The sequence below is a fragment of the Nicotiana tabacum genome, chromosome 10 (genome assembly GCF_000715075.1).
Source record: "Nicotiana tabacum cultivar K326 chromosome 10, ASM71507v2, whole genome shotgun sequence".
Lineage (NCBI taxonomy): Eukaryota > Viridiplantae > Streptophyta > Magnoliopsida > Solanales > Solanaceae > Nicotiana > Nicotiana tabacum.
Genome location: NC_134089.1, coordinates 132,734,835 through 132,806,923, shown reverse-complemented (window position 1 = coordinate 132,806,923; position 72,089 = coordinate 132,734,835). Strand labels below are relative to the sequence as shown.

General features: G+C 38.8%; 1 protein-coding gene, 1 long non-coding RNA gene and 1 pseudogene across 2 annotated transcripts; all 3 read right to left on the bottom strand.

Moving 5' to 3' along the window:
* Positions 1–19,969: 19,969 nt before the first annotated feature.
* Positions 19,970–21,589, bottom strand: LOC142165390 (protein trichome birefringence-like 43). Its single transcript, XM_075223956.1, has 4 exons — positions 21,294–21,589; positions 20,776–20,947; positions 20,233–20,411; positions 19,970–20,132 (listed from the first exon to the last, which is right to left on the bottom strand). Exons 1-4 carry the CDS (start codon positions 21,587–21,589, stop codon positions 19,970–19,972), a joined length of 810 nt encoding a protein of 269 aa, XP_075080057.1.
* Positions 21,590–48,358: 26,769 nt separating this feature from the next.
* LOC142164770 (uncharacterized) lies at positions 48,359–55,630 on the bottom strand. The gene is made up of 2 exons (XR_012695751.1): positions 55,224–55,630; positions 48,359–48,599 (listed from the first exon to the last, which is right to left on the bottom strand). It is a non-coding gene; the product is annotated as an uncharacterized LOC142164770 (long non-coding RNA).
* Positions 55,631–59,686: 4,056 nt separating this feature from the next.
* LOC107758971 (protein trichome birefringence-like 43) lies at positions 59,687–61,658 on the bottom strand (annotated as a pseudogene).
* Positions 61,659–72,089: the final 10,431 nt, after the last annotated feature.

The window sequence follows — 72,089 nt, the reverse complement described above, 5'->3', positions numbered from 1 at the left end:
TTAATGTGATGTAATGTCTTTATGGAATATTTTTCATCTATTACTGTGTTAAAATGTTTCATCCCCATATCTTCAGAGACAACACTAAGTCACTACTAATGGCAATTATAAGTGATGGAGACAAAATTTAAGCATTTTTAAATTGGCGAAACCACCAAAAATGTTAAAGGTTCTTTATGTCATTGAATTATGTAGTACTATATTTATAAAAATTACTCCTACGAGGTTAATTAAAAGTTGTTCATTTTGATATAGTGATTAAGATTCTGAGAGAGACGACCCTGATAAAGACACCACTTTTATACTGCAGATGATATGAGTCCACTTGCAAACTTATTAGCTGGTAGCTTGACACTTGCTTTTCTGCTTTGTTGACGTTGACCTGGGCTCCATCAGCTTTTGAATGTGTTTTTAAAAAATATATTACTATAAATCTAGAAGTGTCAAAATCAGACTCACCTCTCAAACAGACTAGAGTATATATTTTTAAATACTCAAAATTAGCACAAAATAAAAGTACTGAAAATAAATCCAATTTTGCAAATTTGCAGGGGTCGATTTGCTGTAATTGAATGTAGAGCTAGCAGTCCATTCTAACCTTTTGATCAGTAGCTAATTTTTAAAATTTCGAAAGATGGTTAATGCAGCTTGATTTCAATTGGATTGCACCAAATGGGCATGCAATAAGTGACCATTTTACCCTTTTATTTTTGCCAAAAATATGTGTCCATTTACATAATCAAGAAGGAATTAATTTTATTTTTTCAAAATTTGTCCTTATTTACATATTCCAATGTGTCAAGGTAACAACTCATTAAAAAAACGAAAAATATATTTGGACAAACTAAAAATGACCCAAATGTCCAGAATTGGGGGGTATTATGGTAACTTCGCACGGCTTTTGAGGGCATAATGAATATTTAAGCATTTTCGTTTTCCAGGCCTTTAGCAGTTTTGTTTTTTAATTTAATTTTTTCCCTCTCATTCTCTCTCACTAGTTTAATTGTCTTACCTTCCCCATGCTTCTTTCACATTTACACATACATCCTACACTATTTTTCATAAAGCAATTTATACTCATATACATATACTATACCAATTAAACAAAATAAACTAAAATATATGTATAGTATACTAAAAAAAAATACTATTAAACTACTATATTATAGTTTATATATTACTGTATCACTAAAATAATATTGTATTACTTTCTAACCCTAACACTTAAATATATAGTGCTTCAACTAAGAAGTCACTACAACAAATGTGATTTTTAACCACAAAAATATTAGCTACAATAGAAAATTTGTCACTAATTATTCATTTTCTGTGACAAAAATTATATTTCGTACTTAAATACACGAGGCACATACTTTTAGTGACAAAATATAAATTTCGTAGTAAAATTTTTGTCTACTAAAGTTTTCCACAAAAAAATGAATTGGCGCCAAATATTGAATAATATTAGCCATAAAATTAATATTATTGGTGACAAATTAGTTTTGTCAGTAATGTTGTAGACAATTGGTGACAAATAATTGTTCGTCTTAAAATTAGTTATATTTTCGCTACGAAATAGTTTTGTCACTAAAAGTTTTATATTTTTTGCAAACTTAGTTTTTGTCACTAATAGCATAAACAAATTAGTGACGATCAGTGTATCAACTCTATTTTAGCTATGAAATTATTAGGTACCATAAAAAGTTTATCACTAATTATTGTCTTTTTGGAACAAAAATTAGAGTCGTACTTAAATGCACGCGCACATACATTTAGTGAAGAATCAAAAATTTCGTAGCGATAGTTTTATATACCTAGGTTTTCCACCAAAAAAATATATTGTCGTTAGTTATTTATTAACATTGGTCACAATATCTAAAGTTATTGATGACAAACTAGTTTCATCTCTAATATTGTAGGCAACTAGTGAAAATAATTATTTGTCTAAAATTAGTTATATTTTAGGCTTTAGTGAAAAAGCTTGGGGATTAAGAAGGTGTTTGGCTAAGCTCATAAGCTGGTCCACTTCCCAGTAGGACTTAAAGTCTCTTTGTAGCGATCCTATGCAACCATTACACTTTCCAGTAACCATATCCGCTCCTCTATGCGGACATTACACATCCTAGCAACCCCTTCCACTCCTCCATGCATCTATTACTCTTTCCAGTAGTCCCTTCCACTCCTTCATGCAATCATTACACTTCTCAGTAGTCAATTTCACTCCTCTATGCACCATTACACTCCTCCATGCAACCATTACTCTCCTCCATGACTACAATTAATTATAGAAGCTTGTCTTTATCCATCCGCCTATACTGATTTTGGAATTTTTTTTTAACTTCTGCCATATAGTGGCAGTGCACTTCACAGATTTTGAATTTTTTTTTAATTTTTTTTAAACTTCTGCCATATAGTGGCAGCGGACTTCATCGGTTTTATCTCATAGTCTTAACCTTCAACTTGGTGGTTGAATTCTAATTAATAACAGATCTGTCTCCAAAATTTTGTATTGATAAATACAATTTTTGATTTTTCGTGTTGATTTTTCCACTTCTCTATGAGCAAATTAATGTCGATTTTTAAACTTTTTTTTTTAAAAAAAAATCTTCCTAGTCTTGTTCTTGGTTGTAAAATGATAGAAAAGAATATGGGGACTTCTGCACTAAATATATTGTTAAATAATTTCTCAATTTTAAGTGGCTATTTTTAAATCAATAGTCTTCTTAAAATAAATAAATATAACAATAATAAATGAAAAAACACAAACAATATTGTAAGGAATAATCATATTAATCCATTACTTTGATCCATTTGAAATCAGTACATATAACTAAAAAGAAGAAATTGTCAAGCTAAGCATTAGTTTATCCTAGCACTTCAACAGAGAAGATCACAACCCCTGATGTAGCCTGAACTAGTTCAAAGAGAAGGACACTCCCTTTCTTCAAATTATTGTCGACAACAAATTGTTACCACTCATTAACGACTCTTCTCCGAACACCACTTGTGTGAGTCACAGCCCACTCCTTCCCATTTATATCGAAGCATTATTTTAACCGAAATAGGAGAAAGATAGCTACAGATACTCTTTGGAAGAAACTGCAAGAACATAATGTAAAGATAGGGTTCAGGGTTCATTGCTAGTTGGGATAATAACCAGTTATCAAATCATGAAAATATTTAAAAAAATTTACTAGATAATCACGCTTGATGTACGATCTGGGCACGTCCATCCGAAGCATGGATAGAATTAATTTTCAATCCATCCGTTAGCATTCATGTTTAGAGTATCTATTTTGTTTAAAGAGTTGGAAATGTTGCTCTTGTGTTTAAGAGATATATATAAAGATTCAAAACTTTCTATTTCACTGCAATCATATTTTTGCTTTTCCCTTTGTTTCCCTCCAAAAATTGTATTTGACATTTTAGTCCAAAAATGTCATCTTGTTTTCCCTCCTAATAAAGATGTTAGAATACATTTTAGTTCTACAATTTAATCATGATTTTCCTTTTATTATAATTAAGATTTTTGGTGAAGATTATTATAATTAAGATTAACCAATAATAATATGTCGAATTATATATTTACTATTATATAAATAACGTCATACTAGTGAATGGACTTATATGGTTGCTATAGGCCGATATGTATGAAATTAATATAAACGGCTATTATATAAACGGCCGATATTACTAAGAATCACAACGATATAATTAGCATAGGTTATATGACTACAACCATATTAGTGAATGTACTTATATAGTTGCTATAGGCCGATATGTATGAAATTAATATAAACGGCTATTATATAAACGATCAATATTACTAAGAATCACAACGACATAACTATCATAGGTTATAGGACTTCAACCATATTAGTCAATGGACTTATATGGTTGCTATAGGCCGATATATATGAAATTAATATAAATGGCTATTTTATGAACGGTCGATATTACTAAGAATCACAACGATATAATTAGCATAGGTTATATGACTACAACCATATTAGTGAATGGACTTATATGATTGCTATAAGCCGATATGTATGAAATTAATATAAACGGCTATTATATAAATGATCGATATTACTAAGAATCACAACGATATAATTAGCATAGGTTATATGACTACAACCATATTAGTGAATGTTATATGGTTGCTATAGGCCGATATGTATGAAATTAATATAAACGGCCATTATATAACGGTCGATATTACTAAGAATTACAACGATATAATTACGATAGGTTATATGACTTCAACCATAATAGTCAATGGACTTATATGGTTGCTATAGGCCGATATGTATGAAATTAATATAAACGACTATTATATAAACGACCGATATTACTAAGAATCACAACGATATAATTAGCATAAGTTATAAGACTACAACCATATTAGTGAATGGACTTATATGGTTGCTATAGGCCGATATGTATGAAATTAGTATAAACGGCTATTATATAAACGGTCGATATTACTAAAAATCACAACGATATAATTAGCATAGGTTATATGACCACAACCATATTAGTGAATGGACTTATATGGTTGCTATAGGCCAATATATACGGAATTAATATAAACGGCTATTATATAAACGGTCGATATTACTAAGAATCACAACGATATAATTACCATAGGTTATATGACTACAACCATATTAGTGAATGGACTAATATGGTTGCTATAGGCCGATATGTATGAAATTAATATAAACGGCTATTATATAAACAGTCGATATTACTAAGAATCACAACGATATAATTAACATAGGTTATATGACTGCAACCATATTAGTGAATGGATATATATAGTTGCTGTAGGCCGAGATGTATGAAACTAATATAAATGGCTATTATATAAACGATTGATATTACTAAGAATCACAACGATATAATTAGCATAGGTTATATCACTACAACCATATTAGTGAATGGACTTATATGGTTGCTATAGGCCGATATGTATGAAATTAATATAAACGGCTATTATATAAACGGTCGATATTACTAAGAACCACAACAATATAATTAGCATATGTTATTGTCACGACCCTAAACCCGGACTCAGTCGTGATGGCGCCTCTCGTGAAGACAAGGCCAGCTGACACTTCCCATTTTCAATTATTAACAGTTAAGCCATAAGAAATAAATCTAAAGCATGATAAGATAATCCAAAGTTAACAGATAATAGCATAATTTGCGGAATACAACCCAACACAGCCCGATACCGGAGTGTCACTAGTCACGAGCATCTAAACAATCTGGAATACTCCAAATCAAACTATAAAGTTTAATATAGAAACTAAGAACATGAAGGAATAATATAGGGAAGAGCTCCGGGCTGTGAATACCGACAGCTACCTAGAGACTCCCCGGATCCGCCTGAGCTGGAAATGATCAATACTCGAGAGCGGGACCAGATATGCCTGAATCTGCACACAGGATGCAGGGAGTAAAGTGAGCACTCCAACTCAGTGAGTAATAATCATAAATAAAACTGAAAGCAGAAAATCAGGTAAGGCACAAGGCATGCTATAATGAAGCAGTAAAACCCTTAAAAACAGTAAACCAGTAAAAGATAGGTAAAAATCCTTTAACTCAAATAACTTCATGAAAAGCCTTTTTCAACAATTAAGCAGATAATTGACAGGCAATTAATAAAAATAAACACATAAAGGATCGCCCCTCGGGCACAGTATCAACAAATCCGCCCCTCGGGCAACATCTCAGAACATACCAGCCCCTCGGTATCAATCTCACATCACAATGGGTACCCGCACTCATTGGGGGTGTCCAGACTCCTGGAGGGGCCCCTTACGGCCCAAGCGCAATATCAAGCCATCTCGTGACATCATCACTAGGCTCTCGACCTCATATCAATCAAGCCACCTCATGGCGTACATACCTCAAGACCTCAGCCTCATAATCAATATTAAATGTTTCCTCACAATATAGGACCTCGGCCTTACTTTGTCAAAATCCTCACAAGCCGCTCGGAAAATAGTAAAACATGATTCTCTGCCCAAAATATCATTTAAAAGATCATTTAAGTGTTAAAACAGAGTAAACATGGCTGAGTACGAAAACAGTGAAATATAACATGACTGAGTACAAGTATAAATTTAAAACAGTGAGGAAATATCGATAAAAGTCCCCCAAGGGTTCAAATAGTTGGCACGAAATATTCAGCCCAAATATTGATGATAGCAAATAGATTTCAATCAAATACGCGGTAAAATAGTCATTCGGGACGGACTAAGTCACAATCCCCAACAGTGCACGCCCCATGCTCGTCATCTAACGTGTGCGTCACATCAATATAGCACAACGATGTGAAAATCCGGGGTTTCATATCCTTAGAACATCATTTACAATCATTACTCACCTCAATCCTGTCAAATCCTTAGCCCGCGACGCCTTTGCCCCTCGAATCGGCCTCCACTCGCGTCGAATCTCTCCAAAAATCAAAATCACGACATCAAAATATGCTAAGGGAACGAAGCCCAAGCGAAAATAATCAATATACAATACAAATCCAAAAATTACCAAAACCCGACCCCCGGGCCCGCGTCTCGGAATTCGATAATTTTTACATCAATAGATTTCTTATCTTCCCACGAGTTCATACATATCAGAAGTACCAAAATCCGACTACAATAGGTCCCTCAAATCCTCAAGCAATGGTCTAAGTTTCCAAACCCTAGTTTCCCCAATTTTAACCTTAGATTCCATTAATTATAGCTCTAATCCGTGAAATAATAGAATAGGAACGAGTTTTAGGTCCAAATTCCTTACCTCAATTAAGTTCCCTTGAAATCCCTCTTCAAAAATCGTCCAAAAAGCTCCCAAGCCGAATTAGAAATGGTGAAAATTGCTCAAAATCGCGAAGGACACAATTTATACCTTCTGCCCAGGCATTTTCGCATCTGCGGCCCTATTTACCGCTTCTGCGGTACCGCATTTGTGGCTCTTCATCTACTTCTGCGGAAATCACTTAACTCCTCGTTGTCTGCATCTGCGGTCCCAAACCTGCATCTGCGACTTCGCAGATGCGGTCCTCCTAACCGCTTCTGCGATCCCTGCTCTTCAAGACCCTTTTCGCTTCTGCGACCTTTTTCCCGCATATGCGGCGTCGCACCTGCGGTTCCCAATTCGCAGGTGCGAAAATACCAAAAGCAGCACAATCTGCAGCTGCAACAATTCCTCAAACTCCCCGTCGACCATCCAAAATCATCCCGAGGCCCCCGGGACCTCAACTAAAAGTACCAACGTATCCCAAAACCTTATTCAAACTTGTACCAATCTTCAAAACACCTAAAACAACATCAAATCAACCAAAACACACCGGATTCAAGCCTAAGTCCCCAAAATCTTCCGAATTCCACTTTTGATCAAAAATCCAACCAAACCATGTCCGAATGACCTGAAATTTTGCACACACATCCCAAATGACACAATGAAACTACTGCAACTCTCGAAATTCCATTCCGACCCCTATATCAAAATCTCACCTACCAACCGGAAATCACCAAAAATCCTCTTTCGCCAATTCAAGCCTAAATCTACTCCGGACCTCCAAAACTCATTCCGATCTCGCTCCTAAGTCCCAAATCACCTACCAAAGCTAACCGAACCATTGGAACTCACATCCGAGCCCTCTAACACATAAGTCAACATCCGATTAACTTTTCCAACTTAACCTTCCTCAAAAGAGACTAAGTGTCTCAAACCTTACCAACTCCTTTCCGAACCCTAACCAATCAACCCGATCACATATAGAACCATAATACAAAGCAATAAGAAGCAGAAATGGGGAAACAGAGCAGTAACTCATGAGACGATTGGCCGGGTCGTGACATCCTCCCCAATATAAACAAGCGTTCGTCCTCGAACTAGTCAAGAAACATACTTGAAGCCTTAAACAGGTGAGGATATCTGCTCATCTCCCACTCGGTCTCCTAGGTAGTCTCCTCCACGGGCCGCCCTCTCCACTGCATTTTCACTGAAGCTATATCCTTTGATCTCAACTTTCGAACCTGACGCTCCAAAATAGCTGTTGGCTCCACATCATAAGTCAAATCACCATCCAACTGAACCGTGCTAAAATCCATAACATGAGACGGATCCCCAATATACTTCCTAAGCATAGAAATATGAAATACCAGATGCACACTCGACAAGCTGGGTGGCAAAGCAAGCTCATAAGCCACCTCCCCAATCCTCCGAAGCACCTCAAAAGGCCCAATGAACCGAGGACTCAATTTGCCTTTCTTCCCAAATCTCATAACACCCTTAATGGGCGAAACCTTCAATAGAACCTTCTCGCCAACCATGTAGGACACATCTCGAACCTTCCTGTTAGCATAACTCTTTTGCCTCGACTGCGTTGTATGAAGCCTCTCATGAATCTCCTTCACCTTTTCTAAAGCATCCTACACCAAGTCTATCCCCAATAGCCTAGTCTCACTCGGCTCAAACCAACCAACTGGAGATCTTCACCGCCTCTCGTACAAAGCCTCATATGGAGCCATCTGAATACTCGACTGATAGCTGTTGTTATAAGCAAACTCTACAAGCGGTAGAAACTGATCCCATGACCTTCCGAAATCAATGACACAAGCACGCAACATGTCCTCCAATATCTGAATACTGCGCTCAGACTGCTCGTCCATCTGAGGGTGAAAAGCTGTTCTTAACTCAACCTGAGTACCTAACTCTCGCTGCACAGACCTCCAAAACTGTAAAGTAAACTGAGTGCCCCTATCTGAAACGATGGAAACTGGGACACCATGCAAACAAACAATCTCCCGGATAATGATCTCTACCAACCGCTCTAAAGAATAGGTAGTACACACAGGAATGAAGTGCGCGGACTTGGTCAACCGATCCACAATCACCCAAATAGCATCGAACTTTTTCAAAGTCTGTAGAAGTCCTACTACAAAGTCCATAGTGATCCTTTCCCACTTCCACTCTGGAATATCCTTCCGCTGAAGCAAGACACCCGGTCTCTGATGCTCATATTTCACCTGCTGACAATTGAGACACCGAGCTACAAATCCCACAATGTTTTCTTCATTCTCCTCCACCAATAGTGCTGCCTCAAATACTGATACATCTTCGCGGCACCCGAATGAATGGAATACTGCGAGCTATGAGCCTCCTCTAGAATCAACTTCCGAAGTTCATCCACATTGGGCACACATATCCGGCCTGCATTCTCAACACCCCATCGTCATCAATGGTCACGTCTCTGGCATCATCGTGCTAAACTCTGTCCTTAAGGACAAGCAAATATGGGTCATCATATTGGCGCTCTCTGATGCGATCATATAAGGAAGACCGAGAAACCACACAAGCCAATACCCGATTGGGCTCCGAAATATCTAACCTCACGAACCGATTGGACAAGTCCTGAACATCAACTGTAAGAGGTCTCTCCCCAACTGGAATATATGCCAAACTCCCCATACTCACCGCTTTTCGGCTCAAAGCATCGGCCACCACATTGGCCTTCCCCGGATGGTACAATATAGTGATATCATAATCCTTTAGCAACTCTAACCTTCTCCGCTGCCTCAAATTAAGATCCTTCTGCTTGAACAAGTGCTGGAGGCTACAATAATCAGTAAACACCTCACAAGACACATCGTACAAGTAATGTCTCCAAATCTTCAATGCGTGAACTATGGCAGCCAACTCCAAATCATGAACGTAGTAGTTCTTCTCATGGGGCTTCTGACGAGAAGCATAAGCAATAACTCTACCCTCCTGCATCAATACACAACCAATACCAACTCTCGAAGCATCACAATACACGATATATGAACCTGAAGCTGATGGCAGAACTAACACTAGAGCTATGATCAAAACTGTCTTGAGCTTCTGAAAGCTCTCCTCACACTCGTCTGACCATACAAATGAAGCACCCTTCTGAGCCAACTTGGTCAAGAGCGATGCGATAGATGAGAATCCCTAAACAAACCAGCGATAATAACCCGCCAAACCAAGAAAGCTGCGAATCTCTGTGGCTGATGACGGTCTGGGCCAACTCTAAACCGCCTCTATCTTCTTCGGATCAACTTGAATACCCTCGCTGGACACCACGTTTCCCAAGAAAGCCACTGAACTGAGCCAAAACTCACACTTGGAGAATTTTGCATAAAGCTTCTCCTCTCTCAGTCTCTGCAACACAACTCTTAAATGTTCTATGTGCTCCTCCTGACTATGCGAATATACCAGAATATCATCAATGAAGACTATGACAAACGAGTCAAGATAAGGACGGAACACACTGTTCATCAAATGCATGAACGCTGCTGGGGCATTGGTCAGCCCAAAAGACATTACCAAGAACTCATAAAGACCATATCGAGTTCTGAAAGATGTTTTAAGAATATCTGAGTCCCTGATCTTCAACTGGTGATAACCTGACCGGAGATCAATCTTAGAGAACACCCTCGCTCCCTGAAGCTGGTCGAATAAATCATCAATGCGAGGTAAAGTATACTTGTTCTTAATTGTTACCTTGTTTAATTGCCTATAATCAATGCACATCCTCATAGTGCCATCCTTCTTCTTTACAAATAGAACCGGCACACCCCAATGTGACACACTAGGCCAAATGAACCCTTTATCAAGGAGTTCCTGAAGTTGCTCCTTTAATTCCTTCAACTCTGCTGGTGCCATATGATATAGCGGAATAGAAATGGGCTGAGTGCCCGGCACCAGGTCAATACCAAAATCAATATCCCTGTATGGTGGCATGCCTGGAAGGTCTGCAGGAAACACATCGGGAAAATCCCTCACAAATGGAACAAAATCAATACTAGGAGTCTCAGCACCGACATCCCTCACAAAGGCTAGATACGAAAGACAACCTTTCCTAACCATACGCTGGGCTTTCAAGAATGAGATCACTCTACTGGGAGCATAATCAGTCATACCTCGTCACTCAATCTGTGGCACACCCGGTATAGCCAATGTGACTGTCATAGCATGACAATCCAAAATAGCACGACACGGAGATAGCCAATCCATGCCTAAAATGACATCGAAATCCACCATACACAATAATAAATGATCCACACGGGTCTCCAGACCCCCAATAGTCACCACACACGACCGGTACACACGGTCTACAACAGTATTGCCCACCGGGGTAGATACATGAACAAGTGAAGCAAGAAACTCACGGGGTGTACCCAAATAAGGAGCAAACTATGATGACACATAAGAAAAGGTAGAACCGGGATCAAATAATATAGAGGCATCTCTGTGGTAGACTGAAACAATACCTGTAATAACAACATCTGAAGCAATAGCATCGAGTCTGCTTGGAAGTGCATAGAAACGGCCCTGACCGCCACCTGATCGACCTCCCTCTCTGGGGCGACCCCTAGCTGACTGACCTCCACCCAAGCTGGCTGAGCGGGTGGTGATGAAGTAACTGGCGCTGAAGCCGATAACTGACCCCTCTGCTGAGGTGAACTCGCAGGACGACGAGGGCACTGCCTCCACATATGACCCATCTCACCAAACTCATAACAACTCCCAGGTGCTGGAGAAGGGGACTGAAGGGAACCCCTCGCACCGGAGTGACTAGCAGATGCACCTGGCATAGAAGAGCCCTTAACTGATAGAGCACAGGACGAACTCTGAGCTGTAAGGGCACTAAGTGATGACTGGACCTTATGAGAACTGTGAAAACCATGACCCGATGACACCCCACAATAACCTGGGCGAGCTGGCTGAGCATGCCTGAATGGACGACCTCTGCCGTGCTAAAGCTAACCTCTCGAAGGAGTACCACTGTAACTACCAGATCCTCAAGGCCTCTTGGACTCCCTCTTCTTGCGCTCCTGGCGACGAATAGACTCAATCTCCCGAGCAATGTCTACAACCTCCTCAAAGGTAGCACTAATCACCCTCTCCCTGGTCATGAGAATACGAAGCTGATAAGTGAGGCCATCAACAAACCTCCTAATACTCTCTTTATCTGTCGGAACCAACCAAATAACATGATGAGCTAACTCGGAGAACCTCATCTCATACTGCATCATAGTCATCTCTCCCTGATGCAGCCACTCAAACTCCCTACGCAGCTCCTTTCTGCGGGACTGCGGCACATACTTCTCCAAAAAGAGAATGGAGAACTGCTGCCAGGTAAGGGGTGCTACACCAACAGGCTTACGCCTCTCAAAAACCTCCCACTAAGTGAAGGTAGCTCCAGAAAATTGATAAGCAGTGAAAGCGACCTCGCTGGTCTCCAGAATACCCACTGTACGAAGCATCCTCTGACACTTATCCAAGAAGCCCTGGGCATCCTCGCCCTCTGCACCACTGAAGGTCGGAGGCTGAAGTCTACCAAACCTCTCCAACCTACGCTGCTCGTCCTCTGGCATGGCAGGAACTACATAGTCCTGAACATCTATAACTGGCTGGGCTGGATGTTCCCCCGGTGTCTGAAGTCCCTGCATGACCTGCTCAGGTGTGCGAGTGGCGGGAGTCTGATTGCCTCCCCCGGCCTGAGAAGTAGCTGTGCCTGTAGTGACTGAAACCATCTAAGCTAGGCTAGTGCAAACTGATAAGATCTGAGCCAAGGCCTCATGAAGACCCGGAATCACAATGGGCACAACTGGTGCCTGAGTTGGTGCTGCTGGAGCGTCCATAACTGGGACCCGATCCTAAACTGGGGCAGCTGGTGGATCTACAGGTGCTGCCCTAGCTGCTCTGCCCCTACCACGACCACGACCGCATCCTCAACCTCTGGTGGCCACAACTGGTGGTACTGGTGATCGTCCATACTGATCGGTAGCACGTGTCCTCACCATCTGTAAGAGAATAGAATAACAGAAGTTTAGTACTTGGATCAACAAATTCGCACGACAAGAATTTCAAGAATATGAAATTTTTCCTAAAGTTTCTGCAGCCTCTCGAGGATAAATACAAACGTCTCCGTACCGATCCACGAGACTCTACTAAACCTGCTCATGACTCGTGAGACCTATGTAACCTAGGCTCTGATACCAACTTGTTACGACCCTAAACCCAGACCCGGTCGTGATGGCGCCTCTCGTGAAGACAAGGCCAGCCGACACTTCCCATTTCCAATTATTAATAGTTAAGCCATAAGAAATAAATCTAAAGCATGATAAGATAATCCAAAGTTAACAGATAATAGCATAATTTGTGGAATACAACCCAACACATCCCGATACCGGGGTGTCACTAGTCATGCGCATCTAAACAATCTTGAATACTCCAAATCAAACTATAAAGTTTAATACAAAAACTAAGAACATGAAGGAATAAGATAGGGAAGAGCTCCGGGCTGTGAATGCCGACAACTATCTAGAGACTCCTCGGATCCGCCTGAGCTGGAAATGATCAGTACTCGAGAGCGGGACCAGATATGCCTGAATCTGCACCCAGGGTGCAGGGAGTAAAGTGAGCACTCCAACTCAATGAGTAATAATCATAAATAAAGACTGAAAGCAGGAAATCACGTAAGGCACAAGGCATGCTATAATGAAGCAGTAAAACCCTTAAAAACAGTAAACTAGTGAAAGATAGGTAAAAATCCTTTAACTCAAATTTAACTTCATGAAAAGCCTTTTTCAACAATTAAGCAGATAATTGACAGGCAATTAAGAAAAATAAACACATAAAGGATCGTCCCTCGGGCACAATATCAATAAATCTGCCCCTCGAGCAACATCTCAGAACATACCAGCCCCTCGAGCTCAATCTCACATCACAATGGGTACCCGCGTTCACTGGGGGTGTGCAGACTCCTAGAGGGGCCCCTTACGACCCAAGCGCAATATCAAGCCATCTCGTGACATCATCACTAGGATCTCGGTCTCATATCAATCAAGCCACCTCGTGGCGTACATACCTCAGGCCCTCGACCTCATAATCAATATCAAATGTTTCCTCACAATACAGGCCCTCAGCCTTACTCAGTCAAAATCCTCACAAGCCACTCGGGCAATAGTAAAACATGATTCTCAGCCCAAAATATCATTTAAAAGATCATTTAAGTGTTAAAACAGAGTAAACATGGCTGAGTACGAAAACAGTGAAATATAACATGACTGAGTTCAAGTATAAAGTCAAAACATTGAGGAAATATCGATAAAAGTCCTCTAAGGGTTCAAATAGTTGGCATTCAGCCCAAATACTGATGATAGCAAATAGATTTCAGTCAAATACGCGGTAAAATAGTCATTCAGGACAGACTAAGTCACAATCCCCAACAGTGCATGACCTCACGCTCGTCATCTAGCGTGTGTGTCACATTAATATAGCACAACGATGTGCAAATTCGGGGTTTCATACTCTCAAAACATCATTTAAAATCATTACTCACCTCAATCCGGTCAAATCTCTAGCCCGCGACACCTTTGCCCCTCGAATCGGCCTCCACTCGCGTCGAATTTATCCAAAAATCAGAATCCCGGCATCAAAATATGCTAAGGGAACGAAGCCCAAGCGAAAATAATCAATATACAACACAAATCCCGAAATTACCAAAACCCGACCCTCGGGCCCACATCTCAAAATTCAATAATTTTTACATCAATAGATTCCTTATCTCCCCATGAGTTCATACATATCAAAAGTACCAAAATCCGATCAAAATAGGTCGCTCAAATCCTCAAGCAAAGGTCTAAGTTTCCAAGCCCTAGCTTCCCCAATTTTAACCTTAGATTTCATTAGTTATAGCTCTAATCCGTGAAATAATAGCATAGGAACGAGTTTTAGGTCCAAATTCCTTACCTCAATGAAGTTCCCCTGAAATCCCTCTTCAAAATCGTCAAAAAAGCTCCCAAGCCGAATTAGAAATGGTGAAAATAGCTCAAAATCGCGAAGGACACAATTTATACTTTTTGCCCAGGAATTTTCGCATCTGCGACCCTATTTACCGCTTCTGCGGTGCCGCATTTGCGGTTCTTCATCCGCTTCTGCGGAAATCACTTAACTCCCCATTGTCCATATCTGCGGTCCCATACTCGCATCTGTGACTTCGCAGATGCGGTCCTCCTAATTGCTTCTGCGTTCCCTGCTCTTCAAGCCCCTTTTCGCTTCTACGACCTTTTTCCCGAATATGCGGCGTCGCACCTGCAGTCCCCAATCCGCAGGTGTGGAATACCAGAAGTAGCACAATCTGCAGCTGCAACAATTCTTCAAACTCCCCGTCGACCATCAGAAATCGCCCCGAGGCCCTCGGGACCTCAACCAAAAGTACCAACGTATCCCAAAACCTTATTCAAACTTGTACCAATCTTTAAAACACCTCAAAAAACATCAAATCAACTAAAGCACACCGGATTCAAGTCTAAGTTCCCAAAATCTTCCGAATTCCACTTTTGATCAAAAACCCAACCAAACCACGTTCGAATGACCTGAAATTATGCGCACACACATCCCAATTGCCACAACGGAACTATTACAACTCTCGAAATTCCATTCCGACCCCTATATCAAAATCTCACCTACCAATCAGAAATCGCCAAAAATTCACTTTCGCCAATTCAAGCCTAAATCTACTCCGGACCTCCAAAACTCATTCCGATCTCGCTCCTAAGTCCCAAATCACCTCCCGAAGCTAACTAAACCATCAGAACTCACATCCGAGCCCTCTAACACATAAGTCAATATCCAGTTGACTTTTCCAACTTAACCTTCCTCAAAAGAGACTAAGTGTCTCAAACCTTACCAATTCCTTTCTGCACCCTAACCAATCAACCCTATCATATAGAACCATTATACAAAGCAATAAGAAGCAGAAATGGGGAAAACAGAGTGGTAACTCATGAGACGACTAGCTGGGTCGTCACAGTTATATGACTACAACCATATTAGTGAATGGACTTATATGGTTGCTATAGGCCGATATGTATGAAATTAATATAAACGGCTATTATATAAAAGGTTGATATTACTAAGAATCACAACGATATAATTAGCATAGGTTATATGACTACAACCATATTAGTGAATGGACTTATATTATTGCTATAGGCCGATATGTATGAAATTAATATAAACGACTATTATATAAACGATCGATATTACTAAGAATCACAACGATATAATTACCATAGGTTATATGACTATAACCATATTAGTGAATGGACTTATATGGTTGCTATAGGCCGATATGTTTGAAATTAATATAAACGACTATTATATAAACTGTTGATATTACTAAGAATCACAACGATATAATTACCATAGGTTATATGATTATAATCATATTAGTGAATGGACTTATATGGTAGCTATAGGCCGATATGCATGAAATTAATATAAACGGCTATTATATAAAAGATCGATATTACTAAGAATCACAACGATATAATTATTATATATTATATGACTACAACCATATTAGTGAATGGACTTATATGGTTTTTATATGCCGATATATATGAAATTAATATAAACGGCTATTATATAAACGGTCGATATTACTAAGAATCACAACGATATAATTAGCATAGGTTATATGACTACAACCATATTAGTGAATGGACTTATATGGTTGCTCTAGGCCGATATGTATGAAATTAATATAAACGACTATTATATAAACGGTCGATATTACTAAGAATCACAACGATATAATTAGCATAGGTTATATGACTACAACCATATTAGTGAATGGACTTATATGGTTGCTATAAGCCGATATGTATGAAATTAATATAAACGGCTATTATATAAACGGACGATATTACTAAGAATCACAACGATATAATTAGCATAGGTTATATGACTACAACCATATTAGTGAATGGACTTATATGGTTTCTATATGCCGATATATATGAAATTAATATAAATGGCTATTATAAACGGTCGATATTACTAAGAATCACAACGATATAATTAGCATAGGTTATATGCCTACAACCATATTAGTGAATGGACTTATATGGTTGCTATATTGATTATTTGTGACTTCCATGCTTGTTATGTATAAATGGTCGATATTACTAAGAATCACAATGATATAATTATCATAGGTTATATGACTACAACCATATTAGTGAATGGACTTATATGGTTGCTATAGGCCGATATGTATGAAATTAATATAAACGGCTATTATATAAACGGTCGATATTACTAAGAATCACAACGATATAATTACCATAGGTTATATGACTTCAACCATATTATTCAATGGACTTATGTGGTTGCTATAGGCCCGATAGGTATGGAATTAATATAAACGGCTAGTATATAAACGATCGATATTACTAAGAATCACAACGATATAATTAGCATAGGTTATATGACTCCAACCGTATTAGTGAATGGACTTATATGGTTGCTATAGGCCGATATGTATGAATTTAATATAAACGACTATTATATAACGGTCGATATTACTAAGAATTACAACGATATAATTGCGATAGGTTATATGACTTCAACCATATTAGTCAATGGACTTATATGGTTGCTATAGGCCGATATGTATGAAATTAATATAAACGGCTATTATATAAACGACCAATATTACTAAGAATCACAACGATATAATTAACATAAGTTATATGACTACAACCATATTAGTGAATGGACTTATATGGTGGCTATAGGCCGATATGTATGAAATTAATATAAACGGTCGATATTACTAAGAATCACAACGATATAATTACCATAGGTTATATGACTTCAACCATATTAGTCAATGGACTTATATGGTTGCTATAGGCCGATATGTATGAAATTAATATAAACGACTATTATATAAACGGTTGATATTACTAAGAATCACAATGATATAATTAGCATAGGTTATATGACTACAACCATATTAGTGAATGGACTTATATGGTTGCTATAAGCCGATATGTATGAAATTAATATAAACGACTATTATATAAACGAACGATATTACTAAGAATCACAACGATATAATTAGCATAGGTTATATGACTACAACCATATTAGTGAATGGACTTATATGGTTGCTATAGGCCGATATGTATGAAAATAATATAAACGGCTATTATATAAACGGACGATATTACTAAGAACCACAGCGATACAATTAGCATATGTTATATGACTACAACCATACTAGTGAATTGACTTATATGGTTGCTATACGCCGATATGTATGAAATTAATATTAACGGCTATTATATAAACGGTCGATATTACTAAGAATCACAACGTTATAATTAGCATAGGTTATATGACTACAACCATATTAGTGAATGGACTTATATGGTTGCTATAGGCCGATATGTATGAAATTATTATAAACGGCTATTATATAAATGATCGATATTACTAAGAATCACAACGTTATAATTATCATAGATTATATGACTACAACCATATTAGTGAATGGACTTATATAGTTGCTATAGGCCGATATGTATGAAATTAATATAAACGGCTATTATATAAACGATTGATATTACTAAGAATCACAACGGTATAATTAGAATAGGTTATATGACTACAACCATATTAGTGAATGGACTTATATTGTTGCTATAGGCCGATATGTATGAAATTAATATAAACGACTATTATATAAACGGTCGATATTACTAAGAATCACAACGATATAATTAGCATAGGTTATATGACTACAACCATATTAGTCAATAGACTTATATGGTAGCTATAGGCCGATACGAATGACCTTAATATAAACAGCTATTTGACATCTACCTCATCAACGGACTATTTGACAACCACCTCATCAACGGGCTATTATAAGTTTGTATATCGTATAAAAAATAATATTATGTATAGATACTTGACTTTTGATCTTCCCATCGTATAAATTGTATTTTAAATAAAATACGTAATAGTATAGGTATACGTATACGAAGGCTTTTGATCTTCCCATCCGTATGAATTTTATTTAAAAAATAAAATAAATACGTAATAGTATAGGTATACATACGAGGTTTGTTGATCTTCCCATGAGAGAATGATGATTTATGGGATCAATGTTTTGAGATAATCAATATTTATTAACTATTTTTGGAGGGGAAAATGGCCACTAAGCCAAATGTGAAATGAAGGGCTTTACTGGTATTTCACTAGTGCAGTCATTGTTGGGCCACGCTGAGTTTGGCTGAATAGCAGCTCTCTTAAACAAAAGGTTACTTTAGTGAATGCATAATTTTTTTTAGGAATTCATATTTTCTTAATGAGTGTGCCAAAGGTAAAATGGTCAATTATTATGGACCGAAGGGAATGCCATTATATATTATCGATTTTAACTTTACGTCGTCGGACGTTAAGAACATTGACTTACATCTGGATAGCTAAGAAGCTGGCCATGTCTTTCATCTAATAACAACCAAATTAATAGCCTATGGTCCTTGCTATAGCTGGCTGCTCATTTCCTCATAAGACAGAGATATAGCTTTGAATGTATAACAAGATCAGAATTCTTCCTCTTAATCAGAGGTAGTTGATAAGTTAGATGAAAAGGTACTCAGAATCGCCAAAATGCATTCCCCAGGTTTAAAGAGGTTGTAATTTCGTGTAGATTTCCACGCAAAATTTTAAAGAAAAGTATATTAATTAAGAAGAAAAAAAAGGGGCAAAATGTACTAAAACTATGAAATAAGGTGGTGGTAAAGGAGTTGATTCCAAGCATCAGGGACCCCAGGTAGACACCAGTGCAAGCAATCCATTTTATAGCTATATATGGATTGGTGACCGTCTGCTCTATATTGTGACAATCTCGTTATATTGATCAAACGAACATATAACTTTGACATGGTTTTCAGAACATTCTCTAGTTCTATTTCTCCTGGAAACAAACTTCCTGGACTTTGCAATGGTCTTGTTTTTCCTTCACATCTGAGTATAATCAATAAAATATATTTTAATTTCAAGATATTACTTACCATATATACCTTAAAGAAAAGAACAAACTAGTTAAAAGGAAGAATGAAATTTACTTCTCATGGTCAGGAGAAACTCCTTGAAAAAAGACACTTGTTTTTGTGGAGTTGAGATTAGAGTCTGCCCATTTTGCCCATGTATTTATTGCTTTTTTGTAAAGTTCTAATCTGTTCATATCTTTGTACGTAGTATTCCCATCTTGAATGCTATTCCAACTGCAACAAATCTTGAATTAATTATTAATAATTAGTAGGGAATAAACATATACTATATATAAAGAATGTTGAAAATATTGTTCTATCCAATGTATCTCACGTTTGTTTATTAATCCCTGTGCGATTCCACCAGTGCCATGTATTAAACACCAACACATCCATTTCTTTCCAGACATTTTCCGAACTGATAGAATCAATCTTCAGTACTCTTGAGCCTTTTTCCGTGATAATGTCAACAATGAGAGGATTCCCAAGAAATAATAACCAAATATTGTAATCCTACAATTTCACCAATATCCCATCAACTCGTATGTTTATAATCATGTCTTAGTGAAGAAAAATAGAAAGAAAATAACAAAAGAAAGACATCTGATAAAACCTTTCTTTTTCTCTTTTTCTCAACTTTGACCACAAAAATAAAACAAAATCAAGATGTTTGCTAGAAATGTTGTGTATAAAAGTGAATAAACCATGTAAATGATGAATTTAACTTATATGAAACTAATATTCAACTTGTATTGTTTTTCAGGTTACTAATCTCATTTTTATGAACTTACCTTCAATTATCTATTAAACGATTTGATAAAGTAAAAATGATTTTATAATGTTAGTTTATAAAAACTAAACTAAAAAAAGGGCTTACTGGGAGGCTGAATGTATAATGCCTTCCAATTTTATCCATGATATACTTGGCTTGTGGTTGTGATGCATGAATCATACACGCAAGAGAATGCCATTGATTTTGACCCAGTGAATCTCCAACAAACATGATACGCTTTCCTTTGTATTTTAACAAGAATTCAGTTCCATTAAATCTACAAGGAAAAAAATAATCAAATATTAATTCAAGAATAAGATGGCCGGGTAGACTTAAAATTGTATGAAAGGAAGTTGTCTCAGAAAAATTATATATTTAGTAGATGGGAATATGTTTAGATCTGTTAGAAAACTTCTGATATTACTACTATTATTTATGTATATATTTGACTTATGTTTTACTTTTAATTTAATTATCTTGTATGATGATGATACGAGTTAAGCTTAAATGAAGAAGTAAAGATATAGCCGACCCTATCTCGCTGGGGACTAAGGCGTTGTAATAATTCAAGAATATCGATCAAACTCTTTTAATGCTTAATCAAAGGATAAACAAACTTATACCTCGGCAAATTACATCCATAGGGCTGCCATCTATATTTTAAATATTCTTCATCAGGGCGTCCATTCTTTTGGCAGTCCCATGATTCCTCAATAAAGGGACAAGTTGATGAATTATAGAGTGGATATGAATCATCAAAAATCCAACTTCCTTTGTAAATATCGCATCCGTTTGTTCCTAATAAGCTTACATCTTTATTGAAGATCTTGTTTTTCGAATTCAAGAAAAGGGAAAGTGAAAAGATGGTTACAAAAGTTGATACAATGGCAATGGCAGATACAGAGTAACAAACGGCCATCAGAGAACTTCGAGTTCTCTTCTGTATGTGTGCAATATATAGGTGAAGATGAAATGCATTAAATGAACTTTTGAATTGGTATGCATGCACGTGTTTGTTCTTATAATACGACATAAGTGATGATAAATAGTAATCCTTAATTTCTCCTATCGGCTAAACATTTTTGATTTCCTTAGTTCCAATATATTGATTTCTGTTTTATCTATTCAATGGATATTGATGACTTGATTAGAAAACTTTCTTGTGTCATTAGTTACTTTCCCTATCTTCATTCAACCTAGTTCATGCATATTGCATATATTGCGACAAGAAATTTGATTAGCAGTTTTGGGTTTACGGCATTCCTAGTTTGCAAGGTATCAAAATAGTACTTAGAGCCCGTTTGGATTGGCTTAAAAAAAGTAGCTTTTAAGCACGGTGCTTAAAAGCACTTTTTAAGTCCTGGAACTTGTTTTATAAATAAGCAGTTATGTGTTTGGATAAAAGTGTTTAAGCTGAAAAAAAGTTGTTGAAGTATTTGGTAAATAAGTGCCGGTAAGCACACTTTTTTCTGTTAAAATGACTGAAATATCCTTAAAGTTGTAGTATGTTATTTTTGGAGAATTTCCTTCAAAAAAAATGGAAAAAAATATTTGTGTTTAGATGAGTTTTCATTTGAAGTTACTATATTTAGTGCTATATATTTGTTTCAACTTTTTCAAATATTTTGTATTTTAGTATTTGTACAAGACAAACGATTATGACATTGTTTGTTTGACAATATAAAAGAAACGCTCAAAACATAAATAATTTCAAGAAAATAATTATTAGTAAATATACTATCAAATCAGGAGGAGTAAAATAAAAATACGGTTATGATTATTTACGTGAGAAGAAATCATAAAAATAAAATCAGAGCACAAAAATTAAAAAATAGGGATAGGCAATAAAAGATGTGCCATAGAAATGGCATTAGAAATGGTTGACAAAAATGGGAACAATGGAGAGAGAAGAAGGAAAAGAACGTTTGGGCTTTTGGCTTTGAAGGGTTTTGGAAAAATAAAAGATTATTAGGGATAAAGGAGTAAATTAAATGGTCAAACCCAACCAGCTTTTAAGCTATAAAAAATAAGTTGGGATTCCCTAACTTGTTGCTTTTAGCTTGTTTAGGCTTAAAACCACTTGGCTTAAAAGTTGTTTTTAAAGTTACCAAACACTCCAACCACCTAAAAAGTGCTTTTAAGCTGGTTTGGCCAGCTTTTAAGCCAATCCAAACACCCTCTTAATTTCTCGTGTTTTATTGAGAATCTTTATAACTAGACCTATTTTATATTTATCTTCACTAATATAGTTACTACTCAAATACTTAATATTGTACTCCCTCTGTACCAATACGTATACTAATAAGTTTCTCTTTTTAGTCCGTTCCACGAACAATTACATATATATTTTAATATTTAGGAATAATTTAAATTTAAAATTCTCATTTTACCCTTAATGAAATGATTTTATAGCACACAATTATCTATAACTTATTTTAGACCATAAATTTCAAAAAAAATTCTTTCTCTTTTAAATTCTTTTCCAAGTTAAACAAGAACACACAAAATGGGATGGATGGATGATAGTCACGTACAAAGCTTTAGATATGTATTTGAATTATTCATAATGCTAACTTAAATATCTGTTACTATGTAATAGGTTGATCTGATCGGCTCACCCCTACTACTTATGATAGGGAGAAGTGGGTATATCAGTTCCAGATTTGAGGCGGTCTCATTTGTTTTTAAAAAATTAAGACGTCTGAATCTGAATACATATCTGAATATGAAAATGTGTATTAAGATTAAGATACCTAAATCTAAATGCACATCTGAATATTAAGATGTGTGTTAAGATCTAAATAGTAGATGATAAAGAATGTTTGTCTTTTTAATATCTGAATATATAAAATTTATCTTTATTTAAAAATTAATAAATATAAAATTCAAATAAATACAAATTAATCTGTGGTGGTTCTAGATAGTAGCTAGTGGTGATTGATAGCGATAGCGGTTATGATTGATGACCGTGGTGGTGGATGGTAATAGTTAATAATATTGGGTGGTTGTGGTTGTAGTTAAGAAGGTAATGGTGAGTAGTTGTAGTTTATGATGTGGGTAGTGCCGATTATGGTTATTGATGGTGATTGGGTGTAACGACCCGACCAGTCGTTTCGTAAATTATAGCCCCATTTCCCCCATTTCTGCTTCTTTATGTGTTCTTCAGCTGTATTCATCGTATCGTGTTGGTTGGTTCAGGTTCGGAGTGGTTTCGGTGTGGAATGAGACACTTAGTCTCCTATTTAGAAGTTGAACTTGAGAAAAGTCAACCGGATGTTGACTTATGTATAAACGATCTCAGATGTGAATTCTGATGGTTCGGTTTGCTTATTTAGGTGATTTTGGACTTAGGAGCGTGTTCGGAATGTAATTTGGATGTACGTAGTAGAATTTGGCTTGAATTAGCGAAATTGGAAATTTGACGTTTTTCGGTCGGCAGTGAAAATCTTAATATCGGGGTCGGAATGGAATTTCGGAAGTTGGAGTAGGTTTGTAGTGTGCAAAATGTCAGGTCATTAGGAGGTGATTTGATAGGTTTCGGCGTCGTTTGTGAAATTTGAGAGTTTATAAGTTCTTAGGCTTGAATCCGAGGGTAATTTGGTATTTTGGTGTTGTTTTGAGTGATTCAAAGGCTCGACTAAGTTTGAATGATGTTATGAGATGTGTTGGTATGTTTGGTTGAGGTCCCGAAGGTCTCGAGTGAGTTTCGTGTGGTTATCAGAGTATGTTTGGCTTTAAAGAGACTACTGTTGTTGTTGTATTTTCTTCTGCTGGTTTCCTTATACGCGATCGCAAGAGTGGGGCTGCGATCGCGTAGGTTTGTTGAGAGAAGCTGTGAAATTGTTCTATGTGATCGCCAGTTGGGGCCTGTGATCGTGAAGGTCTGTTGAGTTTAGCTATCGCGAGCACGTGGCTGAGGTCGCGTTCGCGTAGAAAGATTTGGAGCGTGGTGAGGTGAAGGAATTGCTCTACACGATCGCGTAGAGCTAGGCGCGTTCGTGTTGTTTTGTGAGTTTGTTATCCGCGATCACGTGTGTGTATCTGCGATCACGTAAGGTACGTTTAGGGGCAGTCCATTTTTGTGCTTCGCGATCGCGATTAAGGAAATAACATGGCAGAATGTTTAAAGTTTAAACCGAGGGTTTGGGTTCATAATTCCTAAATTCAATAGCGAGCTCGGGAGAAGGCGAGTTTTGAGGGGATTTTCAAAGAGGTGATTGGGGTAAGTGTTCTTCACTTGATTTTGGTTAAAATCCATGATTGTATCTTGATTTTCATCATCTAAATTGGGAATTGGGGTGTAAAATTTGGGAAAAATGGAAGAAAATTTGGAGAGATAATTTTGGGGATTTGAATGGCCATTTGATGTCGGATTTTGATGAATTTGATATGAGTAGACTCGTAAGTGAATGGGCTTTCTAGTTTTGTAAATTTTATCGGATTCTGAGACGTGGGCCCTAGGGCCGGATTTGAGCCAAATTCGGGATTTTTAGCTTAATTTTGATAATTTTCATAGGTTTCATTCCTTTAGCATATATTGATGACAATATACTGATTTTGGTTAGATTCGGAGCATTTGGAGGCCGAGTCGAGAGGCAAGAGCATTGCGGGTTAGAGTTTTATTCGATTTGAGGTAAGTAACGATTGTAAATCTAGTCCTGAGGGTATGAAACCCCGGATTTCGTATCATTTTACTATATTGAGGTGACGCAAATGGTAGGTGACAGACGTGTGGGCGTGCACCGGTGGAGATTGTGACTTGGTCCGTTCCGTAGCAACTGTAGAGTTGCGTATTTTGTTAAAAACTATATGATATCTGATGATAGGCTATAATTACGTATTTTAGTCGCTTATTACACTCTAATTTACTGCACTTTAATTGAGTTTGAGCTTTAATCGCTAGTGTTCTGCACTAATTGTGTGTTTTATGCCTTATAGGAGGGATTCCGAACTATATAGATGTTATGGAATGAATTCAAGTGATTTGGAGCTTTGAAGTCTGAGTAAAAGCCCAAGAAATTAAGTCAGGATCATGTTCGGGGATCAACGGATGATAAATAAGAGCGAACGAAGAATCGAATAGGCATATTACGCACTGTCTAGTAAAATGCACATAACTTTTCGCTAAGAACTTTATTTGGGTCCACAATATATGGTTGGAAAGTTAACTCAAAGGGCTACAACTTTTATGTTTTATGTTTTTCCAAATTCCCAACAAAATAGGGTGAAAAGTGCGGGTCAAGTGTGCGGCCGCGCTCAGGCTGCACTCGTTAGGCAGAATCAAAGTGGATATGCGCGGTCTGAGCGCGGTCCAAGTGCGGTCGCGCACGTCCTGTCCGGAAAATGTATCCTTTTTCGCGTAGGAGAAGGTGTAATTGTTTGGGTCCAACCCTACTTGGTATATATACATGGAAAAATGGTATTTTGAAGACCTTTGACATACTTTTGACATAATTTAGACCTAAGGAGGCTAAGGAGACCGAGGATTCGACCTAAGGAGACAAGAACACATTAGGAGCAAGGCAGAAAATTCTTCTACAAGTTTCTCACTTCCTTCTTCCTATTTCCATTATTGGTTATGACTTTTAGTATTGTATTTAATTTTGCATACTATAATGAATAGCTAATTTGTTATCTAGGGTTTTGATGGAACCTTTTGTGGGATAAATTCTTGTTATATTTTTATATAATTGAGCCGTAGTATTTTCTCTATTTATTCAATTATATTATTCTTGTGGTTGATTGAAGAGCCCTCAATTAGCTTTGCCTATTTAGTATGTATTACTCGGGAGAGAGTGCATATTTAAGTAGTTGTTGAACAACATTACTCCCGACGTATGTGAGGAATCAATAACCAAGGGTTTAAAGGTGGGATTAGGGATAACGAAACCTTGGGTGCGATCTAAGTGAGCTGTAATTAAAGCCAGCTAGCGTAACTCGGGAGAGTATGTCTAGTAAATTATCGTAATTACTCGGGACAGAATTACAACACGTAGAGCGCTCATGATCGGTAGAGAATACTTAGGCAAAATTATAGAAGACATAGCGGGAAGATTCTGACAATTGGGAAAATCATAACTCTAGACCTCCTTAATCTTTTCTCTAACCTGTAGTATCTTTAGTGTTATTTTATTATTTTAATTTGTTAGTTAGTTAGATAAACACAAGAATTTTAATATCTATAAGCTAGGAATTGTTCAAGCTTGTATTCTTGGTGATAGTGAATAATTATAGCTAAGTCTTAGTTCTTTGTGGGATTCGACTCCGGACTTGTAAACCGGATTATATTTGCAACGACCGCTTTGTCCTTTTTATAAGGCATAGTTGGGCGTGATCAAGTTTTGGCGCCGTTGCCGGAGAACTAATGGTGTAGCTGTAGGTGTACATATTTCTAGGTTGCAAGTTTGAACTATTATTTTTGTTTTTGTGTATTTGATTATTTATTTATTTATAATTTTTTTATTTTTGATCTGAGAGACATGGCATCTTGGAATTATGAGAGTTTTGATGTTGGTAATTCTACTTTTGATCCTCGTTATGCATATTGTGGAGGAAACCACACAGGGAAAAATTATCAAAATATTTTCGAGAGCAAGTTATGTGCACCAACATAATCTTATGTGTGGAATGTGTGTGATATGTGTGGTGGTCAAGATGGTCACTTTCATGGTTGTGTTTATATTTCTTATCTTCCCCCAACCCCTTACTTTGATGGTTCTTCTTTTTCTTGTGAAGTTAATAGGAACAAAGAACCCGTATGAGGACCTGAAAGAGATCAAGGATATGCTAAAGTACCTTATGGAACAATATGATAAGATACAACTGCGGGTACAAAGTCAAGGGGCAACTATTCACAACTTGGAGGCTTAAGAGAATAAATTAATTGAACCTTGTAAAGTGCAACAAGTTGACATTGTGGATAATAGCCAATATGAGTATGAATTGGCTGCAGAAATTGCCATTATACTGGAGAATTTAAAAAAATACGAGGATGAGCTAGAGGAGAAGGCCAGAATAGAACACCAACAATCAATCGAACTAGATTTTGAGGATGCCGATGTCGTAGAAGAGATACTAGAGTCAACCAAGGATATTGAGGATACATATTTAGTTGACTCTAGTGTCCTTAGTGTTAAGGATGTTGACAATCCCAATGTTTGTGTAGTTGAGCGCATTGGTCCACACTTCAAGAATTTTTCCACATTGTGTATGGATGATGATATGAAAATAGAGTCGTCCGAGCCACTTGAGGAGTCAAGGAGTAAGGAACAAGATGCCTACATTCTGGAATTCTTCATGCCAGAAAGTCAGGAATACACATCTCATCCAAAGGCCAAGAAATGCAGAATACTTCATTATTTATTGGGCCAGTCAGATTCATTCTACCACCCTAGGAGCATGATCATAGAGCAGAATCAAAACTTGTGTTCCAATTCATAAGTTCAAAGTGGAGGCAGAAAGTGATTCACTTCCTACCGCGACGTTAAATCAAGCGCTTGTAGGGAGGCAGCCCAACTTTATTGTTTACTTTTTTTATTATTATTTTTTAATTATATTATTTTTGTAGTGTCGATTTTTGATTTTTTAGGATCATGGAAAGCAAAGCTATTGGAAGGATGCAACAACAAACCAGATGGTTGGAACAAAGAGGTACCTGCACGAAGGACCAGACCTGAGAGAAGTCTGAGTACCTCATGAGATGCTAGTGCTTCGGCCTTTGGCCTACCAGGGAGTTTCTTTTACCCTCTTGTATGTATGGGTGTGCATTGGGGACAATGCACAATTTTAAGTGTGGGGTGAGGAGACTATCTGGGTAATTTTCTATGCTATTTATTTATGTTAGTTTAATTGAATATTTTTTTAAATAGAAAGTATTGGACTTTTCCCGACGATGGATCTATTAGAAAATTTTCTTGAGGTATTTAAGTCTAAATGAAAAAAAGATTTTTTTGTTAGGTAGTGTAGCAATTTCCCTTTGGTTTTTCTTCGTGCCGCAGTTCTTTTCCAAGGGTTTTATTTGAACCGGGTGTAGTTAGTCTCTTTTTAGGAATATGAGCCATTATGTTGTGTTTTGAAATGAAGCAATATCTCTTGACTTTGTTATTCCTTGAGAATAGTGAGTACTTTAGTTGTGACTGATCGAGGCAAACCCTGCACTACTATTGAGTAGTGAGAGAGGTCGAAGCAGCTTTTACCCGATGAGGTCGGGATCGATTTCCACAGGGAGCTAGATATTGGAGTTAAATGAGAATTCTTCTACAAGTTTCTAACTTCCTTCTTCCTATTTCCATTATTGGTTATGACTTTTAGTATTGTATTTAATTTTGCATACTATTATAAATAGCTAATTTTTTATCTAGGATTTTGATGGAACCTTTTGTGGGATAATTCTTGTTATGTTTTTATATAATTGAGCTGTAGTATTTTCTCTATTTGTCCAACTATATTATTCTTGTGGTTGATTGAAGGGCCCTCAATTAGCTTTGCCTATTTAATATGTATTACTCGGGAGAGAGTGCATATTTAGGTAGTTGTTGAACAACATCACTCCTGACGTATGTGAGTAATCAATAACCAAGGGTTTAAAAGTGGGATTAGGGATAACGAAACCTTGGGTGCGATCTAAGTGAGTTGTAATTAAAGCCAGCTAGTGTAACTCAGGAGAGTATGTCTAGTAAATTATCGTAATTACTCGGGAGAGAATTACAATACGCAGAGCGCTCATGAACGGTAAAGAATACTTAGGCGAAATTATAGAAAACATAGCAGGAAGGATTCCGACAATTGGGGAAATCATAACTCTAGACCTCCTTAATCTTTTCTCCAACCTGTAGTATCTTTAGTGTTAATTTATTATTTTAATTTGTTAGTTAGTTAGTTAAACACAAGAATCTTATTATCTATAAGTTGGGAATTGTTCAAGCTTGTAATCTTGGTGATAGTGAACAACTGTAGCTAAGCTTTAATTCTCTGTGGGATTCGACTCCAGACTTGTAAATCGAATTATATTTGCAACGACTGCTTTGTCCTTTTTATAAGGCATAGTTGGGAGTGATCAATATCTATGTATTTAGAAAGAATCCTTATAACTTGGGCTGAATGCCATGTTTGGGCCTCGTGCCAATACTGTTTGGACCCTCAGGGGCATTTTCTTACTATCTTCTCACTATTTTGATTTGAAATCCATACCGAGTCACGATTTCTCATGTTTACTGCATAATTCAGTTATATTACTCTATTTTGATGCACATAAATATTGTTTTGGGCTGAGATTCCCTAATTTTACTTAACTGCTCGGGTGGCTTGTGTGGTTTATGACTGAGTAAGGCTGAGGGCCTGATTTGTGAGGATATTATATGGGATCGGGCTGCATGCCGCATCATGTTTATTATAGGCCGAGGGCCTGAGAGATTGATGCCATGATTTAGCTTGTTATAGCGCTTGGGTTGAAGGAGCCCCTCCGGAGTCTGTACATACCCCCAGTGAGCGCATGTACCTACTGAGTGCGAGCGCCGAGTACCGAGTGTCGAGTGCTGAGTGATGAGCGACTGGGAGGCATGAGTAATTGTGAGCTTGCCTGAGGGGCTGTTTATGAGTGATATTTTGCCCGAGAGGCAGTTTATGACTTGATTATCTTCACTCTATTTTGCACTGAGCCTTTACTGAAACTGTTGAAAATATCTATAAATGATTTTCATCGAAACTGAATTTTTACGAGATGATTTGACTCAAAAATTGATTTGTAGGCATATTATTTCACTAAGATTTCATACTATGATCCTTATGTATTTTATTGCTCGTCACTGCTACTCAGCCTTTATTTATGGTTGTTACTTACTTAGTTGGCGTACTCACATTATTCCCTACACCTTGTGTGCAGATCTAGGTGTTATTGGATGTTTGAGCGAGTGTTGATTCTTCCACCACGGATCTTTGGAGTTAGCAAGGTAGCTGCATGGCGATTGCAGCCTTGCTCTTCTCCCTCCTATCTTCCTATAGCTATTTTATTAGATTTTCCAGATTGTATTGGTCTTGGCATATTCAGACTTGTATCGTAGATGTCGGGCTTTTATTTTTGCATTTTTTCTTTGTTTTGGATTTCTTACGAAAGATTTTTATGATAAAACAATTTGAAAATATATTTCTAAAATGAAATATTGTGTGTTTTGGGTAATGAGTCGGCTAGCCTAGTAGTACGATAGACGCCATCATGACTGGGTAGTTTGGGTCGTGACAAGTTGGTATCAGAGCCTAGGTTACATAGGTGTCACGAGTCATGAGCGGGTTTAGTAGAGTCTTGCGGATCGGTATGGAGATGTCTATACTTATTTTCGAGAGGCTGCGGAACTTTTAGGAAAATTCCATGTTCTTGAATTCTTATCGTGCGAATCCATTGATTCTGGTGACTAAACTTCTATTGTTTCATTCTCTCACAGATGGTGAGGACTCGCACTACCGGATAGGATGACAAGCCAGCAGTACCACCAGTTAGGCCCGCGAGGGGTCGAGGCTGTGGCAGGGGTAGGGGTGCAGCCTGCGAAGCAATCGGGGTAGTACCTGTAGACCCTCCCGTTGTTCCAGATCAAGTCCCAACCCCAGATGCTCCAGCGAGACCAGCTCAGACACCCCTTGTACCTGTTGTGATTCCTGGCCTTTAGGAGGCCCAAGCTCAGATTCTATCAGTGTGGACTGACCTAGCTTAGGCGGTATCAGTTACTACGGCTGCAACTACTTCTCAGGCTGGGAGAGACACTTAGACACCTGCGTTTGGTACATTGGTTTAGGCGGGATTGATTCAGGTTGTACCGACTACTTCACAGATCGAGGAAGGGACCCAAACTTCCGCCGCCCCCACTCCAGAGTAGCTAGTTCACATTGGTCAGGTTCCAGGTGTCATGGCGACACAGCCTATGGTCCTAGTTCAGCGGGTGGTGAGGATCTCTCACTGAGTAGAGGACAGGTGGGTCTAGGAGAGAGAGGATAGATTAGGTCAGGAGAGAGAGTATAGGTAAGTGAGGAGACCTCATAGACTGGAGAGACCCACTGGTCCTTATTTTGGAGGAAGAGTACGGTATGGTAGAGGTTTTGTAGGTCAGCCAGCTCAGTTTGCGTCTCAGGCTTCACATAGTGTTTCAGGTGTTTAGGGGTCTTAGAGTACCCGTACCGTATAGTTCCTACTGCCACATTAGCCGCGAGGTTATTTTGAGTATGGTGACATACGCCATGTGGTGAGGCATTGCCCTAGGCTAGGGAGGGGTGCACCTTTATAGACTTCTTAGCCACAGCGCGCTCCGCAGAGTTCTCCGGCTATGATCACAACACCATTTGCTACCCCACATGCTCAGCCAGCTAGAGGTGGAGGTCGGGGAGGTAGAGGTCGTCCTAGGGGGGAGGCCAGGCCAGATATTATGCCCTTCCTGCCCGTGCCAAGGCTGTCACCTCCGATTCTATCATCATAAGTATTGTCCTGGTCTGTGATAGAGATGCATCGGTTTTATTCGATCCAGGCTCCACCTATTCTTATGTGTCTTCTTATTTTACTCTGCATTTGGGTGTATCTTAGGATTCTTTAAGTTCCCCATCTTTATGTTTCTACTCATGTGGGAGATTCTTTTGTTGTGGACCAGGTTTATCGGTCGTGTGTGGTTGCTCTTAGTAGTTTTGAGACCAGAGCCAATTTATTATTGCTCAACATGGTAGATTTTGATGTTATCTTGGGCATGGACTGGTTGTCTCCCTATTATGCTATTCTTGATTGTCACGCCAAAACTGTGACGTTGGCCATGCCAGGTGTACCGCGAGTAGAATGGAGGGGTACCTTAGATCATACTTCCAGTACAGTTATTTCATTCCTTAAGGCTTAGCGTATGGTTGAGAAGGGGTGTGACACGTATCTAGCTTATTTGAGATATGTTAGTATTGATACCCCTACAGTTGATTCAGTCCCAGTAGTACGAGATTTTTCTGATGTGTTTCCAGCTGATCTTCCGGGCATGCCGCCCAATAGAGATATTGATTTTGGCATTGATTTGTCGCTGGGCACTCAGCCCCTTTCTATTCCTTTGTATCGTATGGCCCCTCCTGAGTTGAAGGAGTTGAAGGATCGGTTATAGGAATTTCTTGATAAGGGTTTTATTCGGCCCAGTATATCACCATGGGGTGCTCCTGTCTTATTGCGAAGAAAAAGGACGGTTCTATGCGTATATGCATTGATTATCGCTAGTTGAACAAAGTTACAGTGAAGAACCGTTATCCTTTGCCTCATATTGATGATTTGTTTGACCAGCTACAGGGTGAACGCGTGTTTTCTAAGATTGACTTGCATTTAGGTTACCATCAGTTGAAGATTCGAGAGCCAGATATCCCGAAGACTGCTTTCAGGACTCGATATGGTCATTACGAGTTCCTTGTTAAGTCATTTGGGCTGACCAATGCCCCAGCAGCCTTCATGCATTTGATGCACAATGTGTTCCGACCATATCTTGACTCCTTCGTCATTGTCTTTATTGATGATATTCTGGTATACTCCCGGAGTCGGGAAGATCATGAGTAGCACCTGAGGACAGTGCTTCAGACTTTGAGGGAAAAGAAGTTATATGCAAAGTTCTCGAAATGTGAGTTTTGGTTGGATTCTGTGACATTCTTAGGCCACGTGGTATCGAGTGAGGGTATTCAGGTGGATTCGAAGAAAGTAGAAGCAGTGCAGAGTTGGCCCAGACGATCCCCAGCTATAGAGATCCACAATTTTCTTGGCTCGGCGGGTTATTGCTGCCGATTTGTTGAGGGGTTTTCATCTATTGCAGCACCAATGACCAGGCTGACTTAGAAGGGTGCTCCGTTTTAGTGGACGGAAGAGTGTGAGGTGAGCTTTCAGAAGCTCAAGACAGCTTTGACTACAGCCCCAGTTTTGATATTGCCTACAAGTTCGGGGTCTTATACTGTCTATTATGATGCCTCGAAGATTGGCCCTGGGAGAGGTATTGATACAGGACGGTAGGGTGATTGCCTACGCGTCCAGATAGTTGAAGGTACATGAGAAGAATTATCCTGTCCATAATCACCAGAGTTTGCAGCATCTGTTCAAACAGAAGGATCTTAATTTGCGTTAGAGGAAGTGGTTAGAGCTGCTTAAAGACTATGATATCACTATGTTATATCACCCGAGCAAGGCCAATATGGTGGCTGATGCTTTGAGTCGTCGGGCAGAGAGTTTGGGGAGTTTAGCTTATTTACCAGCAGCCGAGAGGCCTATGGCAATGGATGTTCAGGCCTTAGCCAGCCTGTTTGTGAGATTGGATCTTTCGGAGCCCAGTCGGGTTCTAGCTTGCGTGAATTCTAGATCTTCCTTGTTTTATCGTATCCAGGAGCATCAGTTTGATGACCCTCATTTGCTTGTCCTCAAGGACAAGGTTCTTCATGGCGATGCCAGAGATGTGACTATTGGTAATGACGGGGTATTGAGGATGCAGGGTCGGGTATGTGTACCCAATGTTGATGGGCTTCGGGAGTTTATTCTATAGGAGGCCTATAGTTCGCGGTATTCCATTCATCTGAGTGCCGCGAATATGTACCTAGATTTGAGACAACACTATTGGTAGAGGTGGATGAAGAAAGATATAGTTGGATTTGTAGCTCGGTGCCTCAATTGTTAGCTGGTAAAGTATGAGCACCAGAGACCGGCTGGGTTGCTTCAGCAGATAGAGATTCCAGAGTGGAAGTGGGAGAGGATCACCATGGACTTCGTAGTTGGACTCCCACGGACTTTGAGAAAGTTCAATGCCATTTGGGTGATTGTAGATCGGCTGATCAAGTCCGCACACCTCATTCCTGTATGTACTACCAATTATTTGGAGCAGTTGCAGAGATTTATATCCGGGAGATTGTTTGTCTGCATGGTTTTCCAGTTTCCATCATTTCAGATAGAGGTACTCAGTTCACATCACGGTTCTGGAGAGCCGTACAGCATGAGTTAGGTACTCGGGTGGAGTTGAGCACAACATTTCACTCCCAGATGGACGGACAGTCCGAGCACACTATTCAAATTCTTGAGTATATGCTTCGTACGTGTGTGGTGGAGTTTGGAGGTTCTTGGGATCAGTTCTTGCCACTAGCGGAGTTTGCCTAAAACTATAACTATCAGTCCATCATTCAGATGGCACTGTATAAGGCCTTGTATGGTAGGCGGTGTAGATCCCCGGTGGGTTGGTTTGACCCGGGTGAGGCTAGATTATTGGGTACAGACTTGGTTCAGGATGCTTTAGAGAAGGTTAAGGTGATTCAGGATAGAGTCCGTACAGCCCAGTCCAGACAGAAGAGTTACACGGACCGGAAGGTTCATGATGTATCCTATATGGTTGGAGAGCAGGTTCTGCTTAGTTTTCACCTATGAAGGGCGTTATGAGATTTGGGAAGAAAGGGAAATTGAGTCCGAGGTTTATTGGTCCTTTTAAGATATTGCGGCATGTTGGGGAGGTTGCTTATGAGCTTGTCTTACCTCCCAGCTTGGCAGTAGTTCATTCCGTATTTCATGTTTCGATGCTCCGAAAGTGTCACAGCGATCCGTCACATGTGTTGGATTTCAGTTCAGTCTAGTTGGACAAAGATCTATCCTATGTTGAGGAGCCAATAGCGATATTGGACAGGCAGGTTCAAAAGCTGAGGTCAAAGAACATTGCATCAGTGACGGTTCAATGGCGGGGTCAGCCGGTCGAGGAGGCGACCTGGGAGACCGAGCAGGATATGCGCAGCCGTTACCCTCATTTTTTCACTACTTCAGATATGTCTCTATGCTCGTTCGAGGACGATTGAATGTTTAAGTGTAGGAGGATGTAACGACCTGGCCGGTCGTTTTAAGAATTAATGCCCGATCCCCTATTAACTACTTTCCCCGAGTTTGTTTCTGCCATTTTGATTTGTCGGGATGTTTTGCTTTGAGTTTCGGAGTGTTTTAAGACACTTAGTCTCTAAAAGAGAGCTTAAGCTTTAGAATTTGGACCGTAGTCGGAGCAGTGTAAAGACAACCTCGGAATGGAATTCCGTCAATTCAGTAAACTCCGTTGGGTGATTTCGGACTTAGGGGCGTGTTCGGATTGTGTTTTGGAGGTTCGTAGCTTATTTAGGATTGAAATGCCGAAAGTGGAATTTTTGAAGTTTCCGGTTCGATAGTGAGATTTTGATATCGGGATTGGAATGGAATTCTGGGAGTTGGAGTATCTCCGTAGTGTTGAATGTGACGTGTTTGCATAATTTCAGGTCATTCGGACGAGGTTTGATAGACATTTTGATCGAAAGCGTAATTTGAGTGTTTTTGAAGTTCTTGGGCTTGAATCCGATGTTAAATTGGTGTTTTGATATTGTTTTGAGCGTTCCGAAGGTTGGAACAAGTTTGAATGATGTTTTAGGATTAGTTGCATGTTTGGTTGAGGTTCCGGGGGCCTTGTGTGTGTTTCGGATGCTCAACGGACCATTTTTTAACTTGGAGAAGGATCAGATTTTTGTTGGTTTTCTATTGCTGACTTTTCTTCATCGCGATTGCATGAGGAGGCTCGCGATCGTGAAGGCTTAGATGAGGTAGAGGGGATTTTGTTGTACGCGATCGCGTGAAAGGGAGTGCGAACGCGTAGTTTTGGCAGAAGTTGAATCGCGAACGCGTGGGTTACATCACGTTCACGAAGAGGAAGAAGTGAGGCAGCTAAAGAGTAGAAGTTGCTCTTCGCGATCGCGTGAGGTCAACCGCAATCGCGTAGAGCTGAGCAGCATAAGGATTATCGCGTTCGCGTGGGGTAAATCTGGGAGCCAGCAAAGTTGCTCTTCGCGATTGTGTGGAAGCTTCCGCGATCGCGGTTAAGGTCGTGTTTGGGCAGAACATAAAGTTCAAAGTCGAGGGTTTTGAGTTCATATCACAAAATTGAATTGGGAGCTCGATAGGAGATGAATTTTGGAGAGATTTTCGGATGGACTTTACGGGTAATGATTCTTAACTCTTTTTTGCTTATAACCCATTAATCTAAATGTGAATTCATCATCTAATTTTGGATTTGGGTTGAGAATTTGGGGAAAATTTTGTAAAAGTTCTTAGACCTAATTTTCGAGTTTTGAGTGGGATTTGACATCGGATTTGGATAATTTTGGTATGGTTAGACTCGTGAGTGAATGGGGGTTCATGTGTTAGCTTCGAATTAATTGGTGGAATTAGTTACTTGAAGTTATATTTACATTATGAAATTGATTTGAATAGATTTGGGCCATTTGGAGTCGAGTACTCGTGGCAAGAGCGTGGTTTCGGGTTGATTGTTGAGCCGGTTCGAGGTAAATGGCTTGCCTAACCTTGTGTGGGGGAACTCCCCTTAAGATATTGGTGTTGTTGATATATGAAATGCCTTGTACGTGAGGTGATGAATGCGTACATGTGCTAATTGATGAAAATCCTGTTTTTATTAAGTAACTATAATTGTGTTTTCTTCCCTGTTTATACTACTTGCAATTTAAGCCTACTGTTAGCTTAGGGAAGCATGTCTAATTGACTTAATTGCTTTACTTGCTCAAACTGCTTTATTTGAACTCTGTGCAGCATACTAGGTTAGAAATACCTGTTTACCTTGGTATGAAATTTGGACTTAACTGAATATTCTTCGTGTTGCTGTTGTGTGTTTACTTTGAGACTACGGGACGGTATCCCGGGAGATCCTCCTACATGTTTACTTTGGGATTACGAATTCGTATTCCGGATTTGTATTCCGGTATATCCCCCTGCACATTTATATTGGAACTACGGGACTGCACCTGGTAGATTCCCTCAGTACTGGGTATTTACATTTGGGGACTACGAATCAGGATTCCGATAGATCCCCGGCACACTATGAGTTGGACTACCGGACGACACCCGGGAGATCCACTAGATATTTACATTTGGGGGCTACATGACGGTATCTTGGTAGATCCCCGATTGCTATCTCTGTGTTGAGCTGTATTCTTCCTGTGATGTTTTTTTCTGTTGTATTTGTTGTTATTCTTATTATCTTGTATATCATACTGTTAGCATTAAATTATATTGTCGTATTCTATATTGTTTGCCATATTTTTCAGCTATAATCAGTAGGGCCCCGACCTTCCTCGTCACTACTCGACCTAGGTTAGGCTTGGCACTTACTGAGTATCGTTGTGGTGTACTCATACCCTTTCTACGCATGTTTTTCATGTGCAGATCCAGGTTCCTTGGCTCAGCCCTACTACCCTTGAGGCGAGGCGATTCTCCAGAGACTTCGAGGTATATCTGCCGCATCCGCAGACCGAGGAGTCCCTTTCCATTCTCTCTTATAGTTTTAGCCCTTCTATATTTATCTTGATTTAGACATTCTGGAGTTAGATCACAATGTAGTATTCATAGCTTGTGATTTCATGAGATTCCGGGTTTTGGGAAGTTGTTCAGTTTTTGAGATCTTGTACTAGTAAATGCCGAGCGGCATCTTAAATGCTTCTATATTTGTTTATCTTCAGTTTTATTAGTTTTTTTTGCATTTTGTTTCTTTTTTTCCAAAATTGTTTGGCTTACCTAGTCGTAGAGACTAGGTGCCCTCACGAAAATCACGGAGGGCGAATTTGGGACGTGGAAAAATGATCTCGGATGTGAATTCTGATGGTTCGGTTAGCTCCGTTAGGTGATTTTAGACTTAGGAGCTTGTTCGGAATGTAATTTGGAGGTCTGTGGTAGAATTAGGCTTGAATTGGTGAAATTGGAAATTTGGCATTTTTCGGTCAGCAGTGGAAATCTTGATATCGGGATCGGAATGGAATTCCGGAAGTTTGAGTAGGTTTGTAGTGTCATTTGTGACGTATGTGCAAAATTTCAGGTCATTCGGAGGTGATTTGCTAAGTTTTGGCGTCGTTTTTCTTAGGCTTGAATCCGATGGTAATTTGGTGTTTTGGTGTTGTTTTGAGTGATTCGAAGACTCAACTAAGTTTTAATGATGTTATAGGATGTGTTGGTACGTTTGGTTGAGGTCCCGAGGGCCTCGAGTGAGTTTCGGGTGGATATCAGAGTATGTTTGGCTTTAAAGAGACTGTTGTTGCTGCTGTATTTTCTTCTGCTTGTTTCCTCATACGCGATCGCAAGAGTGGGGCTGCGATCGCGTAGGTCTGTTGAGGGCAGCTGTAGACATGTAATTTTTGACCCTCCCCGAATTTTTACTCATTTTAGATTTTAGATATTTTGTTTAGGTCTAATATCGTCATTTTAAACTAGTTTTGACTCTTTTACTTTATTTTATCACAAAAATAAAAATTACAAAAATATTTTCTTTTATTTAGCTTGATATTTTATCTAGTTACTTTTAGTTTATCTACCTCTCATAAAATTTAAAAAAATACATAAATAATTTCACTTTTAATATCTAGTTTTATTTTAGTAGTGTATGTTAATTAATTAAGAGTAATTTCTATATTTTTTAAATACATTATACTTTTTAGAGTAAGATTTGGGATTTAGCTAAAAGAGTTTGAACAACCCTAAAAGTAGCCCCATTTTCGAATTTTCTTAAGCAATTTTGGACTAGCCCAATTTTCCTTAGCCCAAATAACCTATAGACCCATGACCCGCACCCAAAACCCATTAGACCTATCAACTTTTTCTTTTTCAACTCTAAAAAAACCCTAATACTTTAAAGAGAACGCCCAAGACCTAACCCTAGGAACCCTGGAAGACCACCCATCAGATTTTTAAAAAAAGAGGAAAAATCCTAAATAAACAGGGAACTCTCATCTCTCTCTCACGACAGCAGCCACCGCCAGCCTTTCTCCTCCACCCTCTTCCCGCCACTGAACCACTCAAACTCGCCAGACACACCCTCAAAAACCTAGAAAACCTTTCAGCTGCAACCTTTCCTCTTCACACAAAAGGAGCTGCCATAGCCAACAACAGTCCCACCTCCTCTCAAAGCCACATTCGTCGCCACCTCCATCCTTCTCTTAATCTAGCGGCTCCCACCATCTCAAAAACCTCGAACGACCAACCCTAGAGAAGGAGCATCCGCCGGCCTTACCCCTCTAGTCCTTTCACACTGACCAGTCACCAGAGGGTCTGGTCGGCCACACACGACCAGAAAATTTTTAAAAAAAGAAGAGAGGACAAAGAGCAAAAAACATATGCGGATGAGATAGTTGTCCGCGGGACAATTCGCGGAGCAATTTCCTGTTGCTGTTTTCCATCCTTGTTCGAGCTGCAATTTGCTCGATTTTGGCTTAAGGGTCTTGTACAACTTTCTAGTGTCGAAGAAAATCTGATAACTCCTTTTGAGGTTCATCTCTTACTTTGTTCTCGCTTTAGATTCTGTGCGTGCACATGTGATTGATTCTTGGTGACATGAATGCTATTTGTTTCTTCTTTATTTGTGACTCGCTTAAGTTGGTTTGATAGTTTAGCTTCATCCAAGTCTATTACCATTTTGTTTACTATTTTCCTTAATGATTGATTGTTTGAACTTAATATCTAGTTAAGTTAGTATCTAGTATCTAAATATGTGTTGATATTTGACGTGAAGTTCACATAATAATAGAAGAAGATAATGAAAAGAATTGCTTGTTGGTCCGTGGGATTTGGGCTTAAATGGAGCTAAAAAGAAAGTGAGCGTTGGATTAAGGTCACTGTTTTGTTTTAGTTTTACTTTCCTGCTCACTTTATTTTACCTACTAGTAGTATATTTATGTCGACCACACTCGGGTAGGCAAATATTAGGTTTTCTTTATTTTATCTCTATTTGAGGCGAGAGGTCATTTCGTTTAGTTTATCATTCGGCGAATTCCCCACGAAATTTGTATATATTTTATTCGAGGTATACCCCGGAGTATTTGTATTTGGAGGTCGAAAGTATAACTCGTAGTATTTTTCTTTTTCTTTTTCTTTTATTAGGTAGGAACGACCCCGAGCCTTTTGTGTGTTTATTTTTCTTTTCTGTGTTTATTTTTACCTCAATTTGAATATTTTAAAAGCTAACTAGATCGAGTACGCAACCGTAACTTTTACAGGACTCGTGGAATGCGTAACACCTTCTCCCCGATTCAAATTAACCCCTTACCTAGAACTCTGGTGCAGACTTAGTTTTAGAGTCCAAAGTATTTTAAAAGGAAAAATTATTTTTAAAAACGGTGACCTGACACACCGAAATCAAATGTCAGGTGGGGACTCTGAAAATCCTTTAAAACACCAATTTTGTCACTTTCAATATTGAAACCCTTTTGAGCTTTACAAAACCTTTTAATATCTTTAAGAGGGTTTAGTGAGGTAAAGAAAAAAGGGTGTGATAGTTTTGGCGACTCTGCTGGAGAGTTGCAGGTTCGAGCTGATACCTGACCTTGTTGGCTTTTAGGATATTTGATTGAGGTGTTTGTTTTCTTTATTTGCTTTGTTTGTTTAGTTTGTTTGTCGTATTTCCTGTTTTGTTGGTTATTTGTTTATCGTTGTTCGTTATGTGTTTACCGCTTTATAACTGTCATCATTTGCATAACCATGGGTCTTCTTTCTGCAACAAGTCTTGTAGTACGCATTGCTTACACGAACTCTTTGTTGAGTCACCCTTATTTTAGGAAGGGAGTGGGGAGGCATCGGACATATGGAGTGGGTGGAAATCTTGAGTAGCCACCATTGACCAAACGTTCCCCCGAATTGCCTTGTTAGTGAATCCCAAACGTAGGTCAGCCTTTAGGTCATTTTTATTTGCATCATATCATTGTGACTTAGTAGGGCTCGGTCCTAGGTATCGTGTTCCTTTGTAGGAGGCCTATCCAAATTATGTCAAAATGGGCTCGTAGCCCAAAAAGACATTTAATCATCCCTATGTATTACATGTTGCATTCTTTAGGGGTAAAGGGGTCATTTGGCGGACCGATGAGAGAGAAAAGAGGGTGAAGTTTAAAATGAAGCAAGTAGGGCACAATTATATTTTTCTTTCACAACTTTTTCAAGAAAAAGACAAAAAATGAATGAAAATGAAAAATCCAAAAAGATTTTGCGCTTTCTCATCATTTCCCAAAAAAAAAGAGAAAAAGAAAATAAAAAAAGATTTTACATTTTCCATCATTTTCAGAAAAGACAAAAATATGTTTTCTCCAAATCAGTTGTTTTTTAAAATTTTCTTCCGTATCCAATCTTCCCGAACTACGCATACCTGATTCTAGTCTTTCGAGGTGAGATACGTAGGCAACCCACATAGGGTCCGGTCTTCCTAGTGAGTCTTAGGATCTTGTCTTCGGGGGTCGTAGCCAAATCTTACAGGTTTAGTCACATTTGGCCACGTCAGCCGTTTTTGCAAAATAGGGCTATTTTATCAAAGCAGTTTGTTATCCCATGTCTTAGAACCCTAAGTCCACAACAAGGTTTCCTCTCAATTTTAAGGTCCATTCCTGTTGAATTTGCATGTCTAGCCACTTTTGGCCACATCGACCATTCTTTCAAAATAGGGTCATTTTCGCGAAAGCAGTTCATTGACCCATGTCTCAGAATCCCGAGTTCACAACTAAGTGTCCCACTACATTAAGGTTCGTCCTTTTGGAGTTTGCATCTTTAGCAATTTCTGGCCATATCGGCTATTTTTGCAAAAATGGGTTATATTTGCATATTAATTTTGGGCCGTGATTAGTGGGAGTTTGAATCCATACAAGCCTTAGTGAGGTATTTCCATGTGTTTGAGGTCACCTTTGTTGAGTTTGCGCTAATAGCCACACTTGGCCACATACGTTAGTTTTCAAAAATAGCCCAATCGTATCTTGCATGTGTCCAATAGGAGGTGTTGTGGTGTTGCATAGTGTCTCGAATCACCAACTATATTTGGTCTTATTTTTCTCATTCAGGTATGGACCAGTGTAGCAGAGCTCGAGTATGACAGATAACCCGAGACCATCGCATTTTGGAGCTTGTTTGAAGAGATTTTTTATATTTTGAGTCTATTTTCATATTTTCTTTTACTTTCTTGTCTTGTCTAGTAGTTTTGAGTCTTTTAGGTGGTGTAAGAGTTTGTCAAGTCTTTTGTCATTGCACTTCCCATTTATATTTGAAAACAAAACAAAAAAAATTATAAATGAAAAAATCCAAAAAGATTTTTATTTTTTTTAGTTTATTTTGTCCATTACTTTTCCAGAATTACGCTTAGTCTAATTCATGTGGAACATGATACGTAGGCAACCTACATAGGGTTCGATCGAATCATTATTAAAACAAAGAAAAAAAAAGGAAAAAAATAGAATGAAGTTATGGGATGTGAGAAATGAGAGGAAAGAAAAGAGTGATAATAAGAAGAAAAAAAAAAAGAGGAAGGAAATTGAATAAGCCAAGAAGTGCTAGAAAAGAAAGAAAAGAGAAGATTGAAATGAACAAAATTGGGATGATGCCAAATGACCTTGTGACCTCGAAGTCATTCTAGAACCGTTAATTGTTGCTAGGTGCATCGCACGCAATGTGATATTTTTATCTGATAAATGCCCTAACGCTAACACATTGGCTTTGTTTTGCTCCTCTTTGGTACTTTCATTGTTATCATAACAGAAGGTGGTTTGTTTGTGGCATTCTAGCGAGTCGTCCATACAACACAAGGTCAAAAAGAAAGGTATCCATGGATAACAAAGACTTGGACACAAGTGTTGTTGATTCGTCTAAGGAGATTGTTAAATCAGAATTTGAGTTGAAAGAATAGGTCCTAAGGTTGAAAGGACAGATGGCCAAAATATACCAAGCCTGGATTAGTGGGCGTCTTCCACCATTATTTTCCACTAACTACACTGAAAGCCTCGTCACCATTCCACCACTGTCACAAACCCAGATTCACACTGCTGTTGATATCTCCCCACAACCTTTTCACTCTACCCCCAAGACCACCTCATATCCCGCTCCTTTGACCACTCATGCTTTTGTAGCTACTCCACCAACTATTCTTCCTTGATCCTCAAATGAGACTGTGTTCAAAGTCCCCGATGCCCAACACTATGCTCTAGAACCAACTTTTAAGGTCTTAGATCCATACTCTTACGCTCCTTATTTTGAGCCTCCCGGTGAAACTAAAAAGCCTGCTAAAACAGTGGAGCAAGATGAGATATCCAGAAAGGTGAAAATCTTAGGGCAGTCTTTACGAAACATTCAAGGGATAAGGAGCCAGGTGAGCGTGTCTTACAAACACTTGTACTTGTTTCCTGACGTCCAACTGCCTACTGGGTTTAAGATGCCAAAGTTTGATTTGTATGACAAACATGGAGATCCCGTGGCCCATTTGAGAGTTTACTGCAGTAAGATGAGAGAGGCCGATGGGAAGGAAAAATTATTGGTGGCGTATTTTAGTCAGAGTCTGAGTGGGGCAGCTCTGGAGTGGTACACCCGCCAAGACGCTAGCAATTGGTACACATGGGACGATATGGCCCAGGCCTTTGCCCGGCACTTTCAGTATAATATAGAAATTGTCTCGGATTGCATGTCCCTCACCAAGATAGAAAAGAGGCTAATGAAAGCTTCAGGGAATACGGGCTCAGATGGAGAGAGCAAGCTGCCCGAGTCAATCCCCCGATGGAACAATCTGAGATGGTTGAGCACTTTCTTTAAGCTCAAGAGCCTACTTACTTTGGGAATTTGATCTTTGCTGTGGGCAAGCCTTTTAATGATGTGGTAAAAATGGGAGAAAGGGTAGAAGATGGGCTGAAGTCAAGCAAGATCATGAGCTATTCTGTTTTAAAAGCCATAACACAAGCAATTCAGAACGACACATGAAGCTTGTTGGGTCAGAAGGAACATGATGATATTGCTATGGTTGTCTCAGGATCACGACATGGCCAAACGGGTCCGCCTCACCGATATACTCAGCCTCAACCCCGACCCCAACCCCAAACCTATCCCCGAGCTTCACATAATCCACCTTAGTATTATCCTCTAAACAACGTCCAGTCATTTGTTCAACCACTAGGTCACTCCTTATGGCAAGCACCAGTACCACAAAATACTCGTTCACCTTCACAACATTACCGAGCACCCAATAACCCTAGAAAATAGGGGCATGGAGGGTAACACATGCAGAGAAATAAATTCTCGCCAATTGGAGAATCCTACACAAGCTTGTTTAACATGTTAAAACAGTCTTGCCTGATTGAGCCGCTCCTTGGATATACTCTGGACCCATATGCAAAAGGTTTTGATCCTAATGTATAGTGCATGTACGACTCTAATGTCCAAGGGCATAGCTTTGAAGATTGTCGTGCTTTGAAAAGGGAAATATAAAGAATGATTCAACAAGGGATAATTGTGATCCAGGACAGTGACACCCAGAACATTGAGCAGAATCATTTACCTGCACATGATGATGCACACTTTATGGGGAGGATGTGTGGTGATAGGGAGTATGAAAATCCTCTTGGAACTTGCTGGCTGAAGTTAATGATATTGAAATTGGTGAAGGTCCCAGTAATTTTGATGTGCAATCCAGTGGCTAAGATTCGCGCTTGGTAATTGGAAAGACACTCCTTTCTTGGCTAGCCAGGGAGGAGTTTTGGTGGTTTATTTTGTTGTTATTCCTGTTGTCTGGGTTATTTCAGGGTTGTAATCCGGATATTATCTTGTGGCTCAAACCCTTCTTCTTCTTCTTCTTCTTCTTCTTCTTCTTCTTCTTCTTCTTCTTCTTCTTCTTCTTCTTCTTCTTCTTCTTCTTCTTCTTCTTCTTCTTCTTCTTCCTTTCTTATTTTGCCTAGTTCGTTTAGTAGTAGTAACTCGTCTACTGTTATCTAGGATTGTTCCAAGGTTGTAACCCATGTCCATTTTGCTTGTTTTGTTCAAACTCTTTTCACCATCTCTCTAATGCAATCTCCTATTTTCTGTTAGTTCTAGTCAGTTTTTGTTTAGCTCACTTTTCCTTTTATAGTTCTTTTCATGCTAACTCTAGTGACATGACATGTATGCATAATTCTCATCCTGGTCTTGAAAGTTAGTCTAATCATGAAGCAGTGGCACAACTTTGAATATGATAAAAAGATGCATTTGAGGAAACAAGTAAAAATTCACGCATTCTGAGATAACCTGAAGCTTGAATTGAGTGAAACTGAGGCAGTTAGTCTGGAAAATCAAGAGGTTAATGACAACATACAACAAAGGAATGTCTCTCAAGTAGTTTGAGGTAGATCAGTGAGTGCTGAAATGCATTCTTCCACATCGAGATAAGGTTGAGTCAAGTCTGCTTCGAACTGGCAAGGGTCATTCATCGGGACAAAGGTATTGTCCATTGGCACTTTTGTTTGTGTTGATGCCATCAATAGATACTATGTACAATTTCTTTGCTTATCTTCAATTGCATGTTTGTACTTGGCATTTTTAAAGTTTGGTATGACAAATGCATTTTATTCTACTACCCAAATACTTTTATCTTTTGCTACTCCTCTTGAGCCCTAATTTATTTTGTTTCATATCCCTTTTTTGGAATCAGAAGTAGATTTAAGAACTAGAAAATAAATGAAAAAGAGAAAAAGAAGAAAAAGAAAAAGAAAAGAAAAAAAAGAAGAAAACAAAAAAAGGGAGAAATGAAAAAAAAGGAAAAGAAAGAAAAGGAAAAGAAAAACAATAAAAAAACCAACTTTGTGTTGGAACTAAGTTCGACCTGATTCCTTTTAAGGATACATAGATAGCCTTACTCTAAAGTTCGGTCACATCAAAGCAAAAATCCAAAAAAAATTCCCTAGTCTCCAAGAAACTGGGGCAAGTGTTTTAATTTTAGCCAAAATATCTTATTCCAAAAGTTGTAATTTTGAACCTTTTCATCTTAAATTATTTTGAGCCTTCATGCCACCCTTTCTTTCCAACCCTGTCCAAAAGCCTGCATTATGGTCCAAAGAAAGACCTTCCGACCAATTTTTGAGGATGCCAAATAAAAGGTGTGGTAAAAGTATGATCTTCTTGTATCATGGGTAATACCTTGTTCTCAGCACAAAGAGAGAAATGATAAAATAAGAGAGTCTGCACCGTAAGGCAACGGTGAGTTGAGAAAAAGAGCAAAATGAGAGAGACTTGATGGTGAAAACCCTTCAGGGCACTACAAGTGGACTGAAGATTGTGGATCAAATAGGACAATTGGAGCGCTGAAGCCCAGTTTCACAAATTAGAGGCATAACAAATGTTGAAGATTGGACTCGCTTGACAGATCAGTCCGCTTAATCCAAAATGCATGTCATGGTTGTCGCACCTCCTTTTTACCGCGCCCGCGGGGCGCGTGGGGAGTTTTCTCCAATTAAAGGACAGTCGAAACGGGATTTGTTTATTTGTTTCAGAGTCGCCACCTGGGAATTTTAAGGCGTCCCAAGTCACCAATTATAATCCCTGAATCGAGGAGAATATGACTCTGTTTATTATTCTGCGAACCAGAAATCCTGAGTAAGGAATTCTGTTAATCCGGAAGAAGGTGTTAGGCATTTCCGAATTCCGTGGTTCTAGCACGGTCGCTTAACTGTTTTTATTATTGGCTTAATTATCTTGATTTTTATTAAATACTTTTTGTTACGTGATTTTTCTACCGCTTTTACTTATTGCGATTAAGGACCCTTCTTTGAATCGAATTACGCGTACGTATATTCGTGTTATAAATTTAGAAATGCGGAATTGTGTCACGCGTACGTGTACACAATAACTTTTGATAATATATTAAGCAATCATTTTTTCGAAATTGTGTTGAATCAAGAATATTTGTTTTTCTTAAATATTGAACCGCACATCGCGGATTTTTATGAAATTAATTTAATGCCTTTGGAAAAATCCTTTTATTAAATATTCGCTCGAAATTGCGCGTACGCATAATCCGAATTTTGCTTTTTTTTTTTTAAAAAATATAATCAAGGTACGCGAACGTATCCCTAATTGCGCAAAATATTTGCAATGATATTAGGGATTTTTCCATAAATTGTTTATTATATTATGAGAAATCTTCATTTAAGATACTCTTAATTCTTAAAATAAATTCACAATTTATTGATTGTCGCCCATTGATTATAAATTCGCGTATGAATTACATTTCTCCAAACTATTCAAATTTAAAGAAAAGAATAAACATATGATTAACACTATTTTTAGTAAATACAACATATGTATACTAAAATGTGAATAACCTATGAAACTAAAAAAAAATTCAATTCTTGAAAGGAAATGATATTTTTTGAAGAGTTCTCAATATTCTTTTTGCAACGAATGCTACTATTTACACTCTTAAACTTGTTATACATTATAAATCTAATCTCTTTCTACATTGCTTGTTCTTAATTTGATAGGCCTAATTATTTTTGATTAATTGCTATTGATTGAATTCGAAATATACTTAATCAACCCAATTTTTATTCTCAACCTATACGAGTTATTTGGCCGACATAAAAAAAAATCGTTGACTTAAGAAGACGATATCACATATAACATGAATATACCCCTACACCATTCACCATATGCCAATATCGTGAATATAACAGATTTTATCGATGCATCTTTCGGCTATTGATTATGAACATGAACATTATTATGCTAAATATGAACAAGACACAATCAATACTATCTTAGCCTTAAAAATCAGATGTTTAACAACATAGACTAGTAATGCTGTTATCTTGAAATTTCCATACTAGTCTATACTAGCAATTTTAAGAGATGCGATTAATGGCCAGTTTTCTGCCATGTTCCCTATTTTGATGATTCAAATACAACTTATACTGAATGAAAATTCGAAATAAATAACTTTGTTACAATATTTATACAAAACTTCAAAAGGAAATAATTAGCTAATAGTTATTGTATCAAGCATATTGTCATATTAACCTACACGAAACAAAACAGAAGTTTGAACTACTGAATTTAAACACGTGGAAGACAAAATTATAATTCTCAAACTTCATCTATTCATTATGTTGGAGCTTTTCACCACATGATTTTAAAAGACATGTACCTGGAAAACAAAGGCAGAAGGAGAAAATTTCAGCAGTAGCAGCAGTAACAAAATCAGCAGAATACCAGTTTTTCCACAGATTTGAGCAATAATAAGACCCGAGGAACCCAGATAAATAGTGACAGAAACTTGAGAAAAATTTCAGATTTGAACCGAACAAAATTCACAAGCAAACAACGGACAGATTCTAGAAAAATAACATTTTTCAGATTTCAGTTTCTTTCCTCTATCTGTTTCAAATTCCTATTTCTGATTTTTCTGTTTCTGCTTTTGTATCTGTTTCAGATTGTGTGTGTGTGTGTGAATGTTCTCTTTTCTATTTCTTTTTCTGTTCTCTTCCTCTCTTTCCTTTTCTTAAAAAAAAATCTCAGTCCTTAAAATCTGAGTAAATTTCCCTTTTCAAATCTGATTTCTTCTCTTAAAATCTCTTCAAGTCTCTCCAACTCTCCTAAAACTGATCTTAAAAAACTGACTGCCCTCTATTATGAAAAGCTGATTTCCCTCTCTCCGGAAACTCTCCTTAACTGTCTGTCCAGCTCCTGTATTTATACAGGGCTGGTTGCACCCTTTTAGTGCTGGATGGACCCTTTATCCCTTTAAAAATTAGAAAGTTTCCATTAAAAACTACTTTTTAATACTTTATATGATCCTAACATGATTTTCAGCAGCCCCATTATCCCTTGTTTCCCATTAGTATCTTAAACTATAGCCACTAACATTACATTATAATACACTAGCATTAACACCCTGTTTTTACTGTTTCATTCCCAGAAATGCCCCTGACCTACTGTAATTACTGAAAAATCATAACCTACTGCAAAACAGATTCTAAAATCTGTATAAACTTAACTATCTTTCTGATTTACAGCTAAAACCAATCCTATTAACCTCCTAACACAATTGTATTTGACCAACTTTTGTAAACTTGAATTCAAACTGGACATTACAGCAATATTACACGGAATTCAGAACTAACATCATAACAACATATTACTGAAATTATCATAACAATTCAGACTGGATTTAACATTGAACTAAAATTAAACACATACAGGATCATTGTCAATACTGACAATGCCCTGAAACTTTAATGTTCAGACAATAACATATATACAACACTTATTTTGACAGATTCATATAAACCAGGATGATTTAATTGACGAGTATTAGTTAAAAATGATTATCTACAATATCTGTCAACAAACAGTACATAATAATAGAAAACAGGTTGTTTCAATCAGTATTATTATGAATGAGAATTCATAATATAACTAATCGACGAACTAAATCGAGTCGATTGCTTACATTATAAATAGTCACAACCAACAGAAATAATTTCATATTTGACCATATATACGGGCATGAGACAAAGATGACAGAATTAATCAAATAAATATGAAAAATTAAAAAGCTATTGACACAGACAACAATACACGTAGAATACACAAAATAATAGAAAAAATACCTTTGAATCTTCAAACTTCATACGGACTCGAACTCAAATTTGGATTCGGACTTTGTTTGAAATCAAACAGACTTTATTCGAAGTATTCTCAGTTGAGAATACCTCGATTAAAGTCTCTTAGACCTCAACCCTTTACTCGAATTGGAAAAATTCCAAGATTGGAAATTTTTAGGGTTTCAGGTTCTTAAATCTTAAATCCGAACATTTCCGGGCAGATTCGAAGGGAACCAAACATGATACAAGGGTGAGGGTAGCCTAGGGGTCATTTGGTGTTAGTTTGAAATGGATCTGAGTTTGTTCTTGTTTGGTCCGAATCTTCAAAAGAAGATTCGAGAAGTTCAGAACTGATTCGAACCAAACTAACTTCAGATCCATAACAAGGGTTGTTAGGGGAAGCCATGGTGTTAATTTGGGGCTGATTGGTTTAGATCAGGTTTTCAGGCCAACCTTCGATTTAAGATTCGAAGGGTTGGGGCCTGATTCGAAGGAATCTAAGGTCATATTCGTGTAGGGGACGTTCAGAGGGTTCTGGGGTGTCAAGGTGGTGACCGGCGGCGTTGATGCAGCCGGGTTTCAGGCGGTGGGGAATATGGGCGGCTAGGGTTAGGAGTGGGTGTTTGGGGGACGATGATGAACAGTGTAGGAGGGGGTGTTCAGTTAGGGGTCGGGGTAAGGCTTGGGATTTATATAGGGGTGGGGTGGATTGGTATCGTCCGTTGGATCAAGTAGAATGGATGGCTAGGATCTATTCACTTAACCAAACGATGTCGTTTGGTTTAAGTTGGGGGACGGGTTGAACCGGGGCAGTGGGTCGGGTAATGATCACGGGTTAGGGTGATGAGATCTCAGCCGTTGGATGAATTGAATCCAACGGCCCTTGATGAAGGGTGATGAAACGTCGTCGTTTCGGTTTGTTTGATTTGGACCGGACATGGGGTTGTTGGTATTGGGCTATGGGGGGGTTTAAAATGTTTTGGGCCTGGATTTTAATCCAGGTCCGATTTTGTACAACTTGTATTTTTTTTTTAATTTTTTTTTTCTAATTTCATTATTAATTAATAAAATCTTAATTAAAATTATAAAAACAAAATTACCCTTACAAAGATATTAATTACCTTTTTAACAACTATTAACACATAGACAACATTAATCACACAGTGGAACATAAAAAAAATAGAACAAATGCATATTTTTGTGATTTTATTTAAATTAACTTAATTAAATGCATACTTAAATCCTAGAAACATGTATTTTTATTTTAATTTTGTTTAATTATAACAAAGCAAATATTTTACGGACAAAACACAAACAATTAATAAACGCAACACAAATTCTAAAATTGCACACTAAAAGAAATTAGTTTTATTTTTGATTTATTTGGGAGTAGTTTTCGTGAGGCAAAAATCACGTGCTCACAATGGTCAGTGGAGATGTCCTTCAAATAAGAAAATTTATTCTTTTTCCTAGGGAATTTTTTCTTCTTGTTAGATACCATCTCTTCTCGTTTTTCTTCTTATTTTGTTCCTCTTATTTTGTTTGAATCCCTTTTGAGTCTGTTTTTGTCTAAACAAGTGAGAAATGACTTTAAAATCTGCTACCAGCTTTTTAATCACACAAAGTCGAGTCTAGCAAGCACATCAAATTGGCATACGATACAGGAGAATAGTATGTGCACTGAGTTAGTGGTAATAGATGTTCTTTGGGATTGATGTAAGATGCAAAGATTTGGTAAATGTTAGAATACGAGTGCAATGCATCGGGCATAAGGTATTGGACTTGAATGAATCAGGAATATTTTTAGTGATAAGGGTTGTCCAGAAAAGCGGTCGACCGATAATAAGCACTATCTTCCAAGTTGAAGTCCAAGTTGATCGTGACAAGTGCAAGAGAAATCGCCCTTGTAATCAAGGCCACAAACTAACCACCATGTTTTAAACTCACAAGTTTTTCTTTGTCTGAAACAGGGATAAAGGCTATGTTCATATCAAAGCTTGAATTTTTCAGGTGTAATGCCCCAATTCTGATTACACAAAGGCTATTGAGAAGATCACACATCACCCCTAGGAGACGCACTTCCTAGTCTAAGTCTTTCAGGTTATACTTTTGTTTTAGGAGATGCACTTCTTAAATTGAGATTCCACCCCCAGGAGACGCACTTCCTAGTTTTGGTCATTTAAATTCATCCCTAGGAGATGCACGTCCTAGTTGGAGTCATTGAAGTTTTACCCGTTAGGAAACGCACTTTCTAGTAGGGGTCTTTCAGATTATACTTTTTAGGAGACGCACTTCCTAGCTTTGTTCATTTAAGTTCATTCCTAGGAGACGCACTTCCTAGTTTGAGTGCACTATAATCTAATTCCGCAATATATTTGGGGTGTAAGCACTGCCCTGAGTCCCTTTGAGGCTCTTGGGAACTTTGACACATCCCAAATCAGAGAAAGGCTTTGGAATTTGATCTTTGGAGTTGGTTTACTTCATGCTTCAGACAGAAGTCTGAATCAGACTCTCCTTGGTTGGGATTTTTAGCTATCAGATGTAACTTTATTTTACTTTTCTTTATTCATTTTGGGTTGTAATAATTTGTAATAACTTATGGGGTTTTAGTGAAAAAGGAGAGGGTCACTCATGTATGCATAAGGGTAGATATCATGCTCATTAGGTCTTTATTTCTGCAAATCATGGCAAGTTCTGCATTTCGGAAATCCTGTTTTAAGTTCTCTGCATTTCATACATAGATATCATGTCTATATCTTCTGCATCTCATATAGAGACCATGCTTTAGGGTTTCTACATATCTGCCTATCATATAGAGGACATATCTATAGAGCTTCCTGAATTCTGCATATGCATCTATCATTAGGCAAACGTGCATATAATTTAGATACCATGTCTATAGGACTTCTGCACTTCTATAAACGTTTAAAATCAATAATGCCTAGAAAGCATGCCTATAGGAGCTATCAACTAAATCAGAATCGTTCAACTCGCTTATAAGTCTAAAATCGGTAAATAGCAATGCTTGAACATCTGCAGAACTCATGTTCCTGCAATTAGTAAGTCTCCATCTGTAAAGTTAGTATATTTCTCTCCTGCATTGTTAGATATCATGCCTATAGGTTTCACCTAGGCAAGCTTTAGGGTAAAACCATAATTGCATCAGTCTTTGATAATTCCAACCAGCAGGCAGGTCTGATTCGGATTTCTTATCTGAAATATGTAATAAATCAGTCTGCCTCATGCATTTTTTTCTAAGTTTAATTCAGACCTAATCAGTACATGCAAGACATGCTAAACAATGCTATTTGTTTTCCCCTAACTGCTTATGTGTTTTTTTTTGTCGCCTTAGACTTTTACCCTTTTAACTCTGAAAAGCCCCAACTCCCTCCCCTTTAGGATTAGTAGTTTCAATGCCTCCGAGACTGATAGGATTGGGGCGGGTAATAGCATGCAATAAGTAACGGTACCATTCCGCACTTTAATACCTTAACGGGGTGGGAAGGGTAAAATATGGATATGATGACCGGTGCGCTAATATCACGTGCGACCTCTCTTCTGAGGAGTGATTGCTGGATATTGCATTGAAGTGATCCATATTAACATAAACATAGGACCCCCTTCCCTTTATTTTCTTTCATCTTTTCTTGTAAAATTATTCAAATCCTTTTTCATAAATTTCTGCCCTCTCTACTTGCCTTCAAAAGTTTTCAACCTAATTGCAATGTTATATGTGAGTCCTTATTTGAGCCTTGATTGTTTACTTGTAAAGTCACAATTGTAACATGGCCGGGACCACACTAGTGGATCTTGAGGGTTGCCTAACACCTTCCCCTCGAGATAATTTCTAGCCCTTACCCGAACTCTAGTTTTCCAACTCAAACCTTTCTTAAAAGTGTCCTAATGCACTATAATCATTAGGTGGCGACTCTTCAACTTCTAAGACCCAATTCTCGAAAGGGAATAGAGTTGTCCTCCCAATGTCGTATACCCGATTTCGACTCTTAGAAAAAGGGGGTGTCGACAATCGTTCTCACATGCGTCAATTTTCTTATACCCCAGGCCTAAGTCTTGAAGTACTTTCTTCACTTCATAGAAATAATTTTGTACAAATGATCCTTCTTTAAAGAAGCTCAACAATGCATTGGCAGATTTATTGCTCCAATGATTAAGACACTTTAAGTGAAGTAGTCTGACTACAAAAGACAACTTCAACACTTTCTTACATCCAGGATAAATCTCAATTTCAGCATCTTCCAATAACTTATAGAACTTTCTTGCATGCACATTTGGCTCTTCATTGTCCCTTGGAAGACTATTCATATCCTCCATGTTTGTATACCCAAAAGCATCATAAATCATTTCAGGAATATTATCCTATTCAAAATTTTCATCGTCTACTTCATCATTGTTTGCAGCATTAGAATTTTCAACTCTTGCTAATACTTCTCCATGCAAGTCCCATACTTTGTAACTCTCCCAAAATCCCTTACCCAACAAGTCTCTTTTTACTTGGATTCTTGCCTTGAACACGGTATTTCTACATCCTTTACAAGGACAACGAATCACGATACTCACATATGATTGACTGTATGCCCAATCAAGAAAGTTGTCTATCCCTTCAATATACCTTATGTCACAACTATTCTTAATATTTAACCAACTTTTATCTATCTTTATTTTCTACAATAAAAAATCCAACCAATTAATAAGTAAAAATTGTAATGTGATCAATAATCAGAACAAACAAAGTAATGTAGGCATGTCTTGAACTATGCAATTCTGGCCGAGTACAAATACTAGCAAAAATACATCCAGTAACAAAGAATTTCAGTTCCCACATATGACTATGCAAAGACTCTCAACCCACATCTCGTATAAGGAACAGTAATTGCTACTATTAATTAGGTAGTTGCTTTACAAAATAAAAATTCCAATAGTTACATACAAAAAAATAAAAGATACTACCTATTAAAAGCTTTACACAGAAATTTAATTACACAAAACTACTTTTATTAGCTTAATTTTAACTTATTAATAATATTCAAAATTCAATGATAAAAAAAAATAAAAAAATCTACACAACCTAGCAGTAGCAAAAACAGAGAAATCAAATAAAGAAAAAAGGAAAACATAGAAGTGAGATAAGCAATATAAGCTTTTACCTTATAGCTTCAGCCGTAGAAGCTTTTGTCACCGGAAAAGTCGAAACATTCAACTTTGAACACAGCCAAACTGGGTAATAAATACGGACTCAAATACCCAAGATTAACCATTCATATATATAGAGATAGATCAAAAAATAAACAGAGAAAAAAATCAATAAACCCACAAAATATCACAAAATTTTAGGAAATAGAAAGAGAAACTAACCCAATTTGGTGAGAAAGTAGAATGAGAAACAGGCCTAGGACATGGGTTCTTCGACGCAAATGAAAATCTTGGAAGAAATCGTTGTTAACTTCTTAAGGACCTTTGAGTCTCTGAAACGTAGGGAAGATGTACTTTTTTGTTCATTTTACTTTTTGTCCTTTTTTGGAGTCTTTTCCTTTTTTTTAATAAAATAAATGTATTAGTGGAGACTAAGTTGCCACAATAGACCTTTTAGAGGCACACAATATAAATCACCACAAAAACTTTTGGAGCCAAATTTTTCTTAAGCGGGAATTTTTTTAAAGCCTTTTGTGGCACATATTTGTTGCGACCTATGTAAAGTCGCTATTAAAAATGTATATTTTGTAGAGACAAATAAGTTGTCACAAAATGTATATATTTTCTGTGGCGACTTTGGAGAGTCGCCTCCAAATCCCTTATTTTTGTGGCAACAAATTTAGTCGCCACTGAATACTGCCACTGAAAATCTCATTTCTTGTAGTGTTTGGAGGTCAAGTCAGAGAGGCAAGAGCATCGCGGGTTAGAGTTTTGTTCGATTTGAGGTAAGTAACGATTGTAAATCTAGTCCTGAGGGTATGAAACCCCGGATTTCGTATCATTTTACTCTTTTGAGGTGACGCACATACTAGGTGACAGGCGTGTGAGCGTGCACCATTGGAGATTGTGACTTAGTCCGTTCCGTAGCAACTGTAGAGTTGCGTATTTTGTTGAAAACTATATGATATCTATGTGTTTAGAAAGAATCCTTATAACTTAGGCTGAATGCCATGTTTGGGCCTCGTGCCAGTATTGTTTGGACCCTCAGGGGCATTTTCTTACTATCCCCTCACTGTTTTAATTTGAAATCCATACTCAGTCACGATTTCTCCTGTTTACTGCATAATTCAGTTATATTACTCTGTTTTGATGCACATAAATATTATTTTGGGCTGATATTCCCTGATTTTACTGAACTGCCCGGATGGCTTGTGAGGTTTATGACTGTGTGAGGCTGAGGGCCTAATTTGTGAGGATATTATATGGGATCGGGCTACACGCCGCAACATGTTTATTATAGGCCGAGGGCCTGATTGACGCCATAATTAGTTGTAGGACTCTATATGTAATTTTCATAATTAGGATATATCATGTAAAGAGAGTCCTTTGGAGGTACAGAGTTTTTTTTTTTCGCTTTTTTTTTCTCAGATTTTCTGTTACTATTATTATTAAACAATCATCTTTCTCGGGAAAAAGAGAATACATAGTGAAAAATGGAATTGAAACACGTTATACGTAGAGTTTCTAGCCGAACAAGTCTTTACTAGTTAGACATGCATGCTGTCACTCAAGAAAAGTACAAGACAATAAATCTTTCATTTCTTCTATGTCAAAAATACAGTAAACCCTTCCTTTTATTGTCACGACCCTGGTTTGCCCTCCGTGAACCATCGTGACGGCACCTAGTCTCTATGACTAGGTAAGCATAAATTGCAGAAGATAAACCAATTTGCGGAAGAAAATAATTTAAAACAAAAATAGTGTAATAAAACAGCGTTTAAAAGTGCCGCCCGACATACACAATATCAACTCTCAAAAACTAAATACATTTCCCAAAACCCGGAATCTCATGATCACAAGCCTTTGAGTGTCTACTAGTATCTAACTCCAGAATGTCTAACAAGGAAAGAAAATACAGAAGGGCTAATACTTAAAAGGGAGAGTAGAAAGGGACTCTTCGATCTGCGGACGCGGCAGATATACCTCGGAGTCTCTACAAGCACCTCATCTCAAGCGTGATAAGTCTGAGTGGAGGTACCTAGATCTGCACATGAAAAACATGCACAGAAAGGGCATGAGTACGCCACAGCGGTACTCAGTAAGTGCTAAGCCTAACCTCGGTCGGGTAGTGACGAGGAAGGTCAGGGCCCTACTGAGATTAAATAAAATATAAGGGATGACAGAATAAGATAAGCAGTACAATTGATAAAGCTAACAGTTGATAAGAATTTAATACATGATAATAAGGAAGAAAATAACTGGAACGGAGACAAAACAATCACAAGGAAATATCACTCTTCATAAGGATAATAACCGGGGATCTCTCAGTATCCCGAGGATCTCTTAGTACCCTTAATATATGTCAGGGATCTCTTGGTATCCCGAGGATCTCTTGGTATCCTCAATATATGCTAGGGATCTCTTGGTATCCCGAGGATCTCTTGGTATCCTCAATATATGTGCCAGGGATCTCTTGGTATCCCGCACCTCAGTTCAGATCATAAATACATACATGGGATCTCCCGGGATGCCATCCCGTAGTCCCAAAGTAAAACACACAGCATCAACACAAAGAATACTCAATTAAGCTCAATTTCGTACCAAGTAAAACAGGTAATTTTAACATTAAGGTAGTTTAAGCAATGAAGTCAATTAAACATGATTTTTTCTAAGCTAACATCAGGCTTAAATTGCAAGTAGTATAAAACAGGAAAAAGGAACACAATTGAAATTACTTGAGGAAAATTGAATTTTCAACAATTAGATCAAGTACGCACTCGTCACCTCACGTACAAGGCATTTCAATTATCAAATATACCAAATCCTAAGGGGAAGGTCCCCCACACAAGGTTAGGCAAGCCACTTACCTCGAACCAGCTCAAAATCAACCCGAAATCATGTCTTTGCCACGAGTACTTGACTCCAAATGGCCAAAATCTATTCAATTCATTTGCATAATGTAAATAACACTTCAAGTAACTGATTCTATAATTAAATTCTAAGCTAATACGCGAAATTAGGTAAAATGACCAAAACACCCCTCAGGCCCTCAGGCCCACATCTCGGAATTGGGTGAAATTTATATTTTCAAAAATCTCGTACTCTCACGAGTCTATACATAATAAGAACACTGAAATGGGAGTTCAATTGACCCCTCAAATACCCATGTTAAGGTCTCTTAATCTCAAGCCCTAATTACTCATTTTTCCCAAATTTTTCACCACTAATTAGATCTTTAATCACATATAAATGAGTTATGAAGTCAAAAATGTTACCTCCAAGTGATTTCCCTTTGGTTTCCTCAAAAATCATCCTCAAAAGCTTCAATCCCGTTCAAAAATGGTGGAAAAATGAAAAAGGGTCGCGGATGGGCTATTTAAATACTGCCTAGATTTAACCCTATGCGATCGCAGAAATAACTATGCGATCGCATAAGACAACTTCCTCAAGCAACGCGATCGCGACCAACTCTATGCGATTGCATAGAGCAAATTCCATTACCCCATTGCCACACCAAATCCGTCTACGCGAACGCAAAGGTACTTATGCGAACGCAATGACCCACAAGCTCACCCTATGCGATCACACGTCTACCTTCGCGATCGCGATTCACAAAAAAATGCCTGACCTCAACTTACCCTACGCGATCGCGGATGGACTCACGCGATCGCAGTGAACAAATCACTGCTGCAAAAATACCAGAAAACCAGCAATCTCCCAAAGGCCAAAAGTGCCCGTTTGAGCATCCGAAATACACCTGAGGCCCCCGAGACCTCAATCAAACCTACCAACATATCCCATAACTTCGTTCAAACTTGTTCCAACCTTAGGAACACTCAAAACAACATCAAAACACCAATTTAGCATCGGATTCAAGCCTAAGAACTTCAAAAACTCTAAAAATACGCTTTCGATCAAATAGTCTATCAACCCTCGTCCGAATGACCTGAAATTTTGCACACACGTCACATTCAACACTACATAGCTACTCCAACTTCCGGAATTCCATTCTGACCCTTGGATCAAAATCTCACTATCGAACCGGAAACTTCAAAAATTCAACTTTCGGCATTTCAAGCCTAAATTAGCTACGGACCTCCAAAACACAATCCGAATACGCTCCTAAACCCAAAATCACCCAACGGAGCTAACGGAACCATTGAAATTCCATTCCAAGGTCGTCTTCATATTGTTCCGACTACGGTCAAATTTCCAAAACTTAAACTCTCATTTAGGGACTAAGTGTCCCAAAACTCTCCGAAACTCCAAATAAACCCTCCCGACAACTCACAATAGTAGAAACAAACACGAGGAAAGCAGTTAATAGGGGATCGGAGCGTTAATTCTTAAGACAACCGGCTGGGTCGTCACATTTATTCAACATAAGATAGAGGATATAAGTAAAGGACATGCCTATATATGGCCCTTGTTATAGCTGGCAAAATTGCATCAAAAGTAAGAGTTGTAGTCTTGAATGTATAATAAGATCATTAAGTATTATTGAACTTCCTCTTCCTCTTAGAGGTAGAAAAGTTAGACGAAAAGATACTCAGAATCGCCAAAATTTATTTCCCAGTTTAATGGGACTATAATTTCGTGTAAATTTCCAAGCAAAGTTCAAATAAAAATATATGAAAACAAAGCAAAATATACTAAAACTACGAAATAAGAAGGTGGTAAAGGAGTAAATTCCAAGTATCAGGGACCCCAGGTAGGCACCAGTGGAGGCAGTCCATATGATTATAACTATAGACGGATTGGTGACCATCTGCTCTGTACTGTGACAATCTCGTTATGTTGATCAAACGAACAATTGAGTTTGACATAGTTTTCAAAGCATTCTCCAGTTCTATTTGTCCTGGATATAAACCTCCTATACTTTGCTGTGGTCTTGTTTTTCCTTCACATCTGCATAATCAATAAAAGATTTTAATTTCAAAATATTAATTACTACTATATATACCTTAAAGAAAAGAACAAACTAGTTAAAGAGGAAAAATGAAGGTTACTCCTTATGGTCGGGAGAAACTCCTTGAAAGAAGACTTTTGTTTTTGTGGAGTTATGATTGGAATCAGCCCATTTTGCCATGTATTTATTGCTTTTTTGTAAAGCTCCAATCTGTCCATATCTTTGTAAGTTCTATTCCCTTCTTGAATTATATTCCAACTGCATTAATTATGAATAATTAGTAGTCCATAAACATATTTAATATAAAAAGAATGTTGAAAAATGTATTCAATGTATCTCACGTTTGTCTAGTCCCTGTGCGATTCCACCAATGCCATGTATCAAATACCAACACATCCATTTGTTTCCAAACATTTCCAGAACTTATGGAATCAATTTTCAGTACTCTTGAGCCTTTATTCGTGGCAATGTCAACAATGAGAGGATTCCCAAGATACAGTAACCAAATATTGTATTCCTACAATTTCACCAATACCTTATCAACTCATATATTCAAAAAATCATGCATGTCTTAGTGGAGAAAAAAAAAAAAAACAACTTCCGACAAAACCTTATTTTTTTCTTTTGTCTACTTTGACAAAAAAATGTCAGCTGTTTGCTAGAGATTTTGTGACAAAAATGAATAAAACGTGGAAACATATGAATTTAACTTGTATAAACTAACATCGTAAAGAACCTATACGCTACCAATATATTCTAATCTATTACCAATATATTCTAATCTATTGTATAACATGTAACATGCCTTATTTTCAGGTTACTAATTAATCCTACTATTTATGAACTTATCTGTAATTATCTTTTAGGTAATCTGTTTGAATAAAATATTATTTGCAATAATATTGGTATAATAAAATCTAAACTCAAAATAATGTGGCTTACCGGGATGGTGAATGTATAATGCCTTCCAGTTCTATCAACGATATACTTAGCTTGTGGTTGTGATACATGAAGCATACAAGCAAGGGAATACCACTGATTTTGACCTAGTGAATCTCCAACAAACATGATGCGTTTCCCTTTGTATTTTAACAATAATTCGGTTCCATTAAATCTACAAGGGAAAACAAAAAAAGATCAAATATTAATTGAAGAATATCGATCGAACTCAAACTCTTTTAGTGACTAATTAAAGGATAAACAAACTTATACCTTGGCAAATTACATCCATAGGGCTGCCATCTATAGTTTAAATATTCTTTATCTAGTCGTCCATTCTTTTGGCAATCCCTTGTGTCCCCAATGAAGGGACACGTGGATGAATTATAGAGGGGATACGAGTCATCAAAAACCCAACTCCCTTTGTAAATATCACATTCGTTTGTTCCTAATAAGCTTACCTCATTGAAGAGCTTGGTATTCGAATTCAAGAAAAGAGAAAGTGAAAAGATAGTTAAAAGTGTTGATATAATAGCAATGGCAGATACAGAATAACAAACAGCCATTAGAAAACTCCTAAGTCTTTTTTATAGCATCAATATTTGATGAAGTAAAATGGAGGAGGTTTGTTTTCTTTTGTATGTGTGTAATATATAGGTGAAGATGAACTGCATTAAATTATTTTTTTAAATGAATTACATGCATGTGTCCATTTTTATGTTCTTATGAATTGGTAGCTTATTGAAATCCTTAATTTCTCCTCTTGGCTAAACATTTTTCACATGCTATTTCCAACTTATTCATTTGTGTTCTATCTATTCAATGGATACTGACGACTTGATTAGAAAACTTTTCACTGTCATTAATTGATTCGCAATACTAATAATATATATTCTAATTATTGCTAATAAATATGAGTTACTTTCTTCTCCTATCTGTATTCAACCTAGTTCATGCAAAGGGGTCTCTCCATGTGTGACGACCCGACCAGTCGTCTCATGAGTTACCGCTCCGTTTTTCCCATTTATGCTTCTTTATGCTTTGTTTATCCGTGTTATGTGGTATCGGGTTGGTCGGATCGAATCCGGAATGATTTTGGTAAGATTTGAGATACTTAGTCTCTTGTAAGAAAGCTTAAGTTGGAAAAGTCAAACCGGATGTTGACTTATGTGTTAGAGGGTTCAGATGTGAGTTCCAATGGTTCGGTTAGCTTCGGGAGGTGATTTTTGACTTAGGAGCGTGATCGGAAGGAAGTTTGGAGGTTCGTAGTATATTTAGGCTTGAATTGGCGAAGTTGAGATTTTGGCAATTTCTGGTTGGTATGCGAGATTTTGATATAGGGGTCAGAATGGAATTCCGGGAGTTGCAGTAGTTCTGTTGTGTGACTTGGGATGTGTGTGCAAAATTTCAGGTCATTCGGACGTGGTTTGATTGGGGTTTTGATCAAAAGCGAAAATCAGAAGATTTTTGAAAGTTTGGCTTGAATCTGATGTGTTTTGGGTGATTTGATGTTGTTTGAGGTGTTTTGATGATTGAAACAAGTTTGAATAAGGTATTAGGATATGTTTGTACTTTTGGTTGAGGTCCCGGGGGCCTCGGGGTGATTTTGGAAGGTTAACAGGAAGTTTGGATTGTTGTTGCAGCTGCTGATTGCTGCTTCTGATATTTTTGCATCTGCGGATTGGGGACTGCAGGTGCGGCGCCGCATATGCGAGAGAGTGGCCGCAGAAGCGACCAGAGGTATGTTTGACTAGGACCACAGAAGCGGCTAGGAGAACCGCATCTGCGATGTCGCAGATGCAGGCGAGGAACCGCAGATGCGGATGGTTGGGAACTTAAGTGATTCTGCAGAAGCGGACATTGAACCGCAATTGCTGTACCGCAGAAGCGGATATGGGACCGCAGATGCGAAAAGGTCTGGGCAGAAGGTATAAATTGTCTTCTTCGCAAAATTTTGCTAAGTTTATCATTTTTTAAGACGGGAAAGAGGCTAAGACATAGGATTTCGAGAGGAATCAAAGGATATCAGTTGGGTAAGTTCCCTAAGCTTAATTACTTGGGTTTAAGATCACTTTTCCATTGTTTAATCATGGTTTTAGTGGAGATTAAGGAAGAAAAATTGGGGATTAGGGCTTGATATTAAGAGACCTTTAAATGGGGATTTAAGGGGGTCATTTGGACTCCGATTTCAGTGTTCTTGATGTGTATAGACTCGTGGAAGGATAAGGATTCTATTGCTGTAAAAATTATCGAATTTCGAGACGTGGGCCCGAGGGTCAAGTTTTGGTAATTTCGGGATTTGTGTAGTATTTTGATTATTTTCGCTTGGGCTTCATTCCCTTAGCCTATTTTGACGTCCTCGTTCTGATTTGGATAGATTTGACGCGAGTGGAGGCCGATTCGAAGGGAAAGGGCATCGCGAACTAGAGATTTGACTAGTTCGAGGTGAGTAATGAGTGTAAATTATGTTCTGAGGATTTGAAACCCCGGATTTGCACATCGTAGTGCTATATTGAGGTGACGCACACGCTTGATGGCGATCGTGGGGTCGTGCACTGTTGGGGATTGTGACTTAGTCCATCCCGAATGACTATTTTATCGTGTATTTGACTGAAATCTATTTGCTATCATCGTGATTTGAGCTGAATGCCATATTTGGGCCTTGTGCCAACTATTTGAACCCTTCGGGGATTTGTACTGGTATTTCCTCACTGTTTTGACTTTATACTTGAACTTAGTCGTGTTATATTTCACTATTTTTCGTACTCAGCCATGTTTACTCTGTTTTAACACTTACATGATCTTTTAAATGATATTTTTGGGCTGAGAATCATGTTTTACTATTGCCCGAGTGGCTTGTGAGGATTTTGACTGAGTAAGGCTGAGGGCCAATGTTGTGAGGAAACATTTGATACTGATTATAAGGCCGATGGCCTGAGATATGTATGCCACGAGGTGGCTTGATTGATATGAGGCCGAGGGCCTGGTGATGATGGCACGAGGTGGCTTGATATTGCGCTTGGGCCGTAAGGGCCCCTCTAGGAGTCTGTACACTCCAGTGAGCGCGGGTACCAATTGTGATGTGAGATTGAGCCTGAGGGGCTGGTATTGTTCTATGTGATTGCCCGAGAGGCTGGTATTGTTCTATGTGATTGCCCGAGGGGCTGGTATTATTCTGAGATGTTGCCCGAGGGACGGATTTGTTGATACTGTGCTCGAGGGGCGAACCTTTATTTGTTTATCCTTGTCTTAATTTCCTGTCAAATTACCTGCTTAATTGTTGAAAAGGCTTTTCATGAAGTAAATTTTGAGTTAAAGGATTTTACTTATCTTTCACCGGTTTACCGTTTTAAATGGTTTTACTGCTTCATTATAGCATGCTTTGTGCCTTACGTGATTTCTTGCTTTTAGTCTGTATTTATGATTATTACTCACTGAGTTGGAGTACTCACTTTACTCCCTGCACCCTGTGTGCAGATTCAGGCATATGTGGTCCCGCTCCCGAGTGCTGATCATTCCAGCTAAGGTGGATCTAAGGAGTCTCTAGGTAGTTATTGGCGTTCGTAGCCCGGAGCTCTTCCCTATCTTACTTCTTCATGTTCTTAGTTTCTGTATTAAACTCTGTAGTTTGATTTGGAGTATTCCGGATTGTTTAGATGCTCATGACTAGTGACACCCCGGTTAAGGCTGTGTATGGGTATTCTTCCGCGTATTTACGTTATTATTGTTATTTCGGATTTATTTTCTAATATTTAGACCATTTTTCTTAAATGTTTAACTGTTAATAATCGGAAAATGGGAAGTGTCAGCTGACCTTGTCTTCACGAGAGGCGCCATCACGACCGGGTCCGGGTTAGGGGCATGACAAGTTGGTATTAGAACCTAGGTTACATAGGTCTCACGAGTTATGAGCAGGTTTAGTAGAGTCTTGTAGATCGGTACGGGGACGTTTGTATTTATCCTCGAGAGGCTGCAGAACCTTTTGGAAAAACTTCATATTCTTGAAATTCTTGTCGTGCGAATTTGTTGATCCGAGTACTAAACTTTTGTTATTCTATTCTCTCATAGATGGTGAGGACACGCGCTACCGATCAGGATGGATGACCATCAGTACCACCAGTTAACGCGGTCGTGGTCACGGTAGGGGCAGGGGTGTGGCTCGCAAAGCAGCTAGGGCAGCACTTGCAGATCCACCAACAGCCCCAGTTCAGGATCAGGTCCCAGTTGTGGACGCTCCAGCAGCACCAACTCAGGCACCAGCTGTGCCCATTGTGATTCCGGGTCTTCAAGAGGCCTTGGCTCAGAACTTATCAGTTTGCACTGGCCTAGCTCAGGCGGTTTCAGCCACTACAGACGCAACTACTTCTCAGGCCGGGGGAGGCAATCAAACTCCCGCCGCTCGCACACCTAAGCAGGTCGTGTAGGGACTTCAGACGCCGGGGGCACATCTAGCCTAGCCGGTTGCAGCTGCTCAGGAGTATGTAGTTCTTGCTATGCCATAGGATAAGAAGCATATATTGGAGAGGTTTGGTAGGCTTCAGCCTCCGACCTTCAGTGGTGCAGAGGGAGAGGATGCCTAGGGTTTCTTGGATAAGTGCTAGAGGATGCTTCGTACAACGGGTATTCTGGAGACCAGCGGGGTCGCTTTCACTACTTATCAATTTTCTAGAGCTAACTTTACTTGGTGGTAGGCTTTTGAGAGGCGTAGGCCTGTTGGTGCAGCACCCCTTACTTGGCAACAGTTCTCCGTTCTCTTTCTGGAAAAGTATATGCCGTTGTCTTGTAGAGACGAGCTGTGTATGGAGTTTGAGTGGTTGCGTTAGGGAGAGATGACTGTGACACAGTACGAGATGAGGCTCCCCGAGTTAGCTCGTCATGCTATTTGGATTGTTTTGACAGATAGAGAGAGGATTAGGAGGTTTGTTGATGGCCTCACTTATCAGCTTCGTATTCTCATGATCAGGGAGAGGGTGATTGGTGCTACTTTCGAAGAGGTTGTGGATATTTCCCGTGAGATTGAGTCTGTTCGTCGCCAAGAGCGAGAGGAGAGGGAGGCCAAGATGCCTCGAGGATCTAGTAGTTACAGTGGTACTCCTTCGAGAGGTCAGTTTCAGCACGGCAGAGGCCGTCCATTCAGGCATGCTCAGCCAGCTCATCCAAGTTATTGTAGGGCATCATCGAGTCATGGTTCTCACAGTTCTCATCAGGGCCAGTCATCACTTAGTGCCCTTCCAGCTCGGAGTTCGTCCCATGCTCCATCAGTCCAAGGCTCTTCTATGTCAAGTGCATCTGCTAGTTACTCCGGTGCGAGGGGTTCCCTTCAGTCCCCTTCTCCAGCACCTGGGAGTTGTTACGAGTGTGGTGAGATGGGTCATATATGGAGGCAGTGACCTTGTCGACTTACGAGTTCATCTCAGCAGAGGGGTCAGTCATCAGCTTCAGCGCCAGTTACTTTACCACCACCCACCCAGCCAGCTAGGGGCGGAGGTCAGGTAGTTAAGGGTCGCCCTAGAGGGGGTGATCGATCAGGTGGCGGTCAGGCCCGTTTCTATGCACTTCCAGGCAGACCTGATGCTATTGCTTCAGATATTGTTATTACAGGTATTATTTCAGTCTGCCACAGAGATGCCTCTGTATTATTTGATCCTAGTTCCACCTTTTCATATGTGTCATCATACCTTGCTCGTTATTTGGGTATGCCTTGTGAGTTTCTTGCTTCACATGTTCATGTATCTACCCTAGTGGGCGATACTGTTGTTGTAGACCGTGTGTACCGTTCGTGTGTGGTGACTATTAGGGGTCTGGAGACCCGTGTGGATCTTTTATTATTATGTATGGCGGATTTCGATGTCATTTTGGGCATGGATTGGCTATCTCCGTGTCGTGCTATTCTGGACTATCATGCTAAGACAGTCACATTGGCTATACCAGGTGTGCCAAGGATTGAGTGTCGAGGTGTGACTGATTATGTTCCCAGTAGAGTGATCTCATTTTTGAAAGCCCAACGTATGGTTGGGAAGGATTGTCTTTTGTATCTAGCTTTTGTAAGGGATGTCGGAGCTGAGACTCCCGTATTGATTCTATCCTAGTTGTGAGGAATTTTCCCGATGTGTTTCCTACAGACCTTCCGAGCATGACACCAGATAAGAATATTGATTTTGGTATTGACCTGGTGCCGGGCACTCAGCCCATTTCTATTCCGCCGTATCGTATGGCACCAGCGGAGTTGAAAGAGTTAAAGGAGCAGCTTCAGGAACTCCTTGATAAGGGGTTCATTCGGCCTAGTGTGTCACCTTGGGGTGCGCCGGTTCTATTTGTGAAGAAGAAGGATGGCACTATGAGGATGCGCATTGATTATAGGCAATTGAACAAGGTAATAATTAAGAACAAGTATCCTTTGCCTCGCATTGATGATTTATTTGACAAGCTTTAGGTAGCGAGAGTGTTCTCCAAGATTGATCTCTGTTCAGGTTATCACCAGTTGAAGATCAGGGACTCGGATATTCTTAAGACAACTTTTAGGACCCGATATGGTCATTATGAGTTCTTGGTGATGTCTTTTGGGCTGACCAATGCCCCAGTAACGTTCATGCATTTGATGAACAGTGTGTTCCGGCCTTATCTTGACTCGTTTGTCATAGTCTTCATTGATGACATTCTGGTGTATTCGCGTAGTCAGAAGGAGCATGCGGAGCATTTGAGGGTTGTGTTATAGATATTGAGAGAGGAGAAGCTTTATGCAAAATTCTCCAAGTGTGAGTTTTGGCTTGGTTCAGTGGCTTTCTTGGGGCACGTGGTGTCCAGTGAGGGTATTCAGGTTGATTCGAAGAAGATAGAGGTGGTTCAGAGTTTGCCCAAACTGTCCTCAGCCACAAAGATTTGCAGCTTTCTTGGTTAGGCATGCTATTATCGCCGATTTGTTCAGGCATTCTCATCTATCGCATTGCCCTTGACCAAGTTGACTCATAAGGGTGCTTCATTTGTATGGTCGGACGAGTGTGAGGAGAGCTTTCAAAAGCTCAAGACAGCTTTGACCACAGCTCCAGTGTTAGTTTTGCCATCAACTTCAGGTTCATATACTGTGTATTGTGATGCTTCGAGAGTTGGTATTGGGTGTGTATTGATGCAGGAGGGTAGAGTTATTGCTTATGCTTCTCGTCAATTGAAGCCTCATGAGATGAACTACCCCGTTCATGATTTAGATTTGGCTGTCATAGTTCACGCGTTGAAGGTTTGGAGGCATTACTTGTATGGTGTGTCTTGTGAGGTGTAAACTGATCATCGGATCCTCCAGCACTTGTTCAAACAGAAGGATCTCAATTTGAGGAAGCGGAGGTGTTTGGAGTTGCTTAAGGATTATGATATCACTATATTGTACCATCCGAAGAAGGCCAATGTGGTGGCCGATGCTTTGAGCCAAAAGGCGGTGAGTAAGGGGAGTTTGGCATATAGTCCAGTTGGGGAGAGACCTCTTGCAGTTGATATTCAGGCCTTGGCCAATCGGTTCATGAGGTTAGACATTTCGAAGCCTAGTCGGGTATCGGCTTGTGTGGTTTCTCGGTCTTCTTTATATGATCGCATCAGAGAGAGCCAGTATGATGATCCGCATTTTGCTTGTCCTTAAGGACAAAGTTCAGCATGATGATGCTAGAGATGTGACCATTGGTGATGATGGGGTGTTGAGGATGCAGGGCCGGATTTGTATGCCCAATGTAGATGGGCTTTAGGAGTTGATTCTTGAGGAGACCCATAGCTCACGGTATTCCATTCATCCGGGTGTCGCAAATATGTATCAGGATTTGAGGCAGCACTATTGGTGGAGAAGAATGAAGAAAGACATTATGGGATTTGTATCTCGGTATCTCAATTGTCAGCAGGTGAAATATGAGCATCAAAGATCGGGTGGCTTGCTTCAGTGGATAGATATTCTAGAGTGGAAGTGGGAGAGGATCGGTATGGACTTTTTTGTTGGACTTCCATGGACTTTGAGGAAGTTCGATGCCATTTGGGTGATTATGGATTGGCTGACCAAGTCCACGGACTTCATTCCAGTGTGTACTACCTATTCTTCAGAGCGGTTGGCAGAGATGTATATCCGGGAGATTGTCCGTTTGCATGGTGTCCCAGTTTCCATCATTTCAGATAGGGACACTCAGTTTACTTTGTAGTTTTGGAGGTATGTGCAGCGAGAATTGGGTACTCAGGTGGAGTTGGGCATAACTTTTCACCCTCAGACGGACGGACAGTCCGAGTGCACTATTCAGATATTAGAGGACATGTTGTGTGCTTGTGTCATTGATTTCGGAGGGTCATGGGATCAGTTTCTACCGCTCGCAGAGTTTTCTTATAACAACAGCTACTAGTCTAGTATTCAGATAGCTCCATATGAGGCTTTGTATGGGAGGCGTTGTAGATCTTCAGTTGGTTGGTTCGATCTCGGTGAGGCTAGGCTATTGGGGACAAATTTGGTGCAGGATGCTTTGGAGAAGGTGAAGGTGATTCAGGAGAGGCTTCGTACAGTGCAGTCGAGGCAAAAGAGCTATGCTGATAGGAAGGTTCAAGATGTGTCCTACATGGTTGGCGAGAAGGTTCTGTTGAAGATTTCGCCCATGAAGGGTGTTATGAGATTTGGGAAGAAAGGGAAATTGAGTTTGCGGTTCATTGGGCCTTTTGAGGTGCTTCGGAGGATTGGGGAGGTGGCTTATGAGCTTGCCTTGCCACCCAGCTTGTCGAGTGTGCATCCGGTATTTCATGTTTCTATGCTCCGGAAGTATATTGGGGATCCGTCTCATGTTTTGGATTTCAGCACTGTTCAGTTAGATGATGACTTGACTTATGATGTGAAGCCAGTAGATATTTTGGGTCATCAGGTTTGAAAGTTGAGGTCAAAGGATATAGATTCAGTGAAAGTGCAGTGGAGAGGTCGGCCCATAGAGGAGGCTACCTGGGAGACCGAGCGGGAGATGCAGAGCAGATATCCTCACCTGTTTGAGGCTTCAGGTATGTTTCTTGATTCGTTCGCGGACGAACATTTGTTTAAGTTGGGGAGGATGTGATGACCCGGCCAGTCATCTCATGAGTTACCGCTCCGTTTTCCCCATTTCTGCTTCTTTATGCTTTTTTATCCGTGTTATGTGGTATCGGGTTGGTCAGATTGAATCCGGAATGATTTTGGTAAGGTTTGAGATACTTAGTCTCTTGTAAGAAAGCTTAAGTTGGAAAAGTCAACCGGATGTTGACTTACGTGTTAGAGGGTTCGGATGTGAGTTTCGATGGTTCGGTTAGCTTCGGGAGGTGATTTTTGACTTAGGAGCGTGATCGGAAGGAATTTTGGAGGTTCGTAGTAGATTTAGGCTTAAATTGGCGAAGTTGAGATTTTGGCGATTTCCTGTTGGTAGGCGAGATTTTGATATAGGGGCCGGAATGGAATTCCGAGAGTTGCAGTAGTTCCGTTGTGTGATTTGGGATGTGTGTGCAAAATTTCAGGTCATTCGGACGTGGTTTGGTTGGGTTTTTGATTGAAAACGGAATTCGGAAGATTTTTGAAAGTTTGGCTTGAATCCGATGTGTTTTGTGTGATTTGATATTGTTTGAGGTATTTTGATGATTGGAACAAGTTTAAATAAGGTATTAGGATATGTTTGTGCTTTTGGTTGAGGTCTCGGGGGCGTCGGGGTTATTTCGGAAGGTTAATAGGAAGTTTGGATTGTTGTTACAGCTGCTAAATTGCTGCTTCTGGTATTTTCGCACCTGCGGATTGGGGACCGCAGGTGCGACACCGCTTATGCGAGAGAGTGGCTGCAAAAGCGACCAGAGGTATGTTTGACTGGGACCGCATAAGCGGCTAGGAGAACCGCATCTGCGATGTCGCTAATGCGGGCAAGGAACCGTAGATGCGGATGGCTGGGAACTTAAGTGATTCCACAAAAGTAGACGTTGAACCGCAATTGCGGTACCACAGAAGCGGGTATGGGACCCCAGATGCGAAAAGGTCTGGGCAGAAGGTATAAATTGTCTTCTTCGCGAAATTTTGCTAAGTTTATCATTTTTGAAGACGGGAAAGAGGCTAAGGCATAGGATTTCGAGAGGAATCAAAGGATATCTGTTGGGTAAGTTCCCTAAGCTTAATTACTTGGGTTTAAGATCACTTTTCCATTGTTTAATCATGGTTTTAGTAGAGATTAAGGAAGAAAAATTGGGGATTAGGGCTTGAGATTAAGAGACCTTTAAATGGGGATTTGAGGGGTCATTTGGACTCCGATTTCAGTGTTTTTGATATGTATAGACTCGTGGAAGGATAAGGATTCCGTTGATGTAAAAATATCGAATTCCGAGACATGGGCCCGGGGTCAAGTTTTTGTAATTTCGGGATTTGTGTTGTATTTTGATTATTTTCGTTTGGGCTTCGTTCCCTTAGCCTATTTTGACATGCTCGTTCTGATTTTGGATAGATTCGACGCGAGTGGAGGCCAATTCGAGGGTAAAGGGCATCGTGAGCTAGATATTTGACCGGTTCGAGGTGAGTAATAATTGTAACCCCGGATTTGCACATTGTGAAGGTTTGAAACCCCGGATGTGCACATTGTAGTGCTATATTGAGGTGACGCATGTAGATACCCAATTTTTTCCTATGCATTTTATATATGCAAAATATTTTCAAAATAGCATATATATGCATATATAAGAATTCCCAAGTGTTTTAGTATTTTTTCCTAATTTTAAAAAGATTTTTTAAATCAATTTATTGCCCATTTTAGCAGTACAAAAACTAATAATTATTCCCAAAATCATCATTTTGGTGAATAATTTATTTTATTTTCACATTTATACCAAAATATAGCTAAGATAATTTTTTGCACATTGTTTATAAATTTATCTAGCATTTTAAAACTAAATTGCATATAATTGCAATTTTAGCCTACTTTAAGATTTAATTGCGTTTAAAATTACAAAAATTGATTCCAATATTTTTATTTTAATATTTATATATTATTAATTAATTTAGTACCTTTAATTTGTTTCAGAAATCATT

Excerpts from the sequence above, each read along its gene's own strand:
- LOC142165390 (XM_075223956.1), bottom strand. The coding sequence starts at position 21,589 with ATGGCCGTTTGTTACTCTGTATCTGCCATTGCCATTGTATCAACTTTT. Across the intron at positions 20,412-20,775 it reads ATTATACATTCAGCCTCCCA|GATTACAATATTTGGTTATT; the intron begins GTAAGCCCTTTT and ends GTGAAATTGTAG. Across the intron at positions 20,133-20,232 it reads ACAGGGATTAATAAACAAAC|TTGGAATAGCATTCAAGATG; the intron begins GTGAGATACATT and ends GATTTGTTGCAG.